At 47.1% G+C, this 72,089-nt stretch overlaps 2 protein-coding genes across 2 annotated transcripts; both read left to right on the top strand.

Annotated features, from left to right (window-relative positions):
• Positions 1–41,382: 41,382 nt before the first annotated feature.
• LOC123167651 (polycomb group protein FIE1) lies at positions 41,383–45,607 on the top strand. Its single transcript, XM_044585484.1, has 13 exons — positions 41,383–41,773; positions 42,280–42,345; positions 42,434–42,556; positions 42,954–43,034; positions 43,114–43,206; positions 43,617–43,692; positions 43,778–43,857; positions 43,955–44,026; positions 44,245–44,304; positions 44,459–44,555; positions 44,793–44,856; positions 44,969–45,028; positions 45,224–45,607. Exons 1-13 carry the CDS (start codon positions 41,585–41,587, stop codon positions 45,297–45,299), a joined length of 1,137 nt encoding a protein of 378 aa, XP_044441419.1. The 5' UTR covers positions 41,383–41,584; the 3' UTR covers positions 45,300–45,607.
• Positions 45,608–54,857: 9,250 nt separating this feature from the next.
• Positions 54,858–58,145, top strand: LOC123168275 (uncharacterized). Its single transcript, XM_044586147.1, has 3 exons — positions 54,858–55,799; positions 56,931–57,464; positions 57,552–58,145. The coding sequence occupies exons 1-3, from the start codon at positions 54,960–54,962 to the stop codon at positions 57,657–57,659; spliced, it is 1,482 nt and encodes a 493-aa protein (XP_044442082.1). The 5' UTR covers positions 54,858–54,959; the 3' UTR covers positions 57,660–58,145.
• The last annotated feature ends 13,944 nt before the right edge of the window (positions 58,146–72,089 follow it).

Below are 72,089 nucleotides of genomic sequence, written 5' to 3'. Positions count from 1 at the left end.
TGTGGTTGCAAACATTACTATTTTAACGGACTTTGTTATTCTTGATATTCCCGAGGACGATAGTGTGTCTATTATTCTTGGAAGACCTTTTTTGAATACTGCAGGGGCTGTTATTGATTGCAACAAAGGCAATGTCACTTTTCATGTTAATGGCAATGAGCATACGGTACACTTTCCGAGGAAACAACCTCAAGTTCATAGTATCAACTCTATTGGAAAAATTCCATCGATTATTTTTGGAGGTTTTGAATTTTCTCTTCCTACTGTCAAGAAGAAATATGATATTCTTATTATTGGGGATGTGCATATCCGCGTTGAGGTAACATAGTGTTATTCGAAATTTCTCCGGTTCCATGTTATTCGGAATGAGTTTGTTAATAAGACTTGATCAACCTTGTTAGTGGATTCCTTTTGATGAGCATGAGATGGATGAAGTTAGAAGGCACAACCTTCTGTACCTTTCTTTTATTTTCTGTTATTTAGTTGAAATAAAGCAAAAATAGTATTTTCCTATTTGTTTTGATTTATCCGTGCAATATAAAAATACCCCAAAAATAAAAGTTCTCCAACTGCCCGCCCTGCCAATTTAATATGATTTTTTTCTAGAATATTTGAGAATATCTGGCACTGAGAACACAGCAGGGGGAGCAAGCACCTGGCCACGAGGGTCCAGGGCGGGCCCCCTGCCTCGTGGGCCCACAGTGGCTCCCCTCCACTTATTCCTGCACCCACACACTCCTTCTTCCTCCCAAAAAAATCACCATCCAGCTCAAGCACGAGTTCTAGCTCATTTTGCTGCGATTTTCGATCTCCTTGCTCAAAGCACCTCTCACAAAACTGCTTTGGGGGATTGTTCCTTGGTATGTGACTCCTCCATTGGTCCAATTAGTTTTTGTTCTAGTGCTTTATTCATTGCAAATTTGTGCTGCCTAGGTGACCATGTTCTTGAGCTTGCATGTCAAATTTATATGGTTCCAAGTAGTTCTAATGCATGATATAGTCTCTAGGCACTTGTAGGAGTAGTTGCTATCAATTTTGTTGAGCTTGGTTCACTTTTATTTCAAGTTACTAAAAATTTCAGAAATTTTCCAGAGGAAGAAATATGTTTAGGAAAATGTACCAAGGTGGTCCTTCAAGGAAGCGAGGACGCAGGCTTGCAATGCGTGATGCTGATGATGAACCACCAAGGGACGCTCCAGTGCGGGCTTGTGAATGGCCTTCAGAGGACTTCATGGATCAAGAAGGAATCAAGGAAGAATTTAACGCATATTTGCGTAATGCTGATCTTGTGAGCTTCGAGGCAGATAAGTGCCGTCAGTACCACTATCTCACTAGTTCCTTTGTGAGGAGGTTTGAATTTTCATCTTCACGCAATTCTCAAACTGTCATGTTTGATCTTTATGAAAATTCTTATACTATGGACTTAGAGGATTTTACCACTGCTTGCAAACTTCCACAATGGGGTAGTACTAGTGAGCCTCGCAAATATGAGTTTAGAGATTTTCTTGCTAGTATAACTGTGGGTGAATCTAGAGACATAACACAAGCTACCATAGGGAGCATTCACTTTCCTGCTATACATTATTTTGCTCTCTTCATAGGTAGGTGCATAAATGGTAAGGATGAAGCATGTCACATATGTGTCCCTGATCTCAGTGTTCTCAGGAGTGCTGTATTAGGAGATAAACATTATAATTTGGGAGCCATTGTTGCACATAGGTTGCATAATAATAGATTTAATGGAGATTTCTTTGGTGGAATTTATGCAACCCGTTTAGCTAATTTTCTTGGTGTAACCATACGTGAGGATGATATTGAGTTGCCTCCTGCTTATTTGGATTATGAGGTGGTGGTTCGTCATCATTTTGTTGAGAGGAACAATCAGTTCCTCCAGTACCGACTAATCTTTGACAAACGACGCACCTATCACGTCGCTCTCCCTGCTTCTACTTTCTTTGACTTTCAGGCAAAAGGGAGATATTTTGTAACCAGAGAGGAGGCGGAAGAGTATAAGAGGAGGGCTGAGATAGCTCGCCTCCATGCTGCAGCCCACGATGCAATGACTGCTGCATCACAGTACGACCCCAGTTACAACTATGGATGTCCGCCAGGCCAGCCATGGCAATAGACCAACTTAGGCCAAAAGCCTAAGCTTGGGGGAGTACGTATTTCTCACCGACATTATATTCATGTTCACACACTCATTGCTAGATGTCGGTGCTCATACTCTTTCACTGTAATATCCATGCTAGTTTATTTTCCATTTTTCTTGCTTTCTTCTTGTGTGTTTGATAAACCTTAAGAAAACTAAAAAAATTAGTAGTAGCTTTTAGCTAGCTTACTTTCCATGCTTGTAGTAATAATTAAAAAACCCAAAAAGATTTCTTGTTCTTCTTTTGCTTGTTGGGAGCTTTCCCGTGTAAATAGTTTTATTTTTTTCTTTTCTCTGGGGGTCGATAGGAGAAGACCATGATGAAAATGTTGAAGTGGCTCTCATATGCATTATTGTTGATTTAACCAAGAGCCCATATTACCTTGTCTTCTCCTGTTTATTGAATGCCTGCAGATTCCAGCTTAGTCCAATGCACGTGCACTATTATTATTATTCACAACGTTCGGTCGTGCAAGTGAAAGGCAATTATGACGATATATGATGAATTGATTGAGATGAGAAAAGCTGGTATGAACTCGACCTCTCTTGTTTTTGTAAATATGATTAGTTCATCGTTCCTGATTCAGCCTATTATGAATAAACATGCTTGCAATGACAATTAGAGATTATAGTTACTTATGCCATGCTTAATTAGCTAGGAGCTTATAATGGTTTACCTTGCGTGCCAACATGCTATTAAAATGGTTGTGATGTGGTATGATGGGGTGGTATCCTCCTTTGAATGATTTAACTGGCTTGACTTGGCACATGTTCACACATGTAGTTGAAACAAAATCAACATAGCCTTCATGATATTTATGTTCATGGTGGATTATATCCTACTCATGCTTGAACTCAATGTTTATTAATTTTAATGCATGTTCATGACTGTTGTCGCTCTCTAGTTGGTCGCTTCCCAGTCTTTTGCTAGCCTTCACTTGTACTAAGCGGGAATACTGTTTGTGCATCCAATCCCTTAAACCCCAAAGTTATGCCATATGAGTCCACCATACCTTCCTATATGCGGTATCTACCCGCCGTTCCAAGTAAATTTGTATGTGCCAAACTCTAAACCTTCAAATGAAATTCTGATTTGTATGCTCGAATAACTCATGTATCAACTAGGGCTGTCCATATCTTCCATTCTCAAGAGGAGTGGACTCCGCTCCTCACTCACGAGAAAATGGCTGGTCACCGGGATGCCCAGTCCCATGCTTTATGCAAATCAAATCAAAATAATTGCAAACAAAACTCCCCCGGGACTGTTGTTAGTTGGAGGCACTCGTTGTTTCGAGCAAGCCATGGATTGATGCTTGTTGGTGGAGGGGGAGTATAAACTTTACCATTCTGTTTGGGAACCGCCTATAATGTGTGTAGCATGGAAGATATCACCATCTCTTGGTTGTTATGTTGACAATGAAAGTATGCCGCTCAAAATATTATTTATACTCTGCTTTAAAACCGAGCTCTGGCACCTCTACAAATCCCTGCTTCCCTCTGCGAAGGGCCTATCTATTTAATTTTATGTTGAGTCATCACCCTCTTATTAAAAAGCACCATCTAGAGAGCACCGCTGTCATTTGCATCCATTACTGTTAATTTATATTGGGTATGACTATGATTGGATCTCTTTTACCATGAATTACAATGTTTAGTCAGTCATTGATCTTTAAAGGTGCTCTACATTTATGTTTTGCGGTCTCAGAAAGGGCTAGTGAGATACCATCTTGTTATATCATATCATGATTGTTTTGAGAAAGTGTTGTCATCCAAGATTTATTATTATTGCTCGCTAGTTGATTATGCCATTGATATGAGTAAACATGAGACCTAAGAGTTATTGTGAATATGGTTAGTTCATAATCTTTACTGAAAAATTGAATGCTGGCTTTACATATTTACAACAACAAGAGCAAATAGAGTTTGTAAAAGTTTTTCTTTATCACTTTCAATTTGTCAACTGAATTGCTTGAGGACAAGCAAAGGTTTAAGCTTGGGGGAGTTGATACGTCTCCGTCGTATCTACTTTTCCAAACACTTTTGCCCTTGTTTTGGACTCTAACTTGCATGATTTGAATGGAACTAACCCGGACTGACGCTGTTTTCAACAGAATTGCCATGGTGTTATTTATGTGCAGAAACAAAAGTTCTCGGAATGACCTGAAACTCCACGGAGATTATTTTTGGAAATAATAAAAAATACTGGCGAAAGAATCAAGGCCAAGGGGCCCACACCCTTGCCACGAGGGTGGGGGCACGCCCCCTGCCTCGTGGCCCCCCTGGAGCTCCACCGACCTCAACTCCAACTCCATATATTCGTGTTCGGGGAGAAAAAAATCAAAGAGAAAGATTCATCGCGTTTTACGATACGGAGCCACCGCCAAGCCCTAAACTCTCTCGGGAGGGCTGATCTGGAGTCCGTTTGGGGCTCCGGAGAGCGGAATCCATCGCCATCGTCATCATCAACCATCCTCCATCACCAATTTCATGATGCTCACTGCCGTGCGTGAGTAATTCCATCGTAGGCTTGCTGGACGGTGATGGGTTGGATGAGATTTATCATCTAATCGAGTTAGATTTGTTAGGGTTTGATCCCTAGTATCCACTATGTTCTGAGATTGATGTTGCTATGACTTTGCTATGCTTAATGCTTGTCACTAGGGCCCGAGTGCCATGATTTCAGATCTGAACCTATTATGTTTTCATGAATATATGTGAGTTCTTGATCCTATCTTGCAAGTCTATAGTCACCTACTATGTGTTATGATCCGGCAACCCCGAAGTGACAATAATCGGGACCACTCCCGGTGATGACCGTAGTTTGAGGAGTCCATGTATTCACTATGTGTTAATGCTTTGGTCCGGTACTCTATTAAAAGGAGGCCTTGATATCCCTTAGTTTCCGTTAGGACTCCTCTGCCACGGGAGGGTAGGACAAAAGATGTCATGCAAGTTCTTTTCCATAAGCACGTATGACTATATTCGGAATACATGCCTACATTACATTGATGAATTGGAGCTAGTTCTGTGTCACCCTATGTTATGACTGTTACATGATGAACCACATCCGGCATAATTCTCCATCACCGATCCAATGCCTACGAGCTTTTCACATATTGCTCTTTGCTTATTTGCTTTTCCGCTGCTACTGTTACAATCACTACAAAACCCAAAAATATTACTTTTTCTACCGTTACCGTTACTTCCATACTACTTTGCTACTAAATACTTTGCTGCAGATATTAAGTTATCCAGGTGTGGTTGAATTGACAACTCAACTGCTAGGCAGCCAGATGAAGGTGTGTGTGATATACAGCATACGGTTCACTAGGATGAACTGTGTGTGATTAGGCAACACAATGGAAACGGTTCAACTGAACAAGATGTGTGTGATACGCGGCAAACAGGTTCGTAATCAGAAATGTGTGCGAAGACCAATAATAACATAGACGCTTGCTGCTAATAAGCCGTGTGATTTGCTCTGTCTGCAGAAGAATAACATGTATATATATAACTGAATAAACATTCAATTACATAAGTGACTATACAGATCATTCGCACACACCTCAATAAACAATTGCATGCATTCTAAAGTAGGAGAAACGATCATCTAGTCATCTACATATTGTGACGCTCCCGCCACTGCTCTGTGGCTCGATCCCTCGTCTGGGGCAGGAAGAAGACACTTCCTGATGTCAACGATCCGCCTGTACATCTCGTAGCTTGTGTACGCATCCTTGGCCGCGTACTTGACATGTTGTTCATCCAGTCTCTCATGCCAGACACTGTGCCAGGCGTTCTTGTCCTTCTTGCTCTCATTCTTCATCTTCATGTAGTAGGAGTCAATGATGACTGAGGCGAGCTCAACTAGGGAGTTCAGTTTGTTTTTGTCGCTGCCCCAGACCTTGTAGTGGTGCTGGATGTTGACAAGATTCGGGCATTTCAAGCCTGAAACCTTGAGCGCTTTTAGATCGTTGGTGGTGTCCACCGTAGCAAAATTGTAGTCGGAGCTGTTGATAAACCTGGAGAAACGCTCGCACGGCCTTGTGGCCAGGTGGTAGTGGTAGATGAGGACGTCATGTCGCATGCACAACTGGGCAACGACAACCGTCTGATCGTGCCCGACACGACCGATGGTGTACTCAGGTCGAAACCGACCACTTGGTACTTGTCCTCGGTAAGGAACTGCTCCATAGTTTGGATGGAGCTCTCCACTGAGACCGGATCGTTCGTGTACACCACCGAGAGGGCCTTCCCCCTCACGTGGGTGTCCACTACGTGATGCGTGGTGAACTGCCCGCCGTTGTGCTCGTCGGCCGCTAGGAGCGCCATTGGAGCCACTGGGAGCGCCATTGGAACCGCTGGATTTCCTTTCTGTATGTGTCATCGTGGATGTGCTTATTGTGTCGTGTGACGCGATAGATGAAGGTAAATGGCCGCAGGAATAAAAGGGGGTCGGGCGGCCTGGATTCTCGGTGCGTCCGCATGGCAGTTTTTGTAGCGGGTAACTGCATTGTCGCGCCGCGCCCGGCGCAACCGCATGCACACGAACATGCGTGATCATGCGCCGGCCCCAAACACCGGCAGCGCGCGTGGAGGGACGAGGGCAGAGCACCCGGCGGGACGCGAGAGCAGAGCGCGTGCGGCGGGACGCGAGCAGAGCGCGCCACGCCAACCTCAACCACAAGCAACCACACACATAGAGCAGTTGAACACGCAGGAAATGGTATAGAATTCTTGGAGAGTATAAAGGCCTATTTGAATAAGTGTTTTTCAATGAAGGACCTTGGAGAAGCTGCTTATATATTAGGCATCAAGATCTATAGAGATAGATCAAGACGCCTCATTGGTCTTTCACAGAGTACATACCTTGACAAGATATTGAAGAAGTTCAATATGGATCAGTCCAAGAAGGGGTTCTTGCCTGTATTGCAAGGTGTGCAGTTGAGCACGGCTCAATGCCCGACCATGGCAGAAGATAGAGAAAAGATGAGTGTCATCCCCTATGCCTCGGCCATAGGGTCTATTATGTATGCCATGCTGTGTACCAGACCTGATGTAAACCTTGCCGTAAGTTTGGTAGGAAGGTACCAAAGTAATCCCGGCATGGAACACTGGACAGCGGTCAAGAATATCCTGAAGTACCTGAATAGGACTAAGGATATGTTTCTCGTTTATGGAGGTGACGAAGAGCTCGTCGTAAAGGGTTACGTCGACGCTAGCTTCGACACAGATCTGGATGACTCGAAGTCACAGACCGGATACGTGTATATATTGAATGGAGGAGCAGTAAGCTGGTGCAGTTGCAAGCAAAGCGTCGTGGCGGGATCTACATGTGAAGCGGAGTACATGGCAGCCTCGGAGGCAGCACAGGAAGCAGTCTGGATGAAGGAGTTCATTACCGACCTAGGGGTGATTCCCAATGCGTCGGGCCCGATGACTCTCTTTTGTGACAACACTGGAGCCATTGCCCTTGCGAAGGAGCCCAGGTTTCACAGGAAGACCAGGCATATCAAGCGTCGCTTCAACTCCATTCGTGAAAGTGTTCAAAATGGAGACATAGATATTTGTAAAGTACATACGGATCTGAATGTAGCAGATCCGTTGACTAAACCTCTCCCTAGGGCAAAACATGATCAACACCAGGACGCAATGGGTGTTCGATTCGTCACAATGTAACTAGATTATTGACTCTAGTGCAAGTGGGAGACTGTTGGAAATATGCCCTAGAGGCAATAATAAATAGTTATTATTATATTTCTTTGTTCATGATAATAGTCTATTATTCATGCTATAATTGTATTGTCCGGAAATCGTAATACATGTGTGAATACATAGACCACAACGTGTCCCTAGTAAGCCTCTAATTGACTAGCTCGTTGATCAACAGATAGTCATGGTTTCCTGACTATGGACATTGGATGTCATTGATAACGGGATCACATCATTAGGAGAATGATGTGATGGACAAGACCCAATCCTAAGCATAGCATAAAAGATCGTGTAGTTTCGTTTGCTAGAGCTTTTCCAATGTCAAGTATCTTTTCCTTAGACCATGAGATCGTGCAACTCCCGGATACCGTAGGAGTGCTTTGGGTGTGCCAAACGTCACAACGTAACTGGGTGACTATAAAGGTGCACTACGGGTATCTCCGAAAGTGTCTGTTGGGTTGGCACGGATCGAGACTGGGATTTGTCACTCCGTGTGACGGAGAGGTATCTCTGGGCCCACTCGGTAATGCATCGTCATAATGAGCTCAATGTGACTAAGGCGTTAGTCACGGGATCATGCATTGCGGTACGAGTAAAGAGACTTGCCGGTAACGAGATTGAACAAGGTATTGGGATACCGACGATCGAATCTCGGGCAAGTAACATACCGATTGACAAAGGGAATTGCATACGGATTGATTGAATCCTCGACACCGTGGTTCATCCGATGAGATCATCGTGGAACATGTGGGATCCAACATGGGTATCCAGATCCCGCTGTTGGTTATTGACCGGAGAGGCGTCTCGGTCATGTCTGCATGTCTCCCGAACCCGTAGGGTCTACACACTTAAGGTTCGGTGACGCTAGGGTTGTAGAGATATATGTATGCGGAAACCCGAAAGATGTTCGGAGTCCCGGATGAGATCCCGGACGTCACGAGAGGTTCCAGAATGGTCCGGAGGTGAAGAATTATATATAGGAAGTCAAGTTTCGGCCACCGGAAAGTTTCGGGGGTTACCGGTATTGTACCGGGACCACCGGAAGGGTCCCGAGGGTCCACCGGGTGGGGCCACCTATCCCGGAGGGCCCCGTGGGCTGAAAGTGGAAGGGAACCAGCCCTTAGTGGGCTGGGGATCCCCCCTTGGGCCTCCCCCCATGCGCCTAGGGTTGGGAACCCTAGGGGGGAGCTTCCCCCTTGCCTTGGGGGGCAAGGCAACCCTTCCCCCTCTTTGGCCGCCGCCCCCCCTTGGAGATCCCATCTCCCTGGGCCGGCGCCCCCCCAGGGGGCCTATATAAAGGGGGGGAGGGAGGGCAGCAACCTACAGCCTTGGGCGCCTCCCTCCTCTCCTGCAACACCTCTCTCTCTCTCGCAGAAGCTCGGCGAAGCCCTGCCGGAGAACCGCTACATCCACCACCACGCCGTCGTGCTGCTGGATCTCCATCAACCTCTCCTTCCCCCTTGCTGGATCAAGAAGGAGGAGACGTCGCTGCACCGTACGTGTGTTGAACGCGGAGGTGCCGTCCGTTCGGCACTCGATCATCGGTGATTTGGATCACGGCGAGTACGACTCCGTCATCCACGTTCATTGGAACGCTTCCGCTCGCGATCTACAAGGGTATGTAGATGCACTCCCTTCCCCTCGTTGCTAGTATACTCCATAGATGCATCTTGGTGAACGTAGGAAAATTTTAAAATTATGCTACGATTCCCAACAAAGGGGCCCCTCCCCCCTTCTCTTCCGGTGGCGCCGGCACGCTGCCGTGGCCACCATCATCATCACCACGATCTTCACCAACACCTCCGCCATCTTCACCAACATCTCCATCACCTTCCCCACTCTATCTACAGCGGTCCACTCTCCCGCAACCCGCTGTACCCTCTACTTGAACATGGTGCTTTATGCTTCATATTATTATCCAATGATGTGTTGCCATCCTATGACGTCTGAGTAGATTTTCGTTGTCCTATCGGTGGTTGATGAATTGCTATGATTGATTTAATTTGCTTGTGGTTATGTTGCTGTCCTTTGGTGCCCATCATATGAGCGCACGCATGGACCACACCATAGGGTTAGTTGTATGTTGATAGGACTATGTATTGGAGGGCAAGAGTGACAGAAGCTTCAACCTAGCATAGAAATTGACGCATATGGGATTGAAGGGGGACCAATATATCTTAATGATATGGTTGGGTTTTACCTTAATGAACGTTAGTAGTTGCGGATGCTTGCTAATAGTTCCAATCATAAGTGCATAGAATTCCAAGTCAGGGATGACATGCTAGCAGTGGCCTCTCCCACATAAAAACTTGCTATCGGTCTAGTAAAGTAGTCAATTGCTTAAGGGACAATTTCGCAACTCCTACCACCACTTTTCCACACTCGCTATACGAACTTTAGTTGTGTCGTTATCTAAACATCCCCTAGTTTTTATTCTCGTGCTCTTTATTACCTTTCCAAAAACACCTACAAAGTACTTCTAGTTTCATACTTGTTTCCAGTAAAGCGAACGTTAAGCATGCGTAGAGTTGTATCCGTGGTCGATAGAACTTGAGGGAATATTTGTTCTACCTTTAGCTCCTCGTTGGGTTTGACACTCTTACTTATCGAAGAACAAAAGGAGGAAGAGCGGATTGATCACCCGTGCCCACCTTCTAATGAGAGTAACTCTTCAACTCATACATTGTTTAATTTCCCTTCGTGCTTACCGAAGGATGATTGTTATGATGATTATTATGATCCCGTTGATTCTCTTGAAATATCCCTTTTTGATGATGCTTGCTATGCTTGTGGCCAAGATGCCAATATGAATTATTCTTATGGAGATGAACTTGCTATAGTTCCTTATGTTAAACATTAAATTGTTGCTATTGCACCCACGCATGATAGTCCTATTATCTTTTTGAATTCTCCAAACTACACTATATCGGGGAAGTTTGTGCTTATTAAGGATTATATTGATGGGTTGCCTTTTACCGTTGCACATGATGATTTTGATAGATATAATATGCATGTGCTTGCTGCTCCTACTTGCAATTATCATGAGAGAGGAACTATATCTCCACCTCTCTATGTTTCCCACACGATAAAATTGCAAGAAACTGTTTATACTATGCATTGGCCTTTACTATGTGTGCATGAATTGTTCTTTTATGACATGCCGATGCATAGGAAGAGAGTTAGACTTTGTTGTTGCATGATATATGTTGCCTTGTGCTCACTACTAAATTACAAATCATTGTTAATTAAAATTGGCTTTGATATACCTTGGGATCCGGGTGGATCCATTACTTGAGCACTATATGCCTAGCTTAATGGCTTTAAAGAAAGCGCTGCCAGGGAGACAACCCTGAAGTTTTAGAGAGTCATTTATTTCTGTTGAGTGCTTTCATATAGTTTAAAAACAACAAAAATAAAGAGGGGAACCCAAAACTTTTCAGCAAAAATAATTATCCCCTTGTACAATTCCATTGTATTATAAAAATAATGTGCCAAGGTTTGCCTTTAGGATGTTTACAATGCTTGTTGGTTTGTGCGGTGCAGGACATAAACTTTGGCTGTAGTGCGCGACTTTTAGTTTTTTACTGGAACGTCAAATGGTTCTGATTATTTTTGCACTGTCTTTCTATACAAATTTTTTATTTTTCCTAATGTTGGCAGAATTTTTCAAGTATCAGAAGTATGGTGAATGTTCAGATTATTACAGACTGTTCTGTTTTAGACAGATTCTGTTTTTGAGGCATAGTTAGCTTGTTTTGCGGAAAACTAACAATTTATATCAGTGGATTAAGCCATGAAAAAGTTATATTACAGTAGACACAATGCAAAAACAAAATATGAATTGGTTTGCAACAGTACTTAGAGTAGTGATTTGCTTTATTATACTAACGGATCTTACCGATTTTTCTGTTGAAGTTTTGTGTGGATGAAGTGTTCGATGATCGAGAAGGTCTCGATGTGAGAAGAAGGAAGAGAGGCAAGAGCTCAAGCTTGGGGATGCCCGAGGTACCCCAAGTAAATATTCAAGGAGACTCAAGCGTCTAAGCTTGGGGATGCCCTGGAAGGCATCCCCTCTTTCTTCAACAAGTATCGGTATGTTTTCGGATTCGTTTCGTTCATGCGATATGTACAATCTTGGAGCGTCTTTTGCTTTAGTTTTCATTTTTTTTATGCACCATGCTGGTATGATATAGTCATTGGTTGATTTATAGAATGCTCTTTGTACTTCACTTAAATCTTTTGAGTATGGCTTTATAGAATGATTCATGTGCTTCACTTATATCATTTGAAGTTTGGATTGCCTGTTTCGCTTTACATAGACAACCGCCATTTGTAGAATGCTCTTTTGCTTCACTTATATTTGTTAGAGCGTGGGCATATCTTTTGTAGAAAGAATTAAACTCTCTTGCTTCACTTATATCTATTTAGAGAGATGACAGGAATTGGTCATTCACATGGTTAGTCATAAAATCCTACATAAAACTTGTAGATCACTTAATATGATATGTTTGATTCCTTGCAATAGTTTTGCGATATAAATATGGTGATATTAGAGTCATGCTAATGGGTAGTTGTGGATTGTAGAAATACTTGTGTTGAGGTTTGTGATTCCCGTAGCATGCACATATGGTGAAACGTTATGTAACGAAGTTGGAGCATGAGGTATTTATTGATTGTCTTCCTTATGAGTGGCGGTCGGGGACGAGCGATGGTATTTTCCTACCAATCTATCCCCCTAGGAGCATGCGCGTAGTACTTTGTTTCGATGACTAATAGATTTTTGCAATAAGTATGTGAGTTCTTTATGACTAATGTTGAGTCCATGGATTATACGCACTCTCACCCTTCCATCATTGCTAGCCTCTTCGGTACCGTGCATTGCCCTTTCTCACCTCGAGAGTTGGTGCAAACTTCGCCGGTGCATCCAAACCCCGTGATACGATACGCTCTATCACACATAAACCTCCTTATGTCTTCCTCAAAACAGGCACCATACCTACCTATCATGGCATTTCCATAGCCATTCCGAGATATATTGCTATGCAACTTCCATCATCATCATATACATGACTTGAGCATTTATTGTCATATTGCTTTGCATGATCATAAGATAGCTAGCATGATGCTTTCATGGCTTGTCCGTTTTTTGATGTCATTGCTACGCTAGATCATTGCACATCCCGGTACACCGCCGGAGGCATTCATATAGAGTCATATCTTTGTTCTAGATATCAAGTTGTAATATTGAGTTGTAAGTAAATAGAAGTGTGATGATCATCATTATTAGAGCATTGCCCCAATGAGGAAAGGATGATGGAGACTATGATTCCCCCACAAGTCGGGATGAGACTCCGGACGAAAAAAAAGAGAAAGGCCAAAAAAAAGAAGGCCCAAAAAAAAGAGAAAAAAACAAAAAAATGAGAGAAAAAGAGAGAAGGGGCAATGTTACTATCCTTTTTCCACACTTGTGCTTCAGAGTAGCACCATGTTCTTCATATAGAGAGTCTCTTGAGTTATCACTTTCATATACTAGTGGGAATTTTCATTATAGAACTTGGCTTGTATATTCCAACGATGGGCTTCCTCAAATGCCCTAGGTCTTCATGAGCAAGCAAGTTGGATGCACACCCACTTAGTTTTAGTTTGAGCTTTCATATACTTAAAGCTCTAGTGCATCCGTTGAATGGCAATCCCTACTCCTCACATTGACATCAATTGATGGGCATCTCCATAGCCCGTTGATTAGCCGCGTCGATGTGAGACTTTCTCCTTTTTTATCTTCTCCACACAACCTCCACCATCATATTCTATTCCACCTATAGTGCTATGTCCATGGCTCACGCTCATGTATTGCGAGAAAGTTGAAAAGGTTTGAGAACGTCAAAAGTATGAAACAATTGCTTGGCTTGTCATCGGGGTTGTGCATGATGTGAATATTTTGTGTGGTGAAGATGGAGCATAGCCAGACTATATGATTTTGTAGGGATAACTTTCTTTGGCCATGTTATTTTGAAAAGACATGATTGCTTTATTAGTAGGCTTGAAGTATTACTGCTTTTATGTCAAATTATAGACTATTGCTTTGAATCACTCGTGTCTTAATATTCATGCCATGATTAGACATATGATCAAGATTATGCTAGGTAGCATTCCACATCAAAAATTATCTTTTCTATCATTTACCTACTCGAGGACGAGCAGGAATTAAGCTTGGGGATGCTGATACGTCTCCGTCGTATCTATAATTTTTGTTTGTTCCATGCCAATATTCTACAACTTTCATATACTTTTGGCAACTTTTTATATTATTTTTGGAACTAACATATTGATCCAGTGCCCAGTGCCAGTTCCTGTCTGTTGCATGTTTTATGTTTTGCAGAATATCCATATCAAACAGAATCCAAACGGGATAAAAACGGACGGAGCTTATTTTTGGAATATTTAGAAAATTCCAGAAGAAAAATCCACGCGAGACGGTGCCCGAGGTGGCCACGAGGCAGGGGCGCGCCCCTGACCCTCGTGGGCCACCCGTACGGCAGTTGATGCCCTTCTTCGGCCGCAAGAAAGCTAATTTTTGGTAAAAAATCACGGCGAAGGTTTCAGTCCAATCTGAGTTACGGATCTCCATATATATACGAAACGGTGAAAGGGCAGCAGAGGAGAACGCAGAAACAGAGAGAAAGACAGAGACAGATCCAATCTCGGAGGGGCTCTTGCCCCTCCCACGCAATGGAGGCCAAGGACCAGAGGGGACACCCTTCTCCCATCTAGGGAGGAGGTCAAGGAAGAAGAAGACGAAGGGGCCCCCTCTCCCCTTCTCTTCCGGTGGCGCCGGCACGCTGCCGTGGCCACCATCATCATCACCGCGATCTTCACCAACACCTCTGCCATCTTCACCAACATCTCCATCACCTTCCCCCCTCTATCTACAGTGGTCCACTCTCCCGCAACCCGCTGTACCCTCTACTTGAACATGGTGCTTTATGCTTCATATTATTATCCAATGATGTGTTGCCATCCTATGATGTCTGAGTAGATTTTCGTTGTCCTATCGGTGGTTGATGAATTGCTACGATTGATTTAATTTGCTTGTGGTTATGTTGCTGTCCTTTGGTGCCCATCATATGAGCGCGCGCGTGGATCACACCATAGGGTTAGTTGTATGTTGATAGGACTATGTATTGGAGGGCAAGAGTGACAGAAGCTTCAACCTAGCATAGAAATTGACGCATATGGGATTGAAGGGGGACCAATATATCTTAATGCTATGGTTGGATTTTACCTTAATGAACGTTAGTAGTTGCGGATGCTTGCTAATAGTTCCAATCATAAGTGCATAGAATTCCAAGTCAGGGATGACATGCTAGCAGTGGCCTCTCCCACATAAAAACTTGCTATCGGTCTAGTAAAGTAGTCAATTGCTTAAGGGACAATTTCGCAACTCCTACCACCACTTTTCCACACTCGCTATACTAACTTTAGTTGTGTCTTTATCTAAACAGCCCCTAGTTTTTATTCTCGTGCTCTTTATTACCTTTCCAAAAACACCTACAAAGTACTTCTAGTTTCATACTTGTTTCCGGTAAAGCGAACGTTAAGCGTGCGTAGAGTTGTATCGGTGGTCGATAGAACTTGAGGGAATATTTGTTCTACCTTTAGCTCCTCGTTGTGTTTGACACTCTTACTTATAGAAAGAGGCCACAATTGATCCCCTATACTTGTGGGTTATCAATGTGTATGTGGCCTTTCGTCCTCCTCTCGCACGTCTTGTCACCCCGCTGCCGCAGACGGCTTACAGCGCAAGCTTGCGCAACACGTGGGGGCGTTCTTTTGGTCAAATGATGGCGCCAATGAATCATCGGTGAGCCCATTTCCATGCAACCTCGTAGGTTCCCGCGCAAGCTTCCTGCCCGACTCGGTGAAATCCCCCAAAATCCCAATGCTTACCGGCCTGCTATTTAAACCCTCACGGCCGCCGAGTCCTGCGTCGCATTTTCCCCTCCCTCCCTGTAGCTTATCTCGTCTGCTTCTCCCACAATCGCCAATGGCACCGGTCCGCCGTCGTCGCTCAGCTACTCCGCCATCATCAGAGGACAGATCCAGCTGGGAGGCTACACCGCGGCGGTGACGCAGTCCCCGGCGTAGTTTAGTGTGAGTGGCGTCCCTGTTGGGTGTGCGCGGAACACCCACCACACGCTCTGCCGCTGCTGCCCGTCGGCAGCTGTTGCCGGCCGCCGTTGCCGCCACACCACCGTAGAAAGCCAGGGCCATCGCCCGCTCCGCTGCCGCGGCCCGAAGGTGGGAGGTGGCCGTCGTGGCCGCCACCCCACTGCCGGCCACCGTGGCCATCACCCACTCCGCCACCGCGACCCGAAGGCGGGAGGTGGTGGTCGTGGCCGCCACCCCATCGTCGGCCGCCGTGGCCGCCAGCCCACCGTCGACCGCCGGGGTCATCACCCGCTCCGCCACCGCCGCCCAAAGGCGGGAGGCGGAGGTGGATGCACGCACGTGCGTCAACGACCTTGCGCGCTACACCGAGTTCCCGCGGGAGGAGGAGGAGCGCCTTGTCGAGCCCGCAAAGAGGCTTACCGCCGCCATGGCCGCGGCACACGCCGCCTCAGAGGCGAGGAATCAGGAGATCTATGAGGAGAACCACCGCTTCGAGAGGGGTCGTCTGGAGCCGCAGTGGGCGTTCGAGGTGAGCGCCGATGAAGGTGCAGCAGCGGCAGGCACCATATTGCAGGTGTCCAGCTCGTCGGTAGGCTCCTCCTCCTCTGCCTCTTACTGAGCTCGCTTGACAGAGGAGAGGCTGCCGGAAGTAGTACAAAGCCCCTCCATAGTAGTAGTACTTACGGGCTATTTAGTTCAGTTCATCTGACTATAGATGTGGTGGAACTATACAACGTACTTAAAATTAGCTAGTATATAAAGTAGAACTAGGTATTTCAGTACGTGGTTGGCAACAATTGGTGAAAAGTTTGGGCGGTTCAGCTGTCGTGTTGAACTGTTTTTCTATAAAGAACGACTGCTTAATCTATGAATGAAATCTATGCTTAATTACTAAATTTTAGTTGCAAAAGTTAGATACTGCTAGTGATTTTTAGCTTCATATTTTGACAAACCGCATTGTTACAAGGTTGACAAATGGCAATGTTACTAGATCAACAAATGTCAATATTTCCAGTTTGACAGATGGCAACATACCCAATATGACAGATGCAAATCTTACCAAATTGTTTGTAAGTGGTTGCACACGGATCATCCAAAAGAACCGTTTGCATTGAAGAGATGCACAAATCCTGCTCTCACTTTGCATACGGGTTTTCTATCTAAAACGTTTGCGATCAAGAGTTGGACAAATCCTGCTCGGCACATTTTTCCTTGGCTTCCTAGGGAAGTTGTCGGTTTGCATACGGGTGTTCTAACTAAAACGTTTGCGATGAGTGTTTTATATTTAAAAACCATTGACGCTTTTTTCAAAAGAAAATCGTTTGATAAGTCTGTAGATTAAGAGAGAAAAATGCAAGTTAGCTCAAACCATATCTTACATTCAGTCATACGATGAATTTATATTCATATGATCGAGATACAATATTAAACCCAAGAAAAAAACTATTTCTGGCGGCGGCGGAGGCGGCGTGCCACGCCGTCGTTGTTGTTGTCGTCCTCCGGGACGCCGTTGTTGAAGTCTTCAATGCAGCACAGAATGTTCTTCACTTGTAAATCAAACATCATGTCATCGCGCGAACGACGGGCGGGGCGCGAGAGGACGGTAGATGGTGGCACTGAGAGGTAGCGGTCAACGGCGGTGTCCCATGCCGCTGAGGGGGCGCGCGCTCGGGCATGGGCGCGGTGGGTGCAGCCAAACACACGGGGACCGGCGCCGCGGTGGGTGGAGGGGCGCGCACGGGCACGGGCGCTGGCGCTGGCATGTACACGAGCTCGCGCGGGTCCGCGGAGACCTCGCTGACGCCCGCAGCTTCCAGCTCTGTGATAGTGCTCGGCGACCAGCCCGTCAATGCTACGTTGATGGTCGCTGGCGCGAGCGCGGGGATGGGAGCTGGGACGGGAGCGGGGGCAGCAACCGCCGCGGCCAGCTCGTTCTGGGCCATGTCCATGAGGCCCCATTCCTCCTTATTTTCTATCTCCTCCGGCTCGGAGTCGACTTCACCAAACTTAAAGACTAGTGGCAGATGATCCTTCTGCGCCATGGCGTTGGTGGAGGTCTGCGGGAGGGAGGGGAATGGGAGGCGAACAGTAAGGCCGCCCATATTAAGTAGCGGCTCGGGCGCCATTAATGGAGAGGAAGGCGGGCGGCCATGGAAGTCAAAGGGCTCGCTTCCCAGTGAGCCTGCGCAGCATATAGCTCGCACGCTTCCCGATGAGCCTGCGCATTGGAGGACAGCTTGCACGCCTATCGGTCTGCCTGCGCACCGGACTGAGCTTGCACGCCTCCCGTTCAGTCAAGCAGATGTCAGCACGGCACCTCCTATAGCCATTAAAACGAAGACACGTGGCGTCAAGTGAATGACTAACATAACGCACACGATTTGAATTATACAAACATTTGCAATGTTAGAGTGGCAGCAATTTGTTTCAAAATGCCTTTGTTGGCTATTATTCGAGTGTGCCTTCTCTCAAAATGGACACGAAAAATACCATAGCATGTCGGGTGCCATTCCATGATAGCATGCCAAGTTTCATGAATTTCAGACGAGTTTTGGATTTGCTAGAATTTAGAAACAAAGTATCTCAACGTTTTGCCGACAATCAACGGTGCCCTGGTGTTTGAAATTCATTCCCATTTCTTGCATGGGACCTAAGAATGCACCCAAGGACAAAGCTTTGATTTTTCAACCAATTTATATGCATTGGAGCATGTGCATGTAGTTCAAATTTGAATTATGCACATAAAATGCCTAGAAAACCCAGTTAATGTATAAAAATGTCCAAACGAACCCCAAAAAATTCCAAAATTTAACACAACACTCCTGTTGTTCTATGTTGACACTAGAAATATTTTGAAAGCAATAAGAGGCAGCGGATATCGTTTCATACCCAAAGGTGGCACGTTCCCTACCGAAACCATCAGGCTTGTTGTGAGAAGCTCTAGTTTGTGAGAAACTTATACCCAAACATGCCCCAAATGGGACAAAAAATTTACCACGGCATGTTGATGCCGCTCCATGATAGCATACCAAGTTTAATGAATTTCAGACGACTTTTGGATTTACTCGAATTTAAAACCAGGTATCTCAATGTTTGCGACCGAGTAACGGTGGCAGGGTGTTTGACATTCATTCCCATTTCTTGCATGGGACCTAAGCATGCAACCAAGGACACATATTTGAATTTTCAACCAATTTATATGCATTAGAGTATGTGCATGTAGTTCAAATTTGAATTATGCACATAAATGCATTGAAAACTAAATTAATGCATAAAAATGTCCAAACGAACACCGAAAATCCCCAAAATTGACACAACACTCCTATTGTTCTATGTTGACACGAGAAATTTTTTGAAAGCAATAAGAGGCAATGGATATCGTTTCATCCCCAAAGGTGGGACATTCCCTACCGCAACCATCATGCTTGTTGTGGAAGCTCTGGTTTGTGAGAAGCATATACACAAACCTGTCCCAAATGGGACAAAAAATTTACCACGGCATGTTGATGCCGCTCTGATACATCTCCAGCGTATCTATAATTTATGAAGTACTCATGATATTAGTTTATCATTCTTGGGTGTTTTAAAATCATTTTATAGCAACTTTATATAAATTTTTGGAACTAACCTATTGACCCAGTGCCCAGTGCCAGTTGCAGTTTTTTGCTTGTTTTTTACATCGCAGGAAATCAATATCAAACGGAGTCCAAACGCAACGAAACTTTACGGGGATTTTTCTTGGACCAGAAAGAACCCATTAGGCTAGAGCTACACCTAGGGGCTGCCCCAAGGGGGCACAACCTACCAGGGCATGCGAGCCCCCCTGGCGCGCCCAGGTGGGTTGTGCCCATCTCGGTGGCCTCCCGCACCCCCTCTTTGCACTATAAATTCCAAAATATTTCGAAACCCCTCGGGTTAACCTAGATCAGAAGTTCCGCCGCCGCAGGGCTCCGTAGCCACCGAAAACCAATCTAGACCCGTTCCAGTACCCTGCCAGAGGGGGGAATCATCTCCGGTGGCCATCTTCATCATCCCGGCGGCCAACCACGATGAGGAGGGAGTAGTCCACCCTCAGGGCTGAGGGTTTGTACCAGTAGCTATGCGTTTTATCCCTCTCTCTCTCTCATGATCTATATCATGGGCTTTGTTAATATAGTCGGGTCATATGATGTTTCTCCCCTCTATACTCTTGTTGTGATGAATTGAATCTTTACCCTTTGAAGTTTTGTCATGTTGGATTGAATATTCATAGATGAGAACACATGATATATATCTTGCGGTATGAATACTTGAGGTGAAAATTGGGGTATCTTATTGATTCACTTGATATATGTTATGTCATTCAACTCGCGGATTCCCGCGGTGATATTGGGGTAATCTATCCATAGGGGTTGATGCACGTTTTTCTCCTGTAGAAACTTTGGGGTCTCTCTATAGTTCCTTGTGTGGATTGAGTATTATGAATATGAACTTGCTTTGGTGTTATCTTAGTACGGACTCTAGGATAGATCGGACGGAAAAATAGCTTTGTGTTATTTTAGTACGGACTCTTGAATAGATCGAACGGAAAGAATAGCTTTGAGATGGTTTCATACCCTACAAACAATTCCTATCTTTTGTTCTCCGCTAATAGGAACTCGGGGGTGATTCTCTGTTGTACTTTGAGGGATAATCATATGATCCAACTATGTTAGCACTGTTGAGAGGTTGCACTAGTGAAAGTATGGACCCTAGGCCTCATTTTTAAGCATTACAACACGTTTTTGTGCTCGTTTACTATTTGCTACCTTGCTGTTTTTATTTATTCAGATTATAAAAATATATTTCTACCATCCATATTACACTTTTATCACCATCTCTTCGCCGAGCTAGTGCACCTATACAATTTGCCATTGTATTGGGTGTGTTGGGGACACAAGAGATTTCTTGTATTGGGTTGCAGGGTCGTTTGAGAGAGACCATCTTCATCCTACACCTCTCACGGATTGATAAACCTTAGGTCATCCACTTGAGGGAAAATTGCTACTCTTGAACAAAACTCTGCTCTTGGAGGCCCAACACGCGTCTACAAGAATAAAGTTGCATAGTAGACATCAAGCTCTTTTCTGGCGCCGTTGCCGGGGAGGTGAGTGCTTGAAGGTATATCTTTAGATCTTGCAATTGAATCTTTTAGTTTCTTGTTTTATCACTAGTTTGGTTCATAAAAGAAAACTAAAAAATGGAATTGAGGTTGCATAATATTATTGATCATCTTTACAATATCTTTCTTGAAAATGATGGTTCGGAAAATTGTGCTCAATTGTTAGAAGAAAAAGTCAATAAAATGTTTGGCACAAAATATTTGAATGATGAGCATGATTGCAATGTTGTTAGTATGAATTCTTTGAATATCCATGATGCTAATGATACGCAAAGCCATATGCTTGGGGATGCTATATTTGATGAATATGATATTTTTAGTCCCCCAAGATTTGATGTGAAAATTTATTATGATGATTGCATGCCTCCTATTTATGATGATTATATTGATGAAAGTGGATTTGGAGAGGTCATGACCTTATTTAATGATGAATCCACTATTTTGGAGGAGGTTGCAATTGATTATGACAACAAAGTTCCTATATATGATGATTATGGTGATGACATGTATGCTATATTGAATAATGATGACCATGAAAGTTGTCATCATGATTTTAATTTTCAATCACATGATAGTTATTTTGTTGAGTTTGCTCCCACAACTATTCATGAGAATAAATTTTCTTATGTGGAGAGTAATAAAATTTCTATGCTTACGAATCATGAAAAGAATGCTTTATGTGATAGCTATATTGTTGAGTTCATTCATGATGCTACTGAAAATTATTATGAGGGAGGAACATATGCTTGTAGGAATTGCAATAATATCAAGTTTCCTCTCTTTATGATGAAAGTTTTGAAGTTGCACTTGTTTTGCCTTCCTATGCTAGTTGATTCTTGCTCCCATGAATTGTTTGCTCACAAAATCCCTATGCATAGGAAGTGGGTTAGACTTAAATGTGCTAGTCATATGCTTCATGATGCTCTCTTCATGTTTCAATTCTTATCTTTTATGCGAGCATCATTGAAATCATCATGCCTAGCTTAAAGGCATAAAAGAAAAGTGCTTGTTGGGAGACAACCCAACACTTTTACCTACTGTTTTGTGTGTTCACATGATTATGCTATTGTATTGATCATGTTTTATTGCTTTTGTTTCAATAAAGTGCCAAGTAAAGCCTTTGGGATCATGTTAGGTGATGGTTGATTTGATCTTGCTGAAAAATAGAAACTTTTGCGCTCACGGAAATAATTCTCATTTTTAACAGAAGAGTGCTTTTGAGTTGATTCATTTTGCAAAAGTTTAATATACAAATTGCTCACGTGGTCCTAAATTTTCAGAATTTTTGGAGTAGTAGAAGTATGGTTTGAGTACAAATTACTACAGACTGTTCTGTTTTTGACAGATTCTGTTTTCAATGCATAGTTTGCTTGTTTACTAGTTTCTATGGCTTATATTGCTCAATATAAATTGTAGAAATGATATGATACAGTAGGCATTGTGTGAGAACAATTATGAATCTTGTCTTTGACAGTACCAAAAGTGGAATGGTTTGCTCTTTATCATACTAACCTCTCTCACGAAGTTCCGTTAAGTTTTGTGAGATTGAAGTTTTCAAGTTTTGGGTGAGATATCGATATGAGGAGAATAAGGAGTGACAAGACCCTAAGCTTGGGGATGCCCAAGGCACCCCAAGTTAATATCCAAGGAAGATCCAAGCAACTAAGCTTGGGGATTCCCCGGAAGGCATCCCCTCTTTCGTCTCCAACATTACCAGTAACCTCACTTGGAGCTATGTTTTCATTCGTGACATGATATGTGTTTTGCTTGGAGCATCAATTTATTTTGTTAGGATTTTCTTGCTATTATTTATAATAATGTTTTGCATCTTTTATTTCAATAAAAGTGGCAATGATAGCCTTTACTATGCTTATTTTACAAGTCTACATGTTGTTGTTTGAAAACAGAAAGTTTACCGCTGTTGCAAAAATTCCCTAGAAAAGTCAGAGTGTGATAAAAGTTGAAACTTTTTGCATAATAAGCTCCGATAAATTATCTATAGTGTGGTAAATTTTCATAATGTTTGGAGTTGAATAAGTATTGATACTCTTGCATTCTTTACAGACTGTACTGTTCTGGCAGATTGCTGTTATGTTTGCATTGTTTGCATAAGTTTGCTTGTTTAATGATTCTATTTAAGGATAGGAGTATTAAATATGCAGAGGCATTTAGTATGTAATGTTGAATAATAATTTTAGTGATTTTCTACAGTAGAGAATGATAAGGTTTTGCATTGGTTTATACTAACTTATCTCACGAGTTCTTGTTGAGTTTTGTGTGGATGAAGCTTTTGAGATTTAGGAAAACCGTGATATGAGAAGAATTAAGGAGACACAAAAGCTCAAGCTTGGGGATGACCAAGGCATCCCAAGATAATATTAAAGAAGTCTCAAGCATCTAAGCTTGGGGATGCCCCGGTAGCCATCCCACCTTTCTTCTTCAACAATTATCGGTTAGTATCGGTTGAGCCTAAGTTTTCGCTTCTTCACATGACTTGTGCTATCCTTGGAATGTCATTTCATTTTGTTTTCCTTTCTGTTTGAATAAAATACTTAAATCTGAAAGTTTTTAAATAAAAGAGAGTATTCACATAGCCACCTATTTACTTAATTACTCGCTTGATATTCGCTTATATCTTTTTGGAGTAGCTTGTCATTTACTCTTGTGCTTCACTTATATCCTATGAGTAAATTGTTGAATAAATTTGAATATCATAAAGTTGAAATCATATCAGGCCTAGTGGTAGCTTCACATTGGGTTTAGAAAGTGAAATATTTTGAGGCTTGACAATCGCAATATTGGTCATACAAGCAATTCGCGAATAATTAGTATAAGGAAGAGAACTTTCACATGCAAATATACTATCCTAGAAATCTTTTGTGATTGTGAGCCCCCATCAAAATATTATATGCCAAAATTGTTGACGTTGGACAAGGAAGACAACGTAATGATTTATGTTTGCTCATATTCACATAGAAGTCATATTGTCATAGATCCTTCAACATGTGGTGCTTGCCCCCCATCTTTGCTAGCCAAAAATTCCGCACCAAGTAGAGATACTACTTGTGCATCCAAAAACCCTTAAACCAAATCTTATTTTCAAGAGTCCACCATACCTACCTAAGGATTGAGCAAGATCCTTCAAGTAAGTTGTCATCGGTGCAATAAGGAAATAAAAATTGCTCCTAAAAGTGTTAGATCATTTAGTGTAAGAGAAAATTGAGTGTTGTACGAACTTGTGATGGCAAAGCAATAAAAGCGACGGACTGCATAATAAAGGTTGCTATCATAGGGGGACATATAACGTGACATTCTCTTCCACTAAGGGGTTGAGCATACAAACAAATAAGCGCATGGCAACCTCTGCTTCCCTCTGTGAAGGGCCTATCTTTTACTATTCAGTATTTACTTTTATGCAAAGAGTCAAAGTTTTCTCTCTATTCCGTTTTATTTTTCTCTTTTGGCAAGCATCATGTGGTGAGGAAAGATCTAGGCACATATGTCCAGTTGAATATGGGTAGCATGATTTATTATTGTTGACATCACCCTTGTGGTGAATACGTTGGGAGGCAAAACAATAAGCCCCTATCTTTCTATGTGTCCGGTTGAAATGGTTTGCTCATGTGTACAAGGTGAGTGTTAGCAATCATAGAAGACTATATGATGGTTGAGTATGTGGAGCTCTTACTTAAACTCTGTTGAATAAGTTGAATTGCAATTGCTTGGTGACTGAGAACATAGGTTGTTGAGTTTCAAGAGAATTCACTGTTTAAACCTTAACATGTGAATTGGTTGCTACTATAACATGAGAAGTTTTATGAGAAAGAGATGATGTTATGATGCTAGGAAAAGTGATTGAAATTATCATTGATCAAATTTGTGCACTTTGCTAGCATTCACACTTCATAAATTATTTCTTTTATCATTTACCTACTCGAGGACGAGTAGGAATTAAGCTTGGGGATGCTGATACGTCTCCAACGTATCTATAATTTATGAAGTATTCATGCTGTTATTTTATCATTCTTGGGTGTTTTACAATCATTTTATAGCAACTTTATGTCATTTTTTGGGACTAACCTATTGACCCAGTGCCTAGTGCCAGTTGCTGTTTTTTGCTGTTTTTTACATCGCAGGAAATCAATATCAAACGGAGTCCAAACGCAATGAAACTTTACGGAGATTTTTCTTGGACCAGAAGGAACCCATTGGGCCAGAGCTGCACCTAGGGGGTGCCCCGAGGGGGGCACAACCCACCAGGGCGCGCCAGGCCCCCCTAGCGCGTCCAGGTGAGTTGTGCCCACCTCGGTGGCCTCCCGCACCCCCTCTTTGCATTATAAATTCCCAAATATTCCGAAACCCTTCGAGGTTAGCCTAGATCAGAAGTTCCGCTGCCGCAGGGCTCCGTAGCCACCGAAAACCAATCTAGATCCATTCCGGCACCCTGCTGGAGGGGGGAATCATCTTCGGTGGCCATCTTCATCATCCAGGCGGCCACCACGATGAGGAGGGAGTAGTCCACCCTCGGGGCTGAGGGTTTGTACCAGTAGCTATGTGTTTTAACTCTCTCTCTCTCTCTCTCGTGATCTATATCATGGGCTTTGTTAATATAGTCGGATCATATGATGTTTCTCCCCTCTATACTCTTGTTGTGATGAATTGAATCTTTACCCTTTGAAGTTTTGTCATGTCGGATTGAATATTCAGAGATGAGAACACATGATATATATCTTGCGGTATGAATACTTGAGGTGACAATTGGGGTATCTTATTGATTCACTTGATATATGTTATGGCATTCAACTCGCAGATTCCCGCGGTGATATTGGGGTAATCTATGCATAGGGGTTGATGCACATTTTTCTCCGGTAGAAAGTTCAGGGTCTCTCTATAGTTCCTTGTGTGGATTGGGTATTATGAATATGAACTTGCTTTGGTGTTATCTTAGTACGGACTCTAGGATAGATCAAATGGAAAAAATAGCTTTGTGTTATTTTAGTATGGACTCTTGAATAGATCGAACAGAAAGAATAGCTTTGAGATGGTTTTGTTGTTGGGGAACGTAGCAGAAATTCAAAATTTTCTACGCATCACCAAGATCAATCTATGGAGTAATCTAGCACCGAAGGGAAGGGGAGTGCATCTACATACCATTGTAGATCTCTAAGCGGAAGCGTTGCAAGAACGCGGATGAAGGAGTCGTACTCGCAGCGATTCAGATCGCGGTTGATTCCGATCTAAGCGCCGAACCACGGCGCCTCCGTGTTCAACACACGTGCAGCCCGGTGACGTCTCCCACGCCTTGATCCAGCAAGGAGAGAGGGAGAGGTTGGGGAAGACTCCGTCCAGCAGCAGCACAACGACATGGTGGTGATGGAGGAGCGTGGCACTCCTTCAGGGCTTCGCCAAGCACTGCGAGAGACGAGGAGGGAGAGGGGTAGGGCTGCGCCAAGAGAGAGGGAGACTCATGTCTATGGCAGCCCTAAAACCCCCACTATATATAGGGGAGGGGGAGGGGCTGCGCCCCCATCTAGGGTTCCCCCCAAAGGGGTGCGGCCAGCCCTAGATGCATCTAGGGGGGCGGCCAGAGGGGGAGAGAGGGGGGCGCACCCTAGGTGGGCCTTAGGCCCATCTGAGCCTAGGGTTTCCCCCTTCCCCCTTCCCTGCGCCTTGGGCCTCTTGTGGGAGGCGCACCAGCCCACCTAGGGGCTGGTCCCTTCCCACACTTGGCCCACTCAGGCCTCCGGGGTTGGTGGCCTTTCCCGGTGGACCCCCGGAACCCTCCGGTGGTCCCGGTACATTACCGGTGACGCCCGAAACTCTTCCGGTGGCCAAAACGGGACTTCCCATATATAAATCTTTACCTCCGAACCATTCCGGAACTCCTCGTGACGTCCGGGATCTCATCCGGGACTCTGAACAACATTCGGTAACCACGTATATCTATTCCCTATAACCCTAGCGTCATCGAACCTTAAGTGTGTAGACCCTACGGGTTCGGGAACCATGCAGACATGACCGAGACGTTCTCCGGTCAATAACCAACAGCGAGATCTGGATACCCATGTTGGCTCCCACATGTTCCATGATGATCTCATCGGATGAACCACGATGTCAAGGATTCAATCAATCTCGTATACAATTCCCTTTGTCAATCGGTATGTTACTTGCCCGAGATTCGATCGTCGGTATCCCGATACCTTGTTCAATCTCGTTACCGGCAAGTCTCTTTACTCGTTCCGTAACACATCATCCCGTGATCAACTCCTTGGTCACATTGTGCACATTATGATGATGTCCTACCGAGTGGGCCCAGAGATACCTCTCCGTTTACACGGAGTGACAAATCCCAGTCTCGATTCATGCCAACCCAACAGACACTTTCGGAGATACCTGTAGTGCACCTTTATAGCCACCCAGTTACGTTGTGACGTTTGGTACACCCAAAGCATTCCTACGGTATCTGGGAGTTGCACAATCTCATGGTCTAAGGAAATGATACTTGACTTTAGAAAAGCTCTTAGCAAACGAACTACACGATCTTGTGCTAGGCTTAGGATTGGGTCTTGTCCATCACATCATTCTCCTAATGATGTGATCCCGTTATCAACGACATCCAATGTCCATGGTCAGGAAACCGTAACCATCTATTGATCAACGAGCTAGTCTCCTAGAGGCTTACTAGGGACATGGTGTTGTCTATGTATCCACACATGTATCTGAGTTTCCTATCAATACAATTTTAGCATGGATAATAAACGATTATCATGAACAAGGAAATATAATAATAACCAATTTATTATTGCCTCTAGGGCATATTTCTCACATTTGTACCCTACAAACAATTCCTATCTTTTGTTCTCCACTAATAGGAACTCGGGAGTGATTCTTTGTTGTACTTTGAGGGATAATCATATGATCCAACTATGTTAGCACTGTTGAGAGGTTGCACTAGTGAAAGTACGGACCCTAGGCCTCATTTCTAAGCATTGCAACACCGTTTTTGTGCTCGTTTACTATTTGCTACCTTGCTGTTTTTATTTATTCGGATTATAAAAATATATTTATACCATCCATATTACACTTTTATCACCATCTCTTCGCTGAACTAGTGCACCTATATAATTTGCCATTGTATTGGGTGTGTTGGGGACACAAGAGCTTTCTTGTATTTGGTTGCAGGGTCGTTTGAGAGAGACCATCTTCATCCTACACCTCTCACGGATTCATAAACCTTAGGTCATCCACTTGAGGGAAAATTGCTACTGTCCTACAAAACTCTGCGCTTAGAGGCCCAACACGCGTCTACAAGAATAAAGTTGCGTAGTAGACATCACGCTCCATGATAGCATGCCAAGTTTCTTTAATTTCAGACAAGTTTTGGATTTACTAGAATTTAAAAACCAGGTATCTCAACATTTTGCCGGCAATCAACAGTGCCCCGGTGTTTGAAATTCATTCCCATTTCTTGCATGGGACCTAAGCATGCACCCAAGGACACAGATTTGATTTTTCCATCAATTTATATGCACTGGAGCATGTGCATGTAGTTCAAATTTGAATTATGCACATAAAATGCCTAGAAAACCTAGTTAATGTATAAAAATGTCCAAACGAACGCCGAAAAATTCCAAAACTTAACACAACACTCCTGTTGTTCTATGTTGACACTAGAATTTTTTTGAAAGCAATAAGAGGCAACGAATATCATTTCGTCCCCAAAGGTGGCACGTTCCCTACCGAAACCATCAGGCTTGTTGTGAAAAGCTCTGGTTTGTGAGAAGCTTATACCCAAACTTCCCCAAATGGGACAAAATTTTTACCACGGCATGTTGATGCCGCTCCATGATAGCATGCCAAGTTTCATGAATTTCGGATGACTTTTGGATTTACTAGAATTACAAAAGTGTCAATGTACAAAAGTAGGTGCTCTCCTTTTGACCCCTTTACTTGTGCACGGGCAGTTGGAGCCGCGCCCATGGCCACACCAAGCAGGGCAGAAGAGGGGAGCCGGAGGACAAGGCAAACAAGGCAACGCCAAGATCAAGAGACACGAAGAGCAAGGGGGCGAGGCGGACTCCCCTGGCAAGACCCTTGCCGGGGCGGCCTCTGTGGCCCCGGCAAGAGCCTTGCCGGGGCAACTTGCCCGACGCCAATAGAGTGTGCCACCCTTGGGCCCACGGATTCCAACATCACCAACAAACCACATTGGAACCAAGGCTCGGGAGGCACCTCTGTGATGGCATGCAGATCTTCGTCAAGATCATAAACATGCAAGATTAGATGAGGACCAGAAGACGACGACCCTCGGCGAGATCCTTGCCGAGGGGATCCACGAGACCCCCGGCATGACCCTTGCCGGGGACGACCACGACCCCGCGGCAAGAGTACCCTTGCCGAGGCCTCGGCAAGACCCTTGCCGAGGACACCAGCGGGGCCGCAACCAGGCCCACGCCTGCCAAGACACCACCGCCATCCCCATGCAGCTGCCAGCTCAACCAGCTGAGCAGGCACCTGCGTGGCGACGAGCGGCCTCTACACCGACCCAGCAAGCACCTGCGTGGTGGCATGCAGATCTTCATGAAGGCTCCACCACTGCGCCAGCCAGCAGCCATCCAACGTGGCGCCACGATGCCTCGTCAGCTCGGGCGCGTGTCGAAGCCAGGCGAGGCGGCGATAGCTGGGACGTGCTTCCTTGCCATCCCTGATAAAGCAAGAGGGGCACGTCGGCAGCGCATTAAATGCGTTTGTCCGACGGTGCTAGAGGATAGACTCATCTAATGTACACCTTTCCACCTCCTGTGTGCCACTGTGGCAACCCCTTTTTGTCTATAAAAGGAGGCCCGAGGCGACCAGGAGAAGGATTCGGATCCTTTGGGCAAGTCACACCCCGTAGCTAGCTCAAGAACACAAGAACACTCAAAAACATCCACCAAAGCAGGACTAGGGTATTACGCATCTCTGCGGCCCGAACCTGGGTAAACAATCCGTGTGCTTCCTGTCAGACCCACTCTTTGCACAACCCCGCGCTCGCCAACCGTAGAAGGGATCCCAGTGATTCCATAGGTGTCGATTTCCCCCGACATCTTTGGCGCGCCAGGTAGGGGGCGCAGTTGTGGAAATCTGGTCTGATCGGAGCAACGGCTTCGTCGTGGCCATCGTTCCAAGGAAGAAGATGACCAAGTTTGATGGCACCGTCTGCAGATGCGGTGGGCGCTCGCGCGGCGACAGAAAAGCTAAGTCGTGCGAAACTTTAAGCAATTTCTTTTTATATATAAGGTTATCGTCCTCAAAGGTCCTGCCCTATGTATGGAAAACCTGCACGCAAAGGGGCCCTTCCGCTATTGGCAATGCCCTTGCTCTCTTTCGAGTCTGCTCAACAGCCCCAAGCGGACGTGTCGAGACCGACAGGGTAGCCTTCCGCAATTAGCAATGCTCTCGATTCTGACTCGAGTCAAGCTCGACAGTTCGAGCGGCCGCGTTGGGAGCGGTAAGGTGGTTCGCCTGGTAGCAAGCACACCCGGCAGGCCATTGGGGATCCGTCCTCAAGGCGCCGTGCCTTGGGTTTACGCGCCGGCAAGCCTACCCGGTTAACGTAGGGTGAACATAGAAAGGGGGGATTGAACAGGAAAGTAACATGCATAATATCAAAAGTGTTGCAGAGTTATATTACATTAATTGTTGCTGCGGTTCTAACTAAAGAAAAAATTGTCTTGGTCGTGAACCTACAGCGGCGATGAGAGACGGGGTGCCTAATCCCGGCGCTGGCCCTCTATCCTCTGAATTCCATCGATGCGGCTGATGATGGGCTTGATACACTCCTTGAGCACTGCGAGGTCCGCATGCTCCGGCAAGCTCTCCAGCGCGGCGTCGAAGTCGAGGTTGGGATTCCAGTGCGCCACCTTGGTGAGGACCTTGGTCATGGCACCCCGGCAAAGCCTCCAGGCCTCATCAGCCAGAGAGGCCGCCCGGTTGGAGTGGAGCTGCTCCAGGGCCCCGAGGACACCCTCGAAGAACAGGGTCAGCTTGGCGTTCGGGCTCACGTTGCGCTCCGGGGTGTACCTCACATTTGGCATCCCCATGGTGGCCAGCTGCGTGGTGATCCTGCCGGCGACATCTTCGAGGCGGCCGATCCAGCGGTTCTCGCCCTCCACAAAATCCTTGTGGTTGGCGGCTTCGTTCTTCCGCATCTGCTTCTCGGCCTCCAGATCCTTGGCCAGGGTCTCCTCTCGGGCCTTGGCCTCCAAGAGTGTCTCCTCAAGACCCTCCAGCTTCAGCTTCAGGTCTTTGATGGAGTCGTTGGCCTTGGAGAGCTGCTCAGCCTTGCTGAGGACTGCGCCCGGAGCCTCCATCAGGGCACCGTTGAGCGTGTCCTTCTCCTCGGCCAGCTTCAGGGCTTGATCCTTCAGCCCGTCCCGCTCCACCTCCAGCTCCTTCACCTTGCCGGCGTGAACCAGAGCCTGGGCATTGAGTGCCTCCTTGTGCCTCTGCTCCATCTCCTGGGTCTGCTGCACGACAAGCTTCTCCACCTCCTCGTCCTTGCCGCGGAGCGTTGCGGCGAGCTTCTCCTCACGCGCGGCAAGGTCCTCCTCCTGGGAATTCAGCGCGGCCTGCTGCTGCTGCTGAGCAGCCTCGGCCCGGGCAGCCTGCTGCTCCGCCAGTTCCTGGGCCTTCTCAATATTGGCCTGCTTCATGAAAAGCTCCAGGTTGCACTCAGCCAGCGCGTCCTGGGCGGCCTTCAGGTCCTTGTGGGCCTGGCGGAACCAAGCCTGCGCCTCGGTGACGCACCCCTCGAGGTCCGCCTCCGCCTTGTCCACCACCGCCATCCTAGACTTAGCCTTGTCCAGACGGGCGCGGTGAAGCACCTGAAGCTTCTGGAAGTTGGCGCTCATGGCCCGGAGGAGCCGCTCTTCCTGGGAACCGCCGCCACCGGCGCTCGTCTCGTCAACAACCTCAAGCCCGGCGGCGGAAAGCACTTCGCCGTCGAACACCTCCCCCTCGACGGGCGCCCCGGTGCTCGCCGTCCCTGGGAGGTGGACGAACAGGTCGTCGCTCACCTTCAGATATCTACCGGGGCCAGAGGCAGCGGAGGAGGAAGGTTGGTCATCAACCACCTCCTCCTCGGCAGCGGCCTTGCCGGCCTCCCCGGCAGGCCCCTTGCCGGCCTCCTTAGTAGCGGCCTTGCCAGGCTCCCTGGCGGACCCCTTGGCGGCGCCCTCAGCAGCATCCTTGGCGGCCTCCTCGGTGGCGATCTTCTCGGCCTCCGCTGCGGCATCCTTGGCGACGTCCTCGATGACGGTGTCTATGTCCTCCCGGTCCGTCGAGGGAGGATCTGGATATCGAGAAGGGGGTGAGGCGAAGCCAAGACCAAGATTCAATAAGAAAAAGAACAGGGACGAGAAGCGAGTGACTTACCCGTGCCGGGCTGGGAAGAAGAGGCCCCCTCCCCGCCAACATCTGGCGCCGAGGCAAAGCCACCAGCGCCTGAGTTTGCCTCCTCCTCCTCCGTGTGCATGGGCTCGGTGCTTGGCGCCATTGCCGGGGACGCCCCTCGGGGCGGCGTGGTCGATGGGGGCGGCGTGTTGGGGGTAGCCCTCAGTGGCTCCTCCTACTGATGTCCTCCTCCTGCAGCCACGGCAAGGTCAGCGCCAAGGGATCATACCCCCAACACATGTCGATGAGGGGTGCGTGGTGAGCTTACGCTGGGGGCTGTGCCGGGGGCTGCTGTCCGGGCTGCGCAACACCAGCAGCGGTATGCCAGAAGTACCCGCCGGGGGCTGGCCGCTCGCCGAAGCCCTGTCCCTCTTCACCCTCTGGGCCAGTGTCTCCGCATCCCTGCAATAAAAGAAACAAATCAAGATAAGCGGCACAGTTTGAGGAGGCAGAGATGACAAAAAAGGAACAAGATATTTACTCGTCCTCCACCTCCTCTTCTGTCGCCTTCCTCTTCCTCCTTGGGCTGAGAGACCCAAAATCGAAGACAACCTCCGTGTCATCATCTGCGGGAGGAGGGGAAGCAGGTGGAGTCCGTGGACGCTTGGACGAAGCAGAGGCAGTTGCCTTCTTCTTCGCCACCGCGGCCTTCACCACTTTCCTCGCCGCCACGGCCCTCGTCTGGCGCACGGACACCTGCTGGGTTTGCTGCGGCTGCACGGCCCTGCCAGGCCGGACCGGCTCGCCAGAGCTGGCCCGCGGCAGGACTCGCCCTCTCCCTGTTGCCAGGGGGTCGACAGTCTCGAGCTCCTCCTCCGACGGCTCGTCGACCACATCTTCGATGAGAGGGGCCCCAGTGCCGGCGCTGCTGGCCTCCCCAGCGGCCTCCGCCCACTGGCGAGCTCCTTTTCCTCTGCCTCCACCGCGGCCTTGTCCTCCACGCCGCCGGCACTGCCGGCCTCCCTGGCGAGCTCCGCCTCCGCCGCCCTGGCGGCGATGTAGTCCAGCTCTGCCTGGGTGGTGTCCTAGACGAGCCGCGGTTTGGCGCAGACGTATTTCTCCTCCAAGGTATCAAAGAACTCCTGCACTTGATCCTCTGGTGGCTCGGCCCAAGTTGAGACGAGGCTGTGCGCGTTGAACTCCGGCATCATGGCGATGATGTCGTTTCGGCACGAGTTATTGCCCAGCGGGACCACCCCCGCCGGCAACCCGAACAAGGGCCCCTTGGCAACCTTGCCGGTTTTGGCAGCCTTGCCGGACCGCTCGACCTTGCCGTCGCGGTTCACGTCGCGCTGGAAGAGCCGCTGGCAGAAGTGGGCATGCCCCATCACCATGAGGTTGTGGTCGAGGCCGGGGCGAAGCCTCATGATGTTGGCCGCATTCGTAAAGAGCCAGGACGGCCTCCCCTTGTTGTCCAGCGGAGCGATTCGGCGGCGGATGAAATCCGCCCCGATCATCTCAAGGGTGAGCCCGGCCTTGGTGAGGCGGAGAATCCTGGTGGTGGCAACCGTGAGCTTCGCGTCGTCGGCGTCAACATTGCTCCAGTCATTTTGGCGAACCGGCGGCGCCTGGCGAACCCGGCAGAAATCTTGTGGATCATCCTCCTCAATCCAGCACCACCGACCCCGCCACTCCTCCCACCTCTCCTTCTGAGTGCCCTCCGGGTATGTCCCCTTGGACCTTGGACCTTGGGATCCAGACGACACAACCGGAAATGGCGCCCCCTTTTGGATCCGAGGGAAGAAGTAGTGGCGGAAGAGCGCCGTGTTGGGATGCACCCCGACGAAGCCCTCGTAGAGGTGCGCGAAAAGAGCCATGCACGCCACGACGTTTGGGGTAAAATCCAGAAGGTGGAAGCCGTAGGTGTGCATGACGTCATTGAAGAAATCAGAGAAGGGGGGGCAGAGGTCGCAAGAAAAGTAGTCGACGAAAAATGGGTACCGATTCAGGCCGGCTTTGGCGAAGGCGGCAGGGATGACGCGGGTGGCCGGATGCCCCGTCTTCTCTCCCCCCCCCGTCTTGCACCCCCATAGGTGCTTGAAGTAGTCCCGGAGGTGGACCGCGTCGACCGTCGTGGGGAAGCAGGCGGACTGCGTCTGCCGCACCGCCAACTTGGTCTCCGGTGGCTCGTTCGCCCCGGCGTCCTTGGCCACTCCCTTGCCTCTGCTGGTTTTGGGTGCCATGGCAGCTGCGACAGGCGAAGGACGAAGGACGACGAAGGCGGAGCGGTGGCAAGCAAAGGCAAAAGCTTAAGAGGGAGGAAGAAGGGGACGGCGGTTCCGAGATTGGAGAAGGTGCAGGGGGTAAATGAGCAGCGCGCCCGCGGTTATTCCTTTTTACGAGGAAGGCGCGGACCGCCTCCTTTCCCATTAACTGCGATGTGATGCATGCGTGTGGAGACCGCCCCACGCATGACCCCCACATCACGCACGACCCTCCACGTCGCGTGTTCAACGCGGGTCGTGGGGAAGCGCAACGGACGGAAAGTTACTACGGTGAAATCCGCCCCACCTGCCCGCGCACCGTTCTGGGCCTGGCCCAACAATGCGTCGCGCTTGTGTGTGGCCCAGGCCCGGGGGCTCCTGTCGGTGTACAAAAGTAGGGGCTCTCCTTTTGACCCCTTTACTTGTGCACGGGCAGTCGGAGCCGCGCCCACGACCACACCAAGCAGGGGAGAAGAGGGGAGCTGGAGCACAAGGCAAATAAGGCAACGCCAAGATCAAGAGACACGAAGAGCAAGGGGGCAAGGCGGACTCCCCCGGCAAGACCCTTGCCGGGGTAACTTGCCCGACGCCAGCAGAGTGTGCCACCCTTGGGCCCACAGGTTCCAACATCACCAACAAACCACATTGGAACCAAGGCTCGGGAGGCACCTCTGTGATGGCATGCAGATCTTCGTCAAGATCATAAACACGCAAGATCAGATGAGGACCAGAAGACGACGACCCTCGGCGAGATCCTTGCCGAGGGGATCCACGAGACCCCCGGAAAGACCCTTGCTGGGGACAACCACGACGCTGCGGCAAGAGTACCCTTGCCGGGGCCCCGGCAAGACCCTTGCCGAGGACACCAACGGGGCCGCAGCCAGGCCCACGCCTGCCAAGACACCACCGCCGTCCCCATGCAGCTGCCAGCTCAACCAGCTGAGCAGGCACCTGCGTGGCGACGAGCGGCCTCTACACCGACCCAGCAAGCACCTGCGTGGTGGCATGCAGATCTTCATGAAGGCTCCACCACCGCGCCAGCCCAGCAGCTAGCCAACGTGGCGCCACGACGCCTCGTCAGCTCGGGCGTGTGTCGAAGCCAGGCGAGGCGGCGACAGTTGGGACGTGCTTCCTTGCCGTCCCCGATAAAGCGAGAGGGGCACGTCGGCAACGTATTAAATGTGTTTGTCCGACGGCGCCAGAGGATAGACTCATCTACTGTACACCTTTCCACCTCCTATGTGCCACTGTGGCAACCCCTTTTTGTCTATAAAAGGAGGCCTGAAGCGACCAGGAGAAGGATTTGGATCCTTTGGGCAAGTCATGCCCTGTAGCTAGCTCAAGAACACTCAAATACATCAACAAAGCAGGACTAGGGTATTACGCGTCTCTGCGGCCCGAACCTAGGTAAACGATCCGTGTGCTTCCTGTCAGACCCGCTCTTTGCACAACCCCACGCCCGCCAACCGTAGAAGGGATCCCAGTGATTGCATAGGTGTCGATTTCCCCCGACAAAAAGCAAGTACACCGATGTTTGCCAGAGAGCCACGGTGCCGTGGTGTTCAAAATCCATCCCCATTTCTTGCATGGGACCTAAGCATGCAACCAAGGACACGGATTTGAATTTTCAACCTATTTAGATGCATTAGAGCATGTGCATGTAGTTCAAATTTGAATTATGCACATAAATGCATTGAAAACTCAATTAATGTATAAAAATGTCCAAACGAACCTCGAAAAATTCCAAAAATTAACACAACACTCTTGTTGTTCTATGTTGACACTAGAAAAAAATTGAAATCAAGAAGAGGCAACGGATATCGTTTCGTCCAGAAAGGTGAAACGTTCTCTACCGAAACCATCACACTTGTTGTGAGAAGCTCTAGTTTGTGAGAAGTTTATACCCAAACCTGCCCCAAATGGAACAAATTTTTTACCGCGGCATGTTGATGCCGCTCCATGATAGCATGCCAAGTTTCATGAATTTTGAATGACTTTTGGATTTACTAGAATTACAAAAGAAAGTACGTCGACGTTTGCCGGAGAGCCACGGTGCCGTGGTGTTCGAAATTCATCCTCATCTCTTGCATGGGACATAAGCATAAACCCATGGACATATATATGATTTTACAACCCATGTTGGTGCACCGGAGCATGTGCATGTAGTTTAATTTTGAATTGTGCACCTGAAATGGCTAGAAAACCAATTTAATGTATAAAATATCCAAACGAACCCTGAATAATTCCAATTCTTTTACGACACACTTATAGTTGCATGTTCACTGCAGATAAAAGTTCTAGCAATTCAAACACCGTCCATTGCTGTTGTGACCCCATTATGCAATTCAAATCAAGATGAAAAATCAAGTAGATCCCACACAGTTTATTATCACCAACTGTGTGAGATGCAGTACAAAATATCCTGGAGCACTGTCGGTGTTTAGTATGCCTATGGCTTACACGAGAAGGTGCGTCGGCTATAGTCCACAGCCAGCGTGTCAAGCACACTAACTTGCTCCCCAAGTATCATTTCACTGTTCAATCATCGCCGGTGAAAGATGGGGACGTGGACCCGTGTCGTGAGGGCAACTTCTGCGGCCCACTCCGGCGAGAGCGCGGCTGTAGCCGCCATGCGCGTGCTAACAAGGTGCATGAGCGCGGCCGCAATCTGTGACCGGGCGGCCAAGGCAGCCCAAACGGCCGCTGCCGCTTCTCAGGTGGCGGCAGCAACATCTGCCTCGGGGATAGCAACTGGCGAGAGCGGCGGCCTTAGCCCTGATGGAGGCCGCCCACGACCATGTCGAGGCCGCCTGATGTCGCTTGAAGCTACGTTGGTATTTCCCCAAAGAGGAAGGGATGATGCAGCACAGCGGCGATAGGTATTTCCCTCAGATATGAAACCAAGGTTATCGAACCAGTAGGAGAACCAAGCAACACAACGTAAACAACCCCTGCACACAGATAACAAATCCTCGCAACCCGACGTGTTAAAGGGGTTGTCAATCCCTTCCGGGGTACGGCGCCTCAAGTAGGCAAACGGACGTGAGATAAATCTGTAGTAAATTGATAGATCGAACGCTAAATAAAATAAATAAGGAAAAATTGCAGCAAGGTATTTTTGGTTTAATAGATCTGAAAATAAATGCAAGGAAAAGTAGATCGCAAAGGCAAATATATGAGAAAGAGACCCGGGGGCCGTAGGTTTCACTAGTGGCTTCTCTCGAGAAAAATAGCAAACACTGGGTGAACAAATTACTGTTGGGCAATTGATAGAACTTCAAATACTCATGACCATAACCAGGCAATGATCATTATATAGGCATCACGTCCAAGCACTACTGCAGGATGCTGCTAACGCGACACTACGATCAGAGACCCTTCGACGAAACTGTGTGTGATGCAATAATCGCAAACGGTGGTGTAAAAGAACCATCAAAAAAGGTGCAAAACATTTGCGATGGCGGAGCCATCAAACACGGTTCAGATTTTAGTTGCGTGTGCGATGCAGGGCATACGGTTCAGTTCAATAAACTATTTGCGATGAGGCGGACCAAAAGAAACGGGCAGCCAGATGAAGGCGTGTGCAATATACAGCATACGGTTCACTCGGATGAACTGTTTGTGATGAGGAGGAACAATAGAAACGGGCAGCTAGATAAATGTGTGTGCGATTGAGGGCATACGCTTCAGAAGGATTAACTATTTGCGATTAGGCAACAGAACAGAAACGGGTCAGCCAGATCAAAGTGTCTGCGATTGATGGCATACACTTCACACAGATGAACTGTTTGCAATTAGCCACAACAAACTGAAACAGTTAGATAGATCAAGGTGTGTGAGCTAGACGGGCACACACATTCTAATTAGAAGAAGCGTGCGCGATGGTAATAACGAGCGCGCACGATTGTTGGAAGAAGACGTGTGCTGACATTGCCTATTGCGGTGCACCCTATGGTGCAAACGCCACGTACGCGGCCGAGAAGGCGTACGTGCCCACATTACGCCTTCAGGGAATAGTGCCGCACTTATAACCGTCAGTAAATTTTGAGCATGCGTCCCGTCACATTCCAAATTGCAAACCTGTTCACACCGATCAAAACCTAAACGGCTTCCCACTTAGGAGTGTATTACTACTCGATTATAAATACTACTACTCCAAGATGACTGCACATTCCTCCTCAACTCCTCATCCACAAAAACAAACAAGTCATTCATCATTGTTCCCTTTGCGTCTGCCATGGCTAGCGTGAGTTCTGGGTCGAGAGATTGCCACCAGGGAGATGCGAGCATGGAAGCGGAAGCACGAGAGATGTCCCGCCTCGCCGCGAACGCAGCCGGCATGTCCCGCCGCACGGCCGTAGCAGCACAGAGGTCCCGCCGCGCCGCCGAAGCAGTACGCAGGTCCCGCCGCGCCGTCGATGCGGTAGATTGGTCCGGCCATGCCGCGGAAGCAGAAGAGATGTCCCACCGCGTCGCGAATGCAGCAGAGATGTCGTCCTGCAACCTCGCCCAGCCGGAGATCTGATCCATCTAGCTATGGACGATCGCATGCATGCGCCTGTAAGAGTCCTCGCCTGCCCGTGAGACATTTTCCCAGGCTGCGTCCTCCCGCGCCGCCTATGGGGTTCTAACGATATCAGATCAGATCTATGTCTTCATTTTTCATTTTCATCATCAGATAATGAGTCATTAAGAACAATGGCACATTGCAAGGTCACCAAGGAGAAGAGCCATGGGTCACAACAGGCAAAGACGTGCTCGATGCTCTTTTCGTTTGGCAGAAATCCAGACTCGAGGAAGGAGTACCGCGATTCACGTACCCTTGTGCAGGAGTAGAAAGCCTCCGAGATCCATGAAGGGAGGATGTTACAACCGATGAAGGTTTCTAGGGTAAATCAGAATATCCGGCTTGGAAGTTTATCAACAGTTTGGTAAAGGGAGGTCTAAAGCAGGATTTGCGCTACCACAAAGCCATACAAAAATCAATTATGTTAATAATAGTACATTGTATACTATATATATAAACTACAAATATACCGAATAATTTCAAATGTAGGGACTAGATGCACGCCAGAGTTTAACGAGTATTTTTTTGAGATCTAGCTACTCGAATAATCCTTATGAAATTAGGGTAGTGCAATCAATGACAGTTTAATCTAGTTTTTATTTATCGAAATGACCTTTATAGATGATGAAAAATCTATGGGTTCATTCCACAGACATTCTATAAGGTGTCGGGCCCAAGTAACGGGTAGGCCCATGAAAACGACAGGCCCATGAACACATATTTTCATCAGCTAGTTTTGAAACCCTAAATTTCAATTATATAAACCCGAACATACACCAGAACATACAATTCATTCCATCCGCCGCCGCCGTCAACATCCTGCACTCCCAGTATCCATTATCTTCCTCGTGTTCTTCTTCTCCAGTTGTCTTGTTGTTATCGCACCTTAACACTTACCCGGTTTCATCGGACAGTGACATCTCATTGCCTTATTCAATTTTGACCATCTTTTCTTTGTGGTTACAGCCGCACATGTGGATCCGAGACTCCCCTGAAGAAAAATCGACGCTTTCTTCCATATCCGGCAAAGCATGTCAAACATACAATACATGTTTAGTGTCGTTGTTTAGACAACTATCTAGAAAACCCCACACAACTACACCTTAGGCATCTTACCAATGACCCTTACTCCAACTACTTGCTACAGCATGAGCACCCCGAACGATGAGACGCCGCTGATGGGGTCCAATGGCAAGATGCGGTATAAATCGCGTCGCAAAAAGTAAGTGGTACATGGAAAATACTGTTACTCCGAACCTTTTTTCTTACTAAATCAAAGTAAATTTTATTTTTAGATCTATGCTATATAGTTCCTTTGGTTCTCAATCTAGTTATGGTATGTGGTTTATTATCATTGGTAACACAAATTGTTTATCATGTTTTTTTCAAAAACATTATTTTTTTACTTTAGTATGAGTGATTTTCCTCATAGTGAGAAATTTGATCACACAACTTTTTAAGTGAAGTTGAGGCAAAATCCAGGTGCATCAACTTGTTGTACAATGGTTCTTGCATTGTGGTAGCTCTCTTAGTTCGCATGAAAAAGTGTTTCTTGAACCTTAAAAGTAGAAAATCAGGTCAAAAAATTCTAGCAAATCCTGCAAAACAATGACTCGGTTCAGTTCTGTAAAAAAGGGGATTTGGTTGTAAGGTCCAGTTGCAGAGGGCAATGGCCCAATCTCAGTTACAGTCCAAATCCAGCTGTAATTAAATGTTTGCTATTGATATGCTCGTGCCTCTATTTGCAATTTGAAAACCCATAACCAGCCATATCCCAACAACCCAATTACTGTACTACATTAAATGTTTGCCAAAAAATGAAAGATGTACTAAATCCAAGTGTAAACTGCAGGTGCCCGAGTAATTGTTTTTATTGATACATCAAAGTTTTGTATCACTTGATTCCTTTCTAATTTGATTTTCGTAAGAAGAAAATGTAAATCTGATTTCCACGAGGTGCTTAAACCCCAAATCTCTCAAAACTCTGAAGCGCGACAACGCCTGGGGTCGACACGCGCCGGAGGTCACAGCGCCGCCCCATCACACCCGCCGAAGCCGAAGCCCGCGCCGCCACCTTCTTTGCAGACGCCGCCGCCGCCTCCAGGGCGTGGGCCGAGAGGAAGGGCAGGGGGAAGGGGAAGGGGAAGCGGAAGGCGGCGGCGGCGGAGGAGAAGGAGGCGCCAGAGCCCCAACCTCTCCCGGCGCGCATGGCGAGGCTGGGCCCGGGGCAGGGGTTGGGGTGCGAGGCGGCGGTGGGGTCGCTGGCGCCCAGCCGGAGCCGGGAGTACAAGCTCTGCAGCAAGCACACCGAGGGCAAGCGCCCGCTCTACGCCATCGGCTTCAACTTCATCGACGCCCGCTACTACGACGTCTTCGCCACCGTCGGCGGGAATCGTGTAAGCCTTCTGTGGTTGCCCGCCCGCTCGATCTTTGCTCTGTCTTTAGATTTGGGAATGTTCTTAATTGCGAGTGGTTGAGCGGGAGAGCTGGGGTTCCGGTGCGCGGGGCTCCATAGGAGGATCCGACCTTCGTAGAGGGATTCCGAGAGTCCCAAATTTTCCACAAAATGGAGCGGGCGACCGCTGGCCAAATCTCACCGTCGAGGCCAAGGGGTGAAGGAACCTCCCAAATAAGGTCGATGGAGCTGCAAGTTTGGCTTTTGGTTCCGAAAATTTGGACCTTCGATTGGGAAACAGGGTGCTGTTTGCCACAAGTTTTGATATATTGTATCTGATAACAACTTGCATATTCGATGGAACTTTCGATCAATATCACAGTGGAGGGAATTGTTGAGAATCCGGTCTTAGTTTTCTTTTCCATAGGCATCCGATCGTAGTTTGATTCGATTAATTGTTACTTCTGGTGTGCTCCTGTCCACAAGTTGACTCTGCTGATCTTGCAGGTGACGACGTACCGTGGCCTCCCCGACGGTAACTTGGCTGTTCTGCAAGCATACATTGATGCGGACGTAAGCTCCATTACAATCTCTAGAATCTTCAGTTTCTTATATTAGTTGTACTTTATCTGAGGCTGATGAGGTCTGCATCTTATCTCAGGATGCTCAGTCATTCTACACTCTGAGCTGGGCTTGTGACCTTGACGGCACACCACTGCTAGTGGCAGCAGGAAGCAATGCGGTCATTCGGGTCATCAACTGTGCCACCGAGAAGTTGTTTAAGGTATAATAGTGCCAGAGTTTTCTACTTTCTTATTGTGGCCAACATGGATGAAGTTTCACTTGCATCAATCTACTATTCAGCTGCTTATTTGATGTCCTTTCTGAAAACAGTTACTTATTTGATAATTGTTGGTTTCTCTGTATTGTCCATTCGAGATGATGATTTGGACTTTTATGAAAAGTTGTGTTTCTGCTATACAGTAGTTTATTTTTGTCCAAAAGAGATTGTAGATGTCAAATACTTTAGTACGTCTAGCATGGTGAAAACACGTACAACCTAGCAGATCTATTCTTCTGAGGTAGTCATGAAATTGGGCATATATATGACGATTCAATATCCTAAACTAATGATTACGAACGTGCAGTAAGTTTCTTATTCCGTCTTACAAATCATGCAGAGTTTTCTTGGCCATGGTGATTCAATAAATGAGATAAGAACTCAACCATTGAAGCCTTCGCTCTTCATTTCTGCAAGCAAGGTTGGCAGATAACCTGGTGTGATGCTGGATATACCTATGCCTTTTACCTTTCTGATGCAGTTTATATGGCCTTATATAGGACGAGTCTGTTAGGCTATGGAATGTCCATACAGGTATCTGCATCTTGATTTTTGCTGGAGGAGGTGGTCACCGTAATGAAGTATTGAGTGTTGTAAGTTACACCTACCTCCTAGTGACATTGTTTTATATTACCACTCACTTCACTGCCCAAAGATATGTTCGGATTGTGGCCAAAAGCTACCCTACCAATATTTTGTTCATAATCAAAAACTTGCTCTTTGTTAGGATCATGGCCAATTTTCTGTTGTGCCAATGCTCGTTTGGCCACCCTAGTTCAGTTTTCTTACCAATATTGGCCAAATCATGGGCTAGCAAAATCTTCACCAAAATTATAGCTAGCCAAATATTGGCTAGCTTGGGCTAAATCCGAATACACTCTAAATATAGCTGTCTGCCAGCTACTGGCATTATTGAGTGGATCATTTTAGTTAGTATTTCTGAAAAATAAAACATGTTATCTCGGCACTAACTGTCCTTTCATTCATACTTCTGTTATATCAGGACTTCCACCCTTCTGATATCTACCGAATTGCCAGTTGTGGCATGGATAATACTGTTAAAATCTGGTCAATGAAAGGTTAGCGAACCATTTCATCAATCTTGCTTCCTATTTACATTTTATTACTGCTGATCACTGACATGGTTTGCTAACGTTGTCATAGAATTTTGGCCATACGTGGAGAAATCCTTTACATGGACTGACCTTCCATCAAAATTTCCAACAAAATTTGTCCAATTTCCGGTATGTTAAGTATCTCTCATCTTTGAACCTGTTATTATGCAAACTTTTAGTATTGTTCTTAATCCTCTCAGCATCGTGCTGATCTATCCCCTTTCAGCTTATGACTTCCGTGGTGCATTCTAACTATGTTGACTGTACTAGGTGGCTTGGTGACTTCATCCTGTCGAAGGTAAATTGCTCATTTTTGTAGGAGAGACGAATTAGTGTGAACACAATGTTAGAATGCTTACTGGTGCAAAATTTCAGACTATACCTGAAACCTGTAATATCATACTTTATAGTCTTTTTTTTACATCAAAGATTAGCGTTGCCACCTGTTTTTCAATGCTGATTTAATTATTTCCTGAAGAATGAGAACATCTGATCTGCTTCGCCTTGAACTTGCAGAGTGTTGACAATGAAATTGTTCTGTGGGAGCCAAAAATAAAAGAGCAGGGTCCTGGCGAGGTGATGCAGTTTTACTTTTAAAGAACTATAGGGCTTAACACATTATAATTTTGTACTGATCCAAACTAGTTCTGGTTGTGCTCCTTTGTTTATAAAAATGATGCCGGCCATACTATGTGCCTTCGTCTGAAGTGATTCTTCATTCTATATGCAGGGTAGCATTGATGTTCTTCAGAAGTACCCTGTGCCCGATTGTGACATTTGGTTTATCAAATTCTCATGTGATTTTCACTTCAATCAATTAGCAATAGGTAACATTTTATATTGAAATTATTATCTGCGGACATATTTCTGTATTGTACTTATGTGATTGTCAACAAGTTTCTGAGGATGGCCGTACTTATACATGTGAAAAAACTGATATTTGTAGAAAACATGCTCGTGGCTAATCGTTTGCTCATAAACGAACTCATCTACATGCACCTGATCAGGGTTAGATGAAATTCAAAAAGTACAACTCTTGTGGTTAATCGTTTGCTCGTAAACAGGCAACCGCGAAGGCAAAATCTATGTGTGGGAAGTGCAGGCGAGCCCTCCTGTGCTAATTACCCGGTAAGTTTAACCGAACAAGTTCAGCTATTCCCGATTTCTCCTCCTCTGCATGTGGTGGTGGTGCTAGCTACTGACTTGTATGTTCCTGCATGTACACACTGATAATTTCCAGGCTGAGTAGTCCGCAATGCAAAATGCCAATAAGGCAGACTGCAGTGTCGTTTGATGGAAGGTACATCACCATATTCCATTCGCCACCTCTGATCCAGTAGTACCTCTCTAGCATTTTTTTATCCTGTACTTTTGTTGATATAGCTTCTCATGTGTGCTATGTGCATCCATCATAGTTTTTCTTCTTTCAAGTCCGGTTTTGGTGTTGGCGCATAAGAATTGTGTGTCACTCTTCTTCTTTTCTTCCATTCTTCAGCACGATCCTTGCCTGCGGCGAGGATGGCAGCATATACCGCTGGGACGAAGTGGAACATCAAGCTGCGAAAAATTGAAGCAACCGAAAACCCCCATGCCGTGGGACCCCATGGCAATGCCAGCCAGTTTGAGCTTGACTTGGGGGTTTGTTGTGTGCTTACTTAGTCGGTGGTACCCATCAGCCTTTAGCCCAGAAGCTGGGGGAATGAGCTTACAATGTTTTAAGTTAGGATGTTGTTGACTCGATGATTTGCCGTATGTCTCAGTTTATTATGTTTGCTCTATCATGCACCGAATGTGGGAATTAAACTTAAATCCTCGTTGCTACTAGTTTGTTGTGCATTCTCATTGAGTTGCCTGAACCTGCCGTTGCTGGCTTTTAACACATACCCAAACGAAACACTTTGTTGGGTGAAGGACTTCATCATAATCCTGATGCCGGAATGGCCTAAATTTCTCTTGTTGTGCCGTCTTCGCGGTCTGTTTGGAACGCGTGAATTTTACAGGAACTCTGCTTGGGGATGTAAATGGCGCCGCAACGCCCGTTTAGTTCATTTTCCCGGTAAAAAACTTTCTTGAACTGTTAGACCAATAAGTGGGCTTATAAATGGCGCATTCCCTGAACTCCACGGAAATTTGTCAAGAATTGCCCATTCCTGCATCAGTCGCGGGAGACCGGTTCCTCGTTCTGTTCCTCAAGCATTTCTTTTCAAATGTGTTGCTGAACCTGAAGTCTCTCTAGGCTCTAGCTATGAGCTTGGTCTGAAGCTAGTGGCCTAGCGAAGACAAGAGGAGGAGGATATGATACGAAAGGTGGCCGTTTGGCGCCAAAATGTGCCGTGGTCGGGTGGTCGTGATCGCGGGCCGGGAAAGAAATCGTCTTGTTCCTCGCAGCCATTGGCGACCTCAAGTCACACGATGTTTTTTCTGAATAAAAAAAAAGCAACAGTGCAATAGGCCCTCGCGTCCCTCCCTCCCCGGGGCGACACGGGCGGCGGCTCAGGCGCCCCTCCACCGGATCCCCTCCTCACTCCCCTCCCCTCGCCGTCGCCGGTGGGCTCCGCCGGGCGAAGCCCGTGCGGATCCGGCGGCGGCGGGACCTCTTCATCCCGTGGCGTCGCTAGTGAGGGGGAGACTTGCAGCGGCGAGCGACGGATGGCGGACGGTGTACGGTGCTGGCGTCGGCTGTGGGCGGCGGATGGGGAGCTGGGGCGGCGGCCTCGGTCCGGGCTCCAGCGTGGCCTGGGCGTGGACGGCGTGCGTGCGCGCGGTGGCGGTCGGCTTCGGAGCGTGGGGTGCGGATCGACGTTGGGCGCGGCAGCGGCTGGCGTGCGGCGGGCGTGGCGACCGGCTGGGCGTGGCGGATGTGGCTCTGGAGCGCGAGGTGCGCTGCGGAGGGACGAGCTGCGCGTATGCTCTGCTGCTCCGTTCGTGTAGCTCCGATCTGGATCTGAGCTAGTTCTTCGATCTGTTCGATCTGGTTGCTGCACTTCGCAATGCGGCTTTGGTGGCTGCGGTGGAGGTGGTCGCGGTGGTGCTGCGGTGGTGGACGGCGGCTACGGCCAGGGGGTGATGCTCGCACTCTCTCCCAAAACCCTCGCACCATGGCCGACGCGCCCAACCCTGCCGTCGCCCCCTTCCGGGCCGACACCATCGCCGTTGGGGCCGCCCGTGCCGTTGGCCCAAAGGGGCCGAAGAAGGTGCGCACCGCGGAAGAGACTGTCGCCGAGACGACAAAGATGGCTGGACGGAGGAGGAAGGAGAAGGCGGAAAAAGAAGCCGCCGCCGCCCTAGCCACAGTCGCTCAGGCCAGGCCGCCGCTACGGAGAGCAATGCCCTTGTCGCCAAGGCCGCACAACAGGCCTTCCTCATTCTACGGTACCAAGAGGCGACCCTTCTTGCCGCCACCACCATGACGGCCAGCACGGGCTTGTCGGCGGCCCGTCTGCCCAAGCTTCCGGAGTCGCCACACACGCCAACACCGCCGCCGATGTATGGGTACTGTTCCGGACATGACCCGACATCGTCTCGCTTCTCCAAGTAGCCTGGGGATGGCTCGCGAGAAACGGGAGACTTCGTGCCAATCGTCTTGGTGGTGTCCCCCCTTGATCTCAATGCCAACCTCGTTGCCGGCAAGTCCACCGGGACGCAAAGGAAGCGCCCACGGGCCATCCTCACAGGCAACTTACCCAATGCCCGCAAGTTGTTTGTTGATATGTAGACCTCGACGATGGACGACCTGGCATTCATGGAGGAGATTATCAATGAGGGTGGCCTAGGGTACGATCCCGAGGAGACTCAAAGCCAAGACGACCGCGACCAAGGCACCCAAGGCCAAGACCCCCACGACCACCTCGGCCAAGACACCCAAGGCCAAGAAAGTCAAGACCATGACGGTGTCGACATCGACGATGAGCCATTGTTTCATGATGAGCTATCGCATCAAGCCAATGCACAAAAAAGGCGGCAAAGCGTGAGGACGGGAGCATACACGAAGAATGATGACAAGTTAATTTGCAAAGCTTGGATGAAAATTGGACAAGATTCCAAAACCGGCGCCTAGCAAAAAGGAACAACATTTTGGAAGAGGGTACATGCATACTTCCATGAACGTCGCAAGTTTGATCCCTACAAATTTGCAAAGCTTAGGGCGTCTCGCCTTCCGGCGCCCCTTTGGCCCCCTCGAGGTGGCCGCCTGGGACTCCCTCCTCCAAGACATCGCTCTTATGCCGATGGACGTGGCGGAGGACCGGGATGTTCTGTCCTGGCGCCTCGAGCCCTCTGGACGTTTCTCCACGAAGTCCCTGTACGGCGCCATTGCTCCCTCGACGACCCCGGAACCTTTTAGCCTGATCTGGGACATCCGTCTCCCGCTGAAGATCAGGATCTTCCTGTGGCAATGGATCCGTGGACGCCTCCCCTCTGGGGTTGAAGTCCTCAAGCGTAATGGCCCGGGTGATGGGATGTGCCCCATTTGTGGCACGATTGAGGATGCTAACCACATCTTTTTCTCGTGCCACTCTGCCCAGTTCCTTTGGGCCTACTTCCGCGAAACGGTTGGCGGACAGTGGTGTAATACCAACTTTCCCGACCTGCTTGCCAAGCTTAACGCCTGCCCTGCTCGCTACCGTCATATTAGATGGCTATGCGTTGGGGTTCTCGCCTGGACGCTTTGGAACATTCGAAATAAGCTTGTTATTCAGAAGGTGCCCCTCCGTCGTGCGACTGACGCAATCTTCAAATTGTGTGGTTACCTGCAGCTTTGGCGGCCGCTTAGCCGCCCCCAGGACCGAGACGTCATCACCGCCCTCCTCTCCGATCTTCGCTCGATGGCGCTCCGCGTGGCTCCCCCGCTGCCGCCTCCTCCACCTGAGCCTGACTAGACCGCCTGGCGGTTATGTGGTTTGTGGCGTGTGTGTTTTGGGTTTAGGGCTTGTTGTGCTGTGCCCTCAGCATTGACCCTTTCGTGTACTATTTGTCCCTGTGGACCTCCGTATGTGTGTAACGCCCACGATGCGGCTATATCTCCCACGTGTCGAGGCACGACTTAGAAGCATAACCGCATTGTGGTTTTGTCGCAAGAAGGGTCATCTTCACACAATCCCATGTAATGAACAAGAATGGGATAACGAGAGTTGGCTTACAATCGCCACTTTACACAATACATAAATATAATCCATACATCATCCAAAATACACACATAGACCGACTACGGTCAAGATCCAAATGAAAATAAGATAACCCCAAATGCTAGATCCCCGATCGTCCCAACTGGGCTCCACTACTGATCATCAGGAAAAGACACATAGTAACGACCACGTTCCTCGTCGAACTCCCACTTGAGGTCGATTGCGTCATCTGCACTGGCATCTTCGGCACCTGCAACTGTTTTGGTAGAATCTGTGAGTCACGAGGACTCAGCAATCTCACACCCGCGAGATCAAGACTATTTAAGCTTATAGGAAAGGATGGTGTAATGAGGTGGAGCTGCAGCAGGCACTAAGCATATATAGTGGCTAACATACGCAACAAAGAGCGAGAAGAGAAGCAACGGAACGGTCGTCATCTAGTAATGACCAAGTAGTGATCCTGAACTCCTACTTACGTCATTCATAACTCAAACCGTGTTCACTTCCCGGACCCCGCGAAGAAGAGACCATCACGGCTACACACGCGGTTGATGTATTTTAATTAAGTCAAGTGACAAGTTCTCTACAACCGGACATTAACAAATTCCCATCTGCCTCATAACCGCGGGCACGGCTTTCGAAAGATGTTACCCTGCAGGGGTGTCCCAACTTAGCCCATCATAAGCTCTCACGGTCAACGAAGGATAAACCTTCTCCCGGAAAAACCCGATCAGTCTCGGAATCCCGGTTTACAAGACATTTCAACAATGGTAAAACAAGACCAGCAAAGCCACCCGAATGTGCCGACAAATCCCGATAGGAGCTGCACATATCTCGTTCTCAGGGCACACCGGATGGGCAAGACGTCGGGTTGGCATAGACCCTGGTTGCCCAGGGGGCGCCGGACATCGCCCAGTTTGGGCCAGCACTCGAAGGAGCACTGGTCCGGGGTTTTAAAATAAAGATGACCCTCGGGCTCGCGAAACCCGGGGGAAAAGGCTTAGGTGGCAAATAGTAAAACCAAGGTTGGGCCTTGCTGGAGGAGTTTTATTCAAGGCGAACTGTCAAGGGGGTCCCATAAATCACCCAACCGCGTAAGGAACGCAAACTCAAGGAACATAATACCGGTATGACAGAAACTAGGGCGGCAAGAGTGGAACAAAACAATAGGCATAAGGCCGAGCCTTCCACCCTTTACCAAATATATAGATGCATTAATATAATAAGAGATATTGTGATATTCCAAAATATCCATGTTCCAACATGGAACAAACTTCAACTTCACCTGCAACTAGCAACGCTATAAGAAGGGCTGAGCAAAAGCGGTAACTTAGCCAAACAACGGTTTGCTAGGAAAGGATGGTTAGAGGCTGACATGGCAATATGGGAGGCATGATATAGCAAGTGGTAGGTAGCGCAGCATGGCAATAGAACGAACAACTAGCAAAGCAAAGATAGAAGTGATTTCGAGGGGTGGTCATCTTGCCTGCAAGGTTCTCAGAGTTGTCGAAAGCTTGATCCTCGTAAGCGTACTCAACAGGTTCCTCGTTCACGAACTCGTCTCCCGGCTCTACCCAAGACAAGAACACAAGCAAATGGAACCACAATCAATCACGGGAAATGCACAAGCAACATGATGCAATACATGAATGATATGCAAGATATGATATGCGATGCATATGCGTGCTCCGGAAGGAAAATGATGAATAAGGCAGTAACTTGGCAAACCAAGCATGCCACTGGAAAGATGAGATGATTTCGGTCGAAATCGATATAAAGATCACCGGAAACGGATGCACGGTTTGCAAATGGCAAGCAAAACAAGAATGACACGAATCTCCAATTAACAGCATGATAGCACTTCGAATGCAACAAGTAACAATGCTAAAGCACTCCAACGTAGCAACAAAGCATATGGCAGTAATATACAGGAGATTCTTGACAAAAGATGAACACTGAGCTACGGCTAGTTCACACCACAGCAGGTTCAAACAGGCATGGCAAAAGTGCAAAAGATAACAGGTTCACAGACTTAGAGAAATTACTGGACATGGCAGAAACAGCATCAGGTAGCAATGTTCAGAGCACAAAATGAACATGCTACAGGAACTTAACATGGAAAAACAAGGCATTGCAGTATTCTACTAAATGCATATGACAAAAGTTCCTTACTGACCCTAAGCCGAAAAGGACCAGAAGATATGATGGCAACCATGTAAACATAGCAAGTTCCGTTAACAGGTATCAGACTTAGCAGAAAACAGAGCATGGCAGAAACAGACATTATGAAGGCATCTTGGTGAGATTGATGCACTCACCACAAAGCAATGCATGACAAAAAAAGCATACATACAGCAAGATGGCAAGTTTATGAAGCTATCCCTGGCAAGAGAAAATACATAGCATGTATGGATCAACTAAAATAAGCTTGGCAAAATTGAATAACACGTAAACAATCTGCCAGAAATATTTTATAGCAAAAGTAGAGCAAGATTGAGTCATACTATGGCACTACATAATTGCAAAAAGGGCATGAATGGATCAATTAAAACAATATCTACAAAACATCCTTACTGAACATCACCAAAATAAGCATGGATCTCGCTGTAGCCACATGGATACATAGCAACAAAATAACAGCAGCCACAGACTTGGAGAAAATACCAAGTCTTTGAAATCAGAAACATTACGGAGCCTAGTTTGCATGCTTGTGCTAGTCACCACAGAGATCACAAAAATACATGGCATATACCACTGGAAAGATAGCATGGCATACAACAAAACACATATAGAGCTCATGCCCATAAGATGCACAGATTAAATGCAACAAAAATAACAAATCTCCAAGTTCTGCTAAGTAACAGCAGATAACAGCAAGTAGCACTCTTGCACCAGAGATTTGGGCATCAAGATGGACTCAAGTGAACATGGTGCAATGGAACAAAATGTAGAGCATCACGAGACGAACATTTTGATATATTACACGCATGAAACGGAGCTATATGCAGAAAGTTATGATGCGATGAACATGGGCATGTACTGTAAGAATAAAAGACTTGGAGAATCGGGGGAAGAGGGAAAGTCAACCCGAGGGCTTCTCAGATCCGATCGGGGCTGGAGCTGCTGCCGGCGTGATGGAGACGGCGGCGCGGCGGCCGGAGGAGAGGAGGAGAGGAGCTCGGGCGCGCGGTGGAGGGGCGTGGCGCCGGCGAGATCCGGCGGAGGCGGAGAGGCGACAGGAGGCGGCGGCGCACGGCGACCGGTGGCGGCGAACAGCGGGAGCGGCGGTGGCGATGGCGGCGGGGCCGGCCGGTGTGAGCAGCCGCGGGAGGAAGAAGGGGCGCGGGGCTGGAGGAGCGGGCTCGGGGGGCCTCGCACGGGCCCCTGCGGGCCGGCGGCGATGTGGGCGCGGGGCGCCACGTGGCGGCGTCCCGTTGGCTGCGGGCGTCGGTGGAGAAATGTCCGGCCGGCGGCGGACGTGTCCGGCGGCGCGGAGGAGCGGGTTAGGGTTTGGACTGCGAACGTATTTCGGGAGGGATGCATATATATAGCTAGAGGGAGCTAGGGGACTCCAAATGGAGTGCGGTTTTTGCCCACACGATCGTGATCGAACGACCTAGATCATGCAGATGACTTAGAGGGGTTTTGGGCTGTTTAGAGAGGGGTTTTGCTGCAACACATAAACGGACTTTGCGGATGCCCGGTTAACCGTTGGAGTACCAAACGACCTTCAAATGGAACGAAACTTGACCGGTGGTCTACCGGTGGTATACCAAGGCCACTTGGCAAGCCTCGATCCATTCCGAGAGCGTTCAACACCCGCTCACGAAAAGAAAACAAGAGGGGTGCGCCGGAGGAGGTGGGAGTGCCGGATTGCAAAACGGACAACGGGGAAAATGCTCGGATGCAAGAGACGAACATGTATGCAAATGCAAAGCACATGATGACATGATATGAGATGCATGACATGAACAAAATGCAAAACGAAAGACAAAACCCGACCACGAAGGGAATATCATAACACATAGCCGAAAATGGCAAGAGTTGGGGTTACAAATATGGAAAGTTACATCCGGGGTGTTACAATGTGTGTGCGTGTGTGTGTGTTGGACCTTGTTGGATGCTTGTTGTGCGGTTGGCTTTATAATATAAAGCGGGGCGAAAGCCTTTTTCGGTAAAGTGACCGTATTGACATTTCAATCCAAAAGAGGCCGGCCTTCATCCAATTAGAGTGTAACAAGTTTTGTGCCTCCCTTGACAATATCACCGGTCGGCCCGTGAGTGGCCTTGGCATCAAAAGACATGGTGTACAGTTTCTACCCTTGTTCATATGAGAATTTGTCGTTCTCCTATGCATATGAATGTATCTTCTTGTTTTCATCTTCATTTGCAGGCTTTCAAACTTCAGAAATCTTCAAGGCCCAACATGGGAACAAGCCATTCACTTTGACCCATTGTTGGACGATGATTTGTGACTGCGAAAAGTTTAAGGAGCAACATGCTGCCTAAAATAAAGGTGGGGGGCCTTCATCGGTGGCCGAACGAAGCGAAGGTGGGATGCGGCCGAGAGGAAGACCAATTCCAAGGTGGACGAAAAGCGTGATGCTTCGACAATCGCCTTGCAAGAAACTTTGAAGGGTTTCATGACCCAAAAGGAGGTGACAATTGAGAAGAGGGATGAGAGGAAGCACCAAGAGAAAGAGGAGCAAATGAAGACCTTCTTTGACATACAAAAGAAAAGCTCAAGATCAATGAGACCAATGCCCAGACAAGAGGAAACGAGATAAAGCTCAAGCTAATCTTGAAACAATCGGAGATCATGGCGGTGGACATGAGCAAGATGCCCCCTCCCCCCCCCCCCCCCCCCCCCCCCCCGCCCCAAATGGCTTGGTTCGAGAAGAAGCAAAAGGAGATGCTCAAGCTAGCGTGATCATCTTATGTTTGGCCAAGATGCATGAACTATGGCCATGATGCGGTTCTTTTTGTATGCCGACATGTGTGCCGACATGAATTTAAACTATGGCTGGTGATGGAGATTATTTTGTATGCTGGCATGTCTGAATGCTGGCATGAATTCTAGCTAGTATGCAAATATGTTTGTTTGTTAGAAAAAATTCAGCCAGGCAAACCAAATGGGTCGGCCGGTTGGGTGCATGGCCAAATTTGCGCGGACTTCGCCCCTACAACCGACCCAAATGGACATAAAGCGAAGCAATTCCGCATCCATTTGCATCGTGGCGTTGGAGTTGGCCTCAATGCCCAACATCACCAGTGGTCCGCCCCTAGGAACGTTGCCTCATTGTCCCTCGTGAAGTCCTCTGTCGGCTCACTGCTCCGCCCCGCCGCAAGGATTTCAAGAGCTACCTAAGCAAGAGCATGATGTCGTTCTCGTCGACTGGCAATCTTGGGTCGCAACAACCGCGAAATGACGAGCACATCTTTGCGGTCTCCGCAACTTCAGAGCTATGCGTCGACCCCCGATCAATTCAATTCACATGGTGCGGCGGCAGTAGGGCCTGCCACCTTGAGGCTGGGGGTTCGGTAGCGGGAGGAGAAGTCAGCAACGGAGAGAGAGAGAGAGAGAGAGAGAGAGAGAGAGAGAGAGAGAGAGAGAGAGAGAGAGTTGACCGACCAGGGAGGAAAACTATTTTGGCCTGTTGGATTAGAAATGAGCGGTCGGGGAGCACAGAGCGTATTGAGGAGCAGGCAAGTCCCATCCCGTATGTATGTCCCGTTGTAATGCACAGGCTTCTTACTAGTTAGAGGAAGATATTTATTGATTCTTATTTTTCTTGGCGTACCTATTACACGATTCGCCAGTTCAAAAAAATTATGGCCTGCTAATATAGTGTAAAAAAAAATCATGCATTAGCAGGAAAATTCCTGTCCTTTATCTACACCGTTTTAATATTTTCCCTCTGGCTGTCAAAACAGTGAAGGAGAAGAAAAAGGAAATTTGTGAGTGATCCGTGCCTCTGGGCTCTGGCCTCTAGAAAACTGATTCGAACTGGATTCCACTCGTTGGGCACGGCGGTTTGGGTTCCTTTCTTCTTTCCGGTTGCTGCACCTCGACCTCCACTTTCCCACTTCGCGGCCGGGCCGGCGTCCATGGCAACGCCGTCGCACGCGCACGGGCTCCCGCTCGTGCCCCTCCGGACGCTCCTGCTCGCCTTGCCGCTCTTGTCGCTCATCCTCCTCCTCACGCTGCACCTCCCGCCGCGCCACCACCCGGCCCCTCCTGCCCCCCTCATCCTCCCCACGCCCCTCCGGACCACCGCCGCCGCCGCCCAGCCTAAGCCCAAGGCCGACCCCTCCTCCTCCTCGTCGCCCTCGCCGACGACGCTCTCGCACGTGGTGTTCGGGGTGGCCTCCTCCCGCCGCACGCTGCCGCTGCGCCTCCCTCTCCTCCGCCTCTGGCTCCACCCGCCCGCGCGCGCCTTCCTCTTCCTCGACGCGCCGCCCCGCGCTGCCTCCGTCCCGGCGAACCTCCACCTCCGCGTCTCCCGCGACGCCTCCCGCTTCCCCTACTCCTACCGGAAGGGCCTCCCCTCCGCGGTCCGCGTCGCGCGTATCGCCAAGGAGCTCCTCCTCGAGCTCCGCCAGCAGCAGCAGCACCAGTCGCCGCCGCCGAGGTGGCTCGTGCTCGCCGACGATGACACCGCCTTCGTCCTCCCCAACCTCCTCCACACCCTCTCTAAGTACGACTGGCACGAGCCATGGTACCTCGGCGCGCCTTCCGAGTCCGCCGCGCAGAACGTCTGGCACGGCTTCAACATGGCCTATGGCGGCGGCGGCATCGCCATCAGCTGGCCCCTCGCAGCGCGCCTGGCCCGCGTGCTTGACTCCTGCATCATCAGGTACCCCCACCTCTACGGCAGCGACTCCAGGATCTACGCCTGCCTCGCCGAGCTCGGCGTCGAGCTCACCCACGAGCCAGGATTCCACCAGGTCAGGTGCACCGCCGCCTCTCTTTTTCCCCTTCTACTCCGAATTTCTCTTTGCCTCTGCATGTGCTACTGCTATTTCCTTGTGGAATGTTTCTACAGAGATTGCTGGGAAATCAACTGTGTGTTTCTATTGGATGCTAGTTCATAGTTATGGGGAAATTGATAAAGCACTCTTTGGTACTCCTGGTCCTTGATTATGTTTTATTTATGCCTCATAATCGCAATCACGACAATGATTGTTCTAGATAATTGAAGTCTGCCCAGGATTGTCATGTTGCTGTTCAGTCTTTCTTGATTCATCCTAGGATTGTTGTTGAGAGGGAAACTTGTCTCTAGTGTCAAACTTTGAATAATACTCCGAGGGGAACTATTGGTGAGAGACTGAAAGGTTTGAATTAAACTCTCAAGTACTACAATTTTTGTCTGAATGAATTCTGTTATACATTATTTCAGAGCATAGGTTAAAAGCTTATCCTCTACCATGCCCTCAAGATACGCCGAACCACACGACACCAATCCTGTAGAATGCTTCTAAAGAAAATGTACAACCACAGCTACACCACCAGGGTGATGGTTACTGGCTAACTGCTGCACTCTCCTAGTGCTGAATCCGTTCAAAATCTGTGTCACTGGATTTAGTGATCCTTGCTGGTACCTCTACAGATTTTGACGTGATGGCACTTGAGAGGGGCGTTCTGGTCCACATTTGGAGTACTAGGCGACCATTGTGGCATACTGGAATATGTCCCTGTCAGATATCCTAAAGCTTCGGGCATTGCAGTCTTGATGCATTGGAAAAGCAATTTTGCCGAAATAAACGTCAGTGTGAGCAGCAGCAGAACAGTGACCTGGACATGGTTGAAGTATCCATCTCTTTCTGCTCCATTGATTTGCTTTTTTAACAATTCGGAGGACCAATGTTATGTAGGGGCTTCCTTTATGCCCAATAGAGGCCTCCTTTATCTGTAGTTTGCACCAATGAAACCTAGAGCATGGCTGCTGTTTTTCAAAAAAAAAAACTCTTTATTCAATCTTTGAACATGAAACTAGCCTGTGGTTTTACTTGAAATTGTGCACACAGAAAAGGCATGATTCTGAACTTATGTGGGCTGTTGCATTTTATTATCTCCAGATCGACCTTCATGGGGATATATCTGGATTTCTAAGAGCACATCCTCTTGCTCCTTTAGTGTCACTTCACCACCTTGATCATGTCTATCCTCTTTACCCTGGTATGGATCGTGCAAAGGCGGTTGAGCATTTGTTCCGAGCAGCTAATGCTGACCCAGCGAGGATCCTTCAACAAACAGTGTGCTATGACCATTCAAGATCACTTACTGCTTCAGTAGCATGGGGCTATTCTGTCCAGGTTTTCAAAGGCAATGTACTGCTTCCTGACATCCTTGCTGTGCAAAAAACCTTTGTGCCATGGAGAAGAGGTCGCAATGTTACGGATGTTTTTATGTTTAGCACCAAGCATTATCCAAGGGACGAGTGCAAACGAGCTGCTCTTTTCTTCCTAAAAAGTATTTCTTCCGGCAAAGGCAAGACGGAAAGCAATTACAGTAGGCAGCTGCCCCAGAAATGCTTGCCAAACTTGATTCAGTTGAGGAATATGCAACAAATAAAAGTGAGATCAGAGCTACTGCATCTGGTTCCTGGGAAGGTATGACTAGGATTAGTGTTGTTGGGAATGGTGGCTTAAACTGCATTTTTAGCTGAAAATAAATTATAACATGGTTTTACTTTTCAGGCTTTAAGACGACACTGCTGTGACATCGTACCTTCTTCATCTGAAATCACCATGGACATTGACATCAGGAAATGCAAAGATGATGAATTGATCGCGATGCATTCGTAGTGATTCTTGAATAATATTGGATACTCATTTGGAGTAGATAATTTACAGCATGTTCTCGAATACACCTAATTTGCTTTTGTTATATACGGACCACACTGTCCCACTTCATTTTGGGTCTGTAGGTCTATGTAGAGTTAAAGCAACATACTGTGATGCACCATTACCCAAAGTAATATAGTGAATCATTTTAGATACTGTATTTGACATGTGTTCTAGCTTGCGATTTATCTAGCATCTGTTGAAGTATGAAGGCTGCACGTCAAGGACATCTAGAAGATCTCCAACTGAACACATATGATATAGTAGTTGTTAGGGAGTAGTTAGAGGTTTATTCTCTGTTGTAATTCTCCTCTATCTCCTCCTGTAAATCTTCTCCCCAGTTACAACTGAAACCCCACTGTATGCAGCTATGGGATAAGCCCCATCCTATCAATATAAGCCCATGCGGGCTGCGGCCCTCTTCGGAGGGTGGGACGCTTCACACAATTTACATAGTATAGTGAGCCATTCTTCTCCATCTCATCTAGTGTCACAAGTCACAACCTGTACTACGAAATTCCCCCAACAATCGATGTATTTCAGAAAATAGGTGAGAATTTCAGAAAATTAGAAAGAAAACAGAGAAGGGGATGAGCTAGGCCCAGCCAATTGGTGGCGGCAGCTAGGGTTCTTATATAAATTGGATGTAATAACATCTTATATTATGGGACGGAGGGAGTAGATAGCCCCCATTTGGGTTACAGGCTTCGTTTATACTCCAGCGAGCGACACCGACGGCGATCAACAAAAGCAGGTGACAACTACAGAGTCGAAGAAACTGACGACGTTGAGCGCGCCAAATAACGGCCGACCACTCCCTTTCTCGTGTGCCACCAGATGCTCATAAACGATGCGGTATCTGTAGATTTTGGCTGTCCATTAACTGAACTAATTCGGGTGTCGATTTCTTCAGGGATGTTTATCTTCAGTTCATGAAAATTTCCTCCCAGAGTGCACTCCTTCTCAAGTGTGGAAGCTTGGGAATGCAGTCTGGATGAATTCCTTGTCCTCCAACTGGCGGCTGTGTCCGGCAGGTTCACCTATTTTTCTTTTGAAACAAGGCAGAAGACTTGCCATTTTCATTCATTGATTAAGGAGAAGGTTTAGACATAAGCCGGCGTAGTGGTAAAAAGAAAAGTCCTACTCTTGCGACATAATAATACTCAAGTGCTTGGCTCCCGCCAACGCTCAAAGATGGAGCTCCTCTTTGATTTTCATGACGATAATAGAGATCGAGCCAACGGTGTTGCGAAAAATTCTTGTGTTGCGCTCCTTCCAAATTTCCCAAAAGACAGTCGTCATCACATGACCGATGGCCTTTCTATTGTGACCTCCACCATTCACCGCCTTTAGCCACCAAGCTTGAACAAAATCTACATGTCGCCAAGTCATTGGCGAGTAGTCGTGATTGCCAAGCCAAGTGGAGATCTCATTCCAAATTCGGGTAGTGATTCTACATCAGAATAGGAGGCGGGCAGCAGATTCTTGCACTTGCTTGCAGAGAAGGCATAGATCATAGTTTGGCCATCCCCGCCGATGGAACCGATCGGCCGCCCACACACTACTTTGGAGGATTAGCCAAGCAAAAAAAATTACATTTTGGCGGAGCTCACATCTTCCAAATCATAGCAGCCGTCCGTCCAAAGGCGAGCCTAGCAATCTGCACCATTTACACCGAAGTTGTATGTTCGCCACTAGATGTGAATTTGCAAGATATTATGTCTTTCCTATCTTGGCTGAGGGTAGGACCAGCAAGCATCTTCCAAAGGGTTGCAAACTCCTGAATAAGTCAAGGTGAGGCCCTGTTGGGTGAATAAGTCAAGGTGAGGCCCTGTTGGGTGTCAATTACCGAAAAAGGCTTTCACCCCGTTTTATATATAAAACACCGACCATACAAACACACTGATACAAACACACGCCACCACCGCACACGACACACACCCAAGGCAAATACAAAGGTGCCAAGCACCGCCACGCCACCCCAACGACTACCAAACAACATGAATCGCTTGGAGCCAACGGAGACCTCCAACGCAATCTTCCGAGGAGAGGCGAGGCGGATAACGACGGAGCAGGGACTCCAGGACGGTGCCTCCAGAAGGGCACGACTATGGGTAGCCGCCACCGTCCGATCAGGAAGATCAAGTTTTCACCTGAAGCATCACGAAGGAGTGGGAACACCGCGACGGAGCCTTCATGAAGGATACGGCGTCCCCGGACGTCGCCACCGTCGGCCCATGAGCAAGTGGTGTACCCCGGCGCTCACACCCCTCCAACGCACCCTACCTCCGCCAACCACCCACAACCAAACCACCCGCGTGGCCATGGCTGCACACCCGCACCTGAGACGCGAGCTCCGCCCACGAACGTCGCGTCTCCCACCGCCAAGGCCACCGCCCTGCATCCAGACACCCCCAAGACCAGCCAAAGTCACCGGCTTTGGCCCAAAGGACGCACCCGACCGCCAAACCGCAGCATACGTCCCGCCTCGAACAACGCTGGAGCTACATCGGCTCGCACTCGGCCGGGGAAAGGGGGAGGAGGGGGAGCGGACGCATCCGGACCGGCACACCCCATGCCGGTGACGGGTGGCCCGAACTCTCGTCGGCGCCTCCCATTCCTCCAGCCTACCTCCCCACCGGACACCCCCTGTGTCGCCCCACCTCGGCAGCCAACGCAGCTCCACGCGAGGCCACCAACACACACCCGTCCGCCGGCAAGGAAAACCCCAAGGTCCGCTGCCGACCACCAAGAAAGCTCACCGGGGAGCCCATCCGCGCTACCCGCCGCCGCCCAACCACCGGAGCACCTGGAGCCGGCGAGCCCGCCCACCGACCTGCCGCTGCTGCGACGCTGCAGCCCGTGCCGCCCTCGGCCTGCGTCGCCCGGCCCCAGATCCAGCCGCGCCCGTCAGATCTGGCCGCGCCGTCGCCGATCTCGGAGAGCCGCGCACGCACCAACACCTGGCCGCCCGCCGAGGGGGAGCAAAGGCACCGGAGCTCCGCCTCTGCCCGCTGCACCGCCGTGTCGCCCGGCACAGCTCCACGCTCCGACCCGAGGCGCCGGCCCGTGCCAGCACCGCCCGAGCAGGAGGGCGAGGAGGCCCCGCCGCCGCCGGCGACGGCTGGGCTTTGCCCAGCCGCGCCCACGGGCGGCGGCGAGGGAGGGGGAGGGGAGAGGGGGCGGAGACCGGCGGGATTTAGGGTTGCCCCCCGGTCGCCTCGCGGGAGCGACGCGGGGGGAGGGGGAAGGAGGGACCGTGCCTTGGGTGTCAATTCGAGGGATCCAAACATTGTTGTTACGAGCCTTGCTGACCAATCATGCCTTCTTTTTTGATACCTCAAAGATCTTAGGCGTGGCATCTTGGGGTTGAAGACCATTCAACTATGAAGATTCCTAGAATTTAGCCCTTTTACCATATCCGATGAACACCCGCGTGGTTGCAACAAAAAGATCTATGTCACTTCCATTACAAGGCGTTCCCATCCCAACCAAAGTCTTGATTGGGTCAGCCCACTCGAACCTCAGCCAACGCAGTCGAAGAGCGGTTGTAAACTTCTCGAGGTTGAGCACACCCAGGGCACCATAAATCTTGGGCTTGCAAACGAGGTCCCAATTAACCTTACCCTTGTCACCAGTCATCTAATCACAACCTGCCCAAAGATAGGCACGTCTCAAGCTATCAATCTTCTTCCTTACTTCAACTGGGAAATCAAGTGATGTGAGGTGATAAATGGAGATGGTCGTAAGGACGACTTTGACTAGAACAATGCGTCTTGGTGCAGCCACAACAATGCGTCCTGGTGCAGCCACATGCATAGCCATCCAGGGTGGAAGTTTGCCTGCCACCTTCTCCTCTAAATATTGAAAGTGGATGCGCTTGAGTCTCGTAACTGATAGAGGAAGACCAAGATATCTCATGAGGAAAGAGGTTCGGACCACTGGGAAGTCCTATAGGATGTTATCGAGGTCGATGTTGCCACAACGAATGGGCGCCACAAGGCTTTTGCCGTAGTTGGTGACCAAACCTAAAGGAGCTTAGTGTCGAGGCCAGGAAATTGATGTCATCTTTGAGCGGCGCAACAAAGATGGCCGCACCATGAGCATACAAGGATGCCCTGATGGGGCGACCGAGGAGGGGATGGAGCTTGCCTTGATCGGTAGTCTTGGCGAGGATATAATGCAGCGGGTCAATGGCGAGGATGAAAAGTAGGGGGGAGGACCCTCTCCCGGTCGTAGACCACACCCATGCATGATTGGGTCACCAGCAACATCATTGAGAAAAATTCTAGAGAAGGTCGTGGATAGAAGAGTGATAACCCACAAGTATAGGGGATCGCAACATTTTTCGAGGGTAGAGTATTCAACCCAAATTTATTGATTCGACACAAGGGGAGCCAAAGAATATTCTCAAGTATTAGCAGTTGAGTTGTCAATTCAACCACACCTAGATAACTTAGTATCTGCAGCAAAGTATTTAGTAGCAAAGTAATATGGAAGTAACGGTAACGGTAGCAAAAGTAATATTTTTGGGTTTTGTAGTGATTGTAACAGTAGCAACGGAAAAGTAAATAAGCGAAGAACAATATGTGAAAAGCTCGTAGGCATTGGATCGGTGATGGAGAATTATGCCGGATGCGGTTCATCATGTAACAGTCATAACATAGGGTGACACAGAACTAGCTCCAATTCATCAATGTAATGTAGGCATGTATTCCGAATATAGTCATACGTGCTTATGGAAAGAACTTGCATGGCATCTTTTGTCCTACCCTCCCGTGGCAGCGGGGTCCTAATGGAAACTAAGGGATATTAAGGCCTCCTTTTAATAGAGTACCGGACCAAAGCATTAACACATAGTGAATACATGAACTCCTCAAACTATGGTCATCACCGGGAGTGGTCCCGATTATTGTCACTTCGGGGTTGCCGGATCATAACACATAGTAGGTGACTATAGACTTGCAAGATAGGATCAAGAACTCACATATATTCATGAAAACATAATAGGTTCAGATCTGAAATCATGGCACTCGGGCCCTAGTGACAAGCATTAAGCATAGCAAAGTCATAGCAACATCAATCTCAGAACATAGTGGATACTAGGGATCAAACCCTAACAAAACTAACTCGATTACATGATAGATCTCATCCAACCCATCACGTCCAGCAAGCCTACGATGGAATTACTCACGCACGGCGGTGAGCATCATGAAATTGGTGATGGAGGATGGTTGATGATGACGACGGCGACGAATCCCCCTCTCCGGAGCCCCGAACGGACTCCAGATCAGCCCTCCCGAGAGGTTTTAGGGCTTGGCGGCGGCTCCGTATCGTAAAACGCGATGAATCCTTCTCTCTGATTTTTTTCTCCCCGAAAGTGAATATATGGAGTTGGAGTTGAGGTCGGTGGAGCGTCAGGGGGCCCACGAGGCAGGGGGGCGCCCAGGGGGCAGGCGCGCCCCCACCCTCGTGGACAGGGTGTGGGCCCCCTGACGTGGATTTTTCTTCCAGTATTTTTAATATTTTCCAAAAAGATGTTCCGTGGAGTTTCAGGTCATTCCGAGAACTTTTGTTTCTGCACATAAATAACACCATGGAAAGTCTGCTGAAAACAGCGTCAGTCCGGGTTAGTTCCATTCAAATCATGCAAGTTAGAGTCCAAAACAAGGGCAAAAGTGTTTGGAAAAGTAGATACGACGGAGACGTATCAACTCCCCCAAGCTTAAACCTTTGCTTGTCCTCAAGCAATTCAGTTGATAAACTGAAAGTGATAAAGAAAAACTTTTACAAACTCTGTTTGCTCTTGTTGTTGTAAATATGTAAAGCCAGCATTCAAGTTTTCAGCAAAGATTATGACTAACCACATTCGCAATAACTCTTAGGTCTCATGTTTACTCATATCAATGGCATAATCAACTAGCGAGCCATAATAATAAATCTCGGATGACAACACTTTCTCAAAACAATCATGATATGATATAATAAGATGGTATCTCGCTAGCCCTTTCTGAGACCGCAAAACATAAATGCAGAGCACCTTTAAAGATCAAGGACTGACTAGACATTGTAATTCATGGTAAAACAGGTCCAGTCATAGTCATACCCAATATAAATTAATAGTAATGGATGCAAATGACAGCAGTGCTCTCCAGCTAGTGCTTTTTAACAAGAGGGTGATGACTCAACATAAAAGTAAATAGATAGGCCCTTCGCAGAGGGAAGCAGGGATTTGTAGAGGTGCCAGAGCTCGGTTTTGAAATAGAGATAAATAATATTTTGAGCAGCATACTTTCATTGTCAACATAACAACCAAGAGATGGCGATATCTTCCATGCTACACACATTATAGGCGGTTCCCAAACAGAATGGTAAAGTTTATACTCCCCCTCCACCAACAAGCATCAATCCATGGCTTGCTCGAAACAACGAGTGCCTCCAACTAGCAACAGTCCCAGGGGGAGTTTTGTTTGCAATTATTTTGATTTAGTTTGCATAAAGCATGGGACTGGGCATCCCGGTGACCAGCCATTTTCTCGTGAGTGAGGAGCGGAGTCCACTCCTCTTGAGAATAACCCGCCTAGCATGGAAGATACGGACAACCCTAGTTGATACATGAGCTATTCGAGCATACAAAACAGAATTTCATTTGAAGGTTTAGAGTTTGGCACATACAAATTTACTTGGAACGGCAGGTAGATACCGCATATAGGAAGGTATAGTGGACTCATATGGAATAACTTTGGGGTTTAAGGGATTGGATGCACAAGCAGTATTCCCGCTTAGTACAAGTGAAGGCTAGCAAAAGACTGGGAAGCGACCAACTAGAGAGCGACAACAGTCATGAACATGCATTAAAATTAATAAACATTGAGTGCAAGCATGAGTAGGATATAATCCATCATGAACATAAATATCGTGAAGGCTATGTTGATTTGTTTCAACTACATGTGTGAACATGTGCCAAGTCGAGTCACTTAAATCATTCAAAAAAGGATACCACCCTACTATACCACATCACAACCATTTTAATAGCATGTTGGCACACAAGGTAAACCATTATAACTCATAGGTAATCAAGCATGGCATGAGCAACTATGATCTCTAATTGTCATTGCAAACATGTTTATTCATAATAGGCTGAATCAGGAACGATGAACTAATCATATTTACAAAAACAAGAGAGGTCGAGTTCATACCAGCTTTTCTCATCTCAGTCAGTTCATCATATATCGTCATAATGGCCTTTCACTTGCACGACCGAATGAAGTGAATAATAATAAGAGTGCACGTGCATTGGACTAAGCTGGAATCTGCGAGCATTCAATAAACAGGAGAAGACAAGGCAATATGGGCTCTTGGTTAAATCAACAATAATGCATATAAGAGCCACTTCAACAATTTAATTATGGTATTCTCCTATCGACCCCCCAAAGAAAAGAAAAGAAATAAAACTATTTCCACGGGAAAGCTCCCAACAAGCAAAAGAAGAACAGGAAATCTTTTTGGGTTTTCTTTTTAATTAATACTACTACAGCAAGAAAAGTAAACTAACTAAAAGCTACACTAATTTTTTTGGTTTTTCTTAAGGTTTATTAAACACACAAGAAGAAAGCAAGAAAAAGAAAATAAACTAGCATGGATATTACAGTGAAAGAGTATGAGCACCGACATCTAGCAATGAGTGTGTGAACATAAATGTAATGTCGGTGGGAAGTACGTACTCCCCCAAGCTTAGGATTTTGGCCTAAGTTGGTTTATTGCCACGGATGACCTGGCGGATATCCATAGTTGTAGCCGGGGTCGTATTGAGATGAAGAAGACTCTGACTGCCAGTGGTTGGCAATCATCTCCGGATCCCACTGGTAGTTAGACTGTCGTGGAGGTTCAAATTGTGGTTCCGGCTCCGTGACTGATGTAGGGTTCCGGTAGGCGTGAATGGCTGCCAGCGGAACGAGATACAGACCTGCAGATAAATCAAACAAGGAAGGAGCAGGCAAGGTAATAGTCTCAGGGTGATGTTTATCAAAGAACAATTTGTATTTAAGTGCCCCTTCCCTATTCTTAACAATAAAGTCATGTGCTACCATACTCTTATAATCTAAATAAACAGTGGGCAGCAATTTTTCTTCTTTTTCATAGTGCCTAATAGGTATGTTATAATGTGCAGCAAGGCGTGAAGCGTAAATACCTCCAAAGATGGGACCCTTTGTATGGTTCAAACTTAAACGTTTGGCAACAATACCGCCCATACTAACTGTATTATCACAGAATAAACCATGGAACAAAATAATAATATCAGGAACGCTAAGGTTTCCACAGTTTCTGTGACCAATTAAGCAACGACTAGCAAATATGGCAAAGTAGCGTAAAACAGGAAAATGTATGCTAGTGATTCTTGCATCGGAAACCTTCCTGGTTTCCCCCACAGTGATAGTGTCAATAAACCCATCCATATCTTTACGATGTGGTTCATCTAAACTACCCTCAAAAGGTATTTTGCAAATCTTGCAAAATTCATCTAGTGGCATCTTCTTAACCACATCATATAAATGAAACTCTACTGAAGGAGGTGGTTCCTTAGGATAATAGTAGAAGTTTTGCACAAAAGTATTGGTGAGTAAGAGATACTGTTTGCGTTGGTCGCGGAGGAAGTCGGTGAGTCCTGCATTCTCAGTCAATTCATAAAAATCATCATAAATCCCGGCTGCACTCAAGAAATCATTGGAAGGCCATTCACACGGCCGGACCTCCGCGGTGCGAGGCAAATTATATTTGGGCCTCTGTGCCTCTTCACTTTGCTTTTTTCCTTCGAGCTTCGGCTCGATGAACCCCTCAAAAATCTCTTCATTATTTTCTGAAAATTCCTAAAAAATTTAGTAACTTCAAAATAAAAGTGAACCAAGCTCAACAAGATTGATAGCAACTACTCCTACAAGTGCCTAGAGCCTATATCAAGCATTAGAACTACTTGGAACCATATAAATTTGACATGCAAGCTCAAGAACATGGTCACCTAGGCAGCACAAATTTGCAATGAATAAAGCACTAGAACAAAAACTAATTGAACCAATGGAGGAGTCACATACCAAGGAACAATCTCCCCCAAGCAGTTTTGTGAGAGGTGCTTTGAGCAAGGAGATCGAAAATCGCACCAAAATGAGCTAGAACTCGTGCTTGAGCTGGATGGTGATTTTTTTGGGAGGAAGAAGAAGTGTGTGGGTGCAGGAATAAGTGGAGGGGAGCCACCATGGGCCCACGAGGCAGGGGGGCGCGCCCTGGACCCTCGTGGCCAGGTGCTTGCTCCCCCTGCTGTGTTCTCAGTGCCAGATATTCTCAAATATTCCAGAAAAAATCATATTCCATTTTCAGGGCATTTGGAGAACTTTTATTTTCGGGGTATTTTTATATTGCACGGATAAATCAGAAAACAGACAGAAAAATACTATTTTTACTTTATTTCAACTAAATAACAGAAAGTAGAAAGAGGGTACAGAAGGTTGTGCCTTCTAGTTTCATCCATCTCATGCTCATCAAAAGGAATCCACTAACCAGGTTGATCAAGTCTTGTTAACAAACTCATTCCGAATAACATGGAACCGGAGAAATTTCGAATGACACTATGTTACCTCAACGGGGATATGCACATCCCCAATAATAAGAATATCATATTTCTTTTTGACAGTAGGAAGAGGAAATTCAAAACCTCCAAAAATAATCGATGGAACTTTTCCAATAGAATTGATACTGTGGACTTGGGGTTGTTTCCTCGGAAAGTGTACCGTATGCTCATTACCATTAACATGAAAAGTGACATTGCCTTTGTTGCAATCAATAACAGCCCCTGCAGTATTCAAAAAAGGTCTTCCAAGAATAATAGACATACTATCGTCCTCGGGAATATCAAGAATAACAAAGTCCGTTAAAATAGTAACGTTTGCAACCACAACAGGCACATCCTCACAAATACCGACAGGTATAGCAGTTGATTTATCAGCCATTTGCAAAGATATTTCAGTAGGTGTCAACTTATTCAAATCAAGTCTACGATATAAAGAGAGAGGCATAACACTAACACCGGCTCCAAGATCACATAAAGCAGTTTTAACATAGTTTCTTTTAATGGAGCATGGTATAGTTGGTACTCCTGGATCTCCAAGTTTCTTAGGTATTCCACCCTTAAAAGTATAATTAGCAAGCATGGTGGAAATTTCAGCTTCCGGTATCTTTCTTTTATTAGTGACAATTTCTTTCATATACTTAGCATAAGGATTCATTTTGAGCATATCAGTTAATCGCATACGCAAAAAGATAGGTCTAATCATTTCAGCAAAGCGCTCAAAATCCTCATCATCCTTTTTCTTGGATGGTTTGGGAGGAAAAGGCATGGGTTTCTGAACCCAAGGTTCTCTTTCTTTACCATGTTTCCTAGCAACAAAGTCTCTCTTATCATAACGTTGATTCTTTGATTGTGGGTTATCAAGATCAATAGCAGGTTCAATTTCTACATCATTATCATTACTAGGTTGAGCATCATCATGAACATCATCATTAACATTTTCATTAGGTTCATGTTCATTACCAGATTGTGTTTCAGCATCAGAAATAGAAATATCATTTGGATTCTCAGGTGTTTCAGCAATAGGTTCACTAGAAACATGCAAAGTCCTATCCTTTTTCTTTTTCTTCTTTTTAGAAGGACTAGGTGCATCAATATTATTTCTCTGAGAATCTTGCTCAATTCTCTTAGGATGGCCTTCAGGATACAAAGGTTCCTGAGTCATTTTACCAGTTCTAGTAGCCACTCTAACAGCAAAATCATTATTCTTACTATTCAATTCATTGAGCAAATCATTTTGAGCTTTAAGTACTTGTTCTACTTGAGTGGTAACCATAGAAGCATGTTTACTAATGAGTTTAAGTTCACCTTTAACATTAGCCATGTAATGACTCAAGTGTTCAAGCGTATCGGAATTGTATTTCAATTGTCTACCAAAATAAGCATTGAAGTTTTCTTGTTTGACAATAAAATTATCAAACTCTTCTAAGCATTGTCTAGCAGACTTATAGTGAGGAATATCACCTTCATCAAATCTATAGAGAGAATTTACCTTTACTACCTGTGTCGGGTTATCAAGACCATGTGTTTCTTCAATAGGTGAAGGATTAAGATCATATGTTTCTTCAACAGGCGGTAAATTAAGACCATGTATTTCTTCAATAGGAGGTAAATTCTTAACATCTTCAGCTTTAATACCTTTTTCTTTCATAGATTTCTTTGCCTCTTGCATATCTTCGGGACTGAGAAATAGAACACCTCTTTCTTCGGAGTTGGTTTAGGAATAGGCTCAGGAGTTGGCTCAGGAGCTGGCTCAGGAAGTGTCCAATTATTTTCATTTGTCAACATATTATTCAATAGAATTTCAGCTTCATCCGGTGTTCTTTCCCTGAAAACAGAACCAGCACAACTATCCAGGTAATCTCTGGAAGCATCGGTTAGTCCATTATAAAAGATATCAAGTATTTCATTTTTCTTAAGAGGATGATCAGGCAAAGCATTAAGTAATTGGAGAAGCCTCCCCCAAGCTTGTGGGAGACTCTCTTCTTCAATTTGCACAAAATTATATATTTCCCTTAAAGCAGCTTGTTTCTTATGAGCAGGGAAATATTTAGCAGAGAAGTAATAAATCATATCCTGGGGACTACGCACACAACCAGGATCAAGAGAATTAAACCATATCTTAGCATCACCCTTTAATGAGAACGGAAATATTTTAAGGATATATAGGTAGCGAGATTTCTCATCATTAGTGAACAGGGTGGCTATATCATTTAATTTAGTAAGATGTGCCACAACAGTTTCAGATTCATAGCCATGAAAAGGATCAGATTCAACCAAAGTAATTATATCAGGATCAACAGAGGATTCATAATCCTTATCAGTAACACAGATAGGTGAAGTAGCAAAAGCAGGGTCAGGTTTCATTCTAGCATTAAGAGATTGCTGCTTCCATTTAGCTAATAACCTCTTGAGCTCATATCTATCTTTGCAAGCTAAAATAGCTATAGCAGCTTCTTTTTCCAAAACATAACCCTCAGGAACAATAGGCGATTCATATTTATTAGGGGGAGAGTCTTCATCATCACTTTCATCAATGTTATCAGTTTCAATAATTTCATTCTCTCTAACCCTAGCAAGTTGTTCATCAAGAAATTCACCAAGTGGCACAGTAGTATCAAGCATAGAAGTAGTTTCATCATAAGTATCATGCATAGCAGAAGTGGCATCATCAATAACATGCGACATATCAGAACGAATAGCAGAAGCAGGTTTAGGTGTCGCAAGCTTACTCAAAACAGAAGGTGAATCAAGTGCAGAGCTAGATGGCAGTTCCTTACCTCCCCTCGTAGTTGAGGGATAAATTTTTGTTTTCTCGTCTTTCAAGTTCTTCATAGTGACCAGCAGATATAAATCCCAAGTGACTCAAAGAATAGAGCTATGCTCCCCGGCAACGGCGCCAGAAAATAGTCTTGATAACCCACAAGTATAGGGGATCGCAACAGTTTTCGAGGGTAGAGTATTCAACCCAAATTTATTGATTCGACACAAGGGGAGCCAAAGAATATTCTCAAGTATTAGCAGTTGAGTTGTCAATTCAACCACACCTGGATAACTTAGTATCTGCAGCAAAGTATTTAGTAGCAAAGTAATATGGAAGTAACGGTAACGGTAGCAAAAGTAATATTTTTGGGTTTTGTAGTGATTGTAACAGTAGCAACGGAAAAGTAAATAAGCGAAGAACAATATGTGAAAAGCTCGTAGGCATTGGATCGGTGATGGAGAATTATGCCGGATGCGGTTCATCATGTAACAGTCATAACATAGGGTGACACAGAACTAGCTCCAATTCATCAATGTAATGTAGGCATGTATTCCGAATATAGTCATACGTGCTTATGGAAAAGAACTTGCATGACATCTTTTGTCCTACCCTCCCGTGGCAGCGGGGTCCTAATGGAAACTAAGGGATATTAAGGCCTCCTTTTAATAGAGTACCGGACCAAAGCATTAACACATAGTGAATACATGAACTCCTCAAACTATGGTCATCACCGGGAGTGGTCCCGATTATTGTCACTTCGGGGTTGCCGGATCATAACACATAGTAGGTGACTATAGACTTGCAAGATAGGATCAAGAACTCACATATATTCATGAAAACATAATAGGTTCAGATCTGAAATCATGGCACTCGGGCCCTAGTGACAAGCATTAAGCATAGCAAAGTCATAGCAACATCAATCTCAGAACATAGTGGATACTAGGGATCAAACCCTAACAAAACTAACTCGATTACATGATAGATCTCATCCAACCCATCACCGTCCAGCAAGCCTACGATGGAATTACTCACGCACGGCGGTGAGCATCATGAAATTGGTGATGGAGGATGGTTGATGATGACGACGGCGACGGATTCCCCTCTCCGGAGCCCCGAACGGACTCCAGATCAGCCCTCCCGAGAGGTTTTAGGGCTTGGCGGCGGCTCCGTATCGTAAAACGCGATGAATCCCTCTGATTTTTCTCTCCCCGAAAGTGAATATATGGAGTTGGAGTTGAGGTCGGTGGAGCGTCAGGGGGCCCTCGAGGCAGGGGCGCGCCCAGGGGGGCAGGCGCCCCCCACCCTCGTGGACAAGGTGTGGGCCCCTTGACATGGATTTTTCTTCCAGTATTTTTAATATTTTCCAAAAAGATGTTCCGTGGAGTTTCAAGTCATTCCGAGAACTTTTGTTTCTGCACATAAATAACACCATGGAAAGTCTGCTGAAAACAGCGTCAGTCCGGATTAGTTCCATTCAAATCATGCAAGTTAGAGTCCAAAACAAGGGCAAAAGTGTTTGGAAAAGTAGATACGACGGAGACGTATCAAAGAGCAGAGATGCAGTTGCGGAAAAGGCTCGAGAAATGATGGTGACTCAATAAATCCATCATATAATCCATCTAACTAAGTCGAAGGCTTTCATGATGTCAAGCTTGAAGAGCAAGGTTGGAGATTTGTTGCGGTGAAATCGACGATCCAAGTTGCGGACATACATGAAGTTATTATGGATACTCCTTTTCTTGATGAACTCACTTTGTGCATTGAAAACGAGTGTGAGCATGTGAGGAGCTAGTCAAGTGGCCATTATCTTAGCAACCACATGAAATAGAGTTATGGGCCTAAAGTTGGAGAGATGTCCTCCGCCCCATCCTTTTTGGGATGACCGCAATGTTAGCCGAGTTGAGTCAGTGGAGGTTGGAACTATGGAGAGTAGAAAATTATTGCCAACTTGCATAATCTCGGGCTTGATGATGTCCCAACACCCTTTGAAAAAAGCCCCAGTGATGCC

This window comes from Triticum aestivum, chromosome 7D (assembly GCF_018294505.1).
Source record: "Triticum aestivum cultivar Chinese Spring chromosome 7D, IWGSC CS RefSeq v2.1, whole genome shotgun sequence".
Taxonomy (NCBI): Eukaryota; Viridiplantae; Streptophyta; class Magnoliopsida; order Poales; family Poaceae; genus Triticum; species Triticum aestivum.
This window is presented reverse-complemented; position numbering and strand designations above follow the sequence as displayed.

Bases quoted from the DNA above. Each gene is read 5' to 3' on its own strand.
- LOC123167651 (XM_044585484.1), top strand. From the start codon at position 41,585: ATGGCGAGGCTGGGCCCGGGGCAGGGGTTGGGGTGCGAGGCGGCGGTG. The intron at 43,207-43,616 runs GTAAGTTACACC...CTGTTATATCAG, and splicing joins GTAATGAAGTATTGAGTGTT to GACTTCCACCCTTCTGATAT. The intron at 44,556-44,792 runs GTAACATTTTAT...GCTCGTAAACAG, and splicing joins CTTCAATCAATTAGCAATAG to GCAACCGCGAAGGCAAAATC.
- LOC123168275 (XM_044586147.1), top strand. From the start codon at position 54,960: ATGGCAACGCCGTCGCACGCGCACGGGCTCCCGCTCGTGCCCCTCCGG. The intron at 55,800-56,930 runs GTCAGGTGCACC...TATTATCTCCAG, and splicing joins ACGAGCCAGGATTCCACCAG to ATCGACCTTCATGGGGATAT. The intron at 57,465-57,551 runs GTATGACTAGGA...TTTACTTTTCAG, and splicing joins TGCATCTGGTTCCTGGGAAG to GCTTTAAGACGACACTGCTG.